Genomic DNA, 56310 nt, shown 5'->3' on the forward strand with positions numbered 1-56310 from the left:
CAATTTTATGGAGTGGAAGTCATTGAGCAGGTTGAGGAGGCCTCACTCCATCTCTCTCACATCAGAGATGTCCGTAAGGAAGGAGTGCTGCAGTGTAGAGTACTGGGCCAACTTACTGGTGGGCCCTGCTGGCTGGGGAGTCATGGCCTTCTCCTTATTGGGCCTGGTGAAAAGAAGCCAGACAACTGGAATCAACAGAAAACAGGAGTATAGCAAACATTAAGCTGGTCAAACCTGTACCCTAATACCATATTTATACAACCTCCATTTGACTGACCTGTAAAATTAGACATTGTGACTGTTCCAAAACTTGTTTGGTGTAGCTGCTATGTAGCTGCTAAGACCACATATTTGACAATCCTGCTACTCCGATGGACCTCTTGAGCTTGCCTCTATTTTTTGGGGAGAGGGCGTTGGGGGAGGCTAAGGGAAAATGTGGCTGGAGGGTAGGACAGAGCTTGCGGGGGTTTACCGGGGGAGGAGGGGGCTGGAGGAGAAACACTTTGGGGCTCCACTTATTGCGATTGTCCTCCATGGCTTGTCAGTGTGAAGCCCTCTGGGTAAGATGAGTGGCCCCTGCCTAAGCTTCAGGACATCCTGTAACAACAACAAAGGTAGGAAGTCAGGATCTAGCGCATCCCATCCCTGACAAGACTGGAGAGGGATTGGAGGATGAACATGGTGTGAGCTAAGGAAATGCATGTAAAGTACAATCATAACAGTTTCTCTGTGGATTTTAAGCTAGGAAAACGGAAAATCAGACCTAAGAGGCCAAAAGTAATGAGTGAACCACCAGCCAACAGACATTTGACTTGGTAGACCTGCTGAATGTCAACTCGATGTAATTATCTCATTTTAAAAGGTAATACTTGCTGTATCTTGAATTCTGCCAGTCAATGTAGGCTGCTACATTAAAGTAGCCTCTTGTATCACTGACACACAATCCTCTGGAAAACAACGCAGGGGTTAACTGCAGGAGGTTCATGGCTGGATGGCTGCCAGGGTGAAAGCACATGACCTAATACCTCCACCTGAGCTTTAGCTATATTCTCAAATATTCAGCATTTTGACTAGCTTTGTACATTTTCAAGGTGAACAAGCTCACGCATCCAGGTAATAATATATGCTTGTGTGGAAAACGTCCAATGGGGAGGATTCATTTGAGAATGCCTGTCCCTGTACAACAGGCTTGTGCAAACAGTTCCACTGAGAGGTATTTTTAGAATGCATAATTTCCTTGTAATTGGTCTGACAACACATTGCAAACAAGTCTTTCAACTTCTGTAGGTGAAAACCTGTGGACAATCATGCAGGTGTAATGATTTTACATACAGTGCATTCAGAAAGTATTCAGACCCCTTGACTTTTTCCAAATTTTGTTACTTTACAGCCTTATTCTAAATTTGATTTAACCGTTTTTCCCCCTCATCAATCTACACACAATAACCCATTATGACAATGCAAAAACAGGTTTTTGTACATTTTTGCACATTTATAAAAATAAAAAAATAAAATGAAATATCACATTTAAATACGTATTCAGCTTCTTTACTCAGTCTTTGTTGAAGCAGTGATTACAATATTCTTGGGTATGACACTACAAGCTTGGCACACCTGTATTTGGGGAGTTTATCCCATTCTTCTTTATAGATCCTCTCAAGCTCTGTCAGGTTGGATGGGGAGCGTCGCTGCACAGCTATTTTCAGGTCTCTCCAGAGATTTTTTTCAAGTCCGGGCTCTGACTGGGCCACTCAAGGACATTTAGAGACTTGACCCGAAGCCACTCCTGTATTAGGAGTTTTTCCTAGCCACCGTGCTTCTACACCTGCATTGCTTGCTGTTTGGGGTTTTAGCCTGGGTTTCTGTACAGCACTTTGAGATATCAGCTGATGTACGAAGGGCTATATAAATACATTTGATTTTATTTCATTATCTTGGCTGTGTGCTTAGGGTCGTTGTCCTGTTGGAAAGTGAACCTTCACCCCAGTCTGAAGTCCTGAGCACTCTGGAGCAGATTTTCATCAAGGATATCTCTGTACTTTGCTCCGTTCATCTTTCCCTCGATCCTGACTAGTCTTCCAGTCCCTGCCACTGAAAAGTCTCCACAGCATGATGCTGCCATCACCATGCTTCACTGTATGGATGGTGTCAGATTTCAGCCAGACGTGATGCTTGGCATTCAGGCCAAAGAGTTCAATCTTGGTTTCATCAGACCAGATAATCTTGTTTATCATGGTCTGAGAGTCCTTTAGGTGCCTTTGGCAAACTCCAAGCGGGCTGTCTTGTGCCTTTCACTGAGAAGTGGCTTCTGTCTGGCCACTCTACCATAGAGACCTGATTGGTGGAGTGCTGGAGAGATCGTCTGAGTGACCGTCAGGTTCTTGGTGACCTCCATGACCAATTCCCTTCTATTGCTCAGTTTGGCCGGGCAGCCAACTCTAGGAAGAATCTTGGTGGTTCCAACCTTCTTACATTTTAAAATGAATGAGGCCACTGTGTTCTTGGGGACCTTCAATACTTTTGTAAACAAGCTATTTCTCTTTTGTTTTTTTAATACATTTGCTAACATTTCTAAAAACCTGTTTTCACTTTGTCATTATGGGGTATTGTGTGTTGATTGAATGTAATACATTTTAGAATATGGCTGTAACAACATAATGTGGGAAAAATCAAGGGGTCTGAATAGTTTATATTACCTGTAAGTGATGTGTGACATCTTGTAGGCCTACATTTCACTGGTACCAAGGTTCTTTATAATTTCAAGAAATCAAATAGATATAGAACGATCCCACGAACACATTGCTTTACATTTATTAAAAGGGCTAACACTTTCTGACAGATGGCTGCGTGGGTAAGCGGAGTCAGAGATAATGACAGTGGATTGGATCAGACACCAATGTGGATGTCCAATTACTTGACGTGTTTATTCTAGGACGTTGATTCGCACCGTTCTTCGTTTTATTATAGTCTACTATCTAGCCCAGATACTGGACACTATTATAGTTGTTTTTTTGTATTACAATGGTTCATTCATTTTATCTTTCATACACTAGTTATTACGGATACAGAATGGGCTATATAGTCATCCTCCAACTGAACTTGAATCAGTGGACTACTATGGTCCACAGATGGCCACTAACCACACTGTCAACTTGTTCACCACCACGCTGCAAAATACATTAACTCACTCGCAATGTTGTAAACTGGAAGTAAGAAAAAGAAGTGCATAATATAAATAAATATAAATCTCAATGGCGCATTTGCAGTAAACCATGTCAATGACATGAACAAATGAATGCGTCTATCGGAAGACAATGGATCACTTACTGAATGTATAACGCACAAAATAATCTGTTGAATGAACGCCTAGTCAGTTTTCCCAATAAAATGTTTCTCATTGAGGTTGTCTAATTGGGAAAAAACGACAGTAGACTTGTGTACAAGAGCCCCATAGAACACCTTAAATATACTGAACACAAATATAAACTCAACATTCAACAATTTCAATGACTTTACTGACTTACAGTTCATACACATTTCTGCTGTCCGGGTGGTCAGTCACAGAGGTGAAGAAGCCAAATGTGGAGGTCCTGGGCTGGCGTGGTTACACAAGGTTTGCGGTTGTGTGGCTGGTTGGACATACTGTCAAATTCTCTAAAACGACATTGGAGATGGCTTATGGTAGAGAAATGAACATGACATTTTCTGGCAACAACTCTGGTGGACAATTCTTCAGTCAGCATGCCAATTGCACACTCCCTCAAAACTGAGACAACTGTTGCATTGTGTTGTGACAAAACTGCACATTTCAGAGTTGCTTTTTATTGTCCCCAGCACAAGGTGCACCTGTGTAATGATCATGCTGTTTAATCAGCTTCTTGATATGCCACACCTGTCAGATGGATGGATTGTCTTGGCAAAGGAGAAAAGCTCACTATAACAGGGATGTAAACCAATTTGAGCACACAATTTGAGAAAAACAAGCAATTGGTGCGTATGGAACATTTCTGGGATCTTTTATTTCAGCTCATGAAACATCAGACCAACACGTTACATGTTGCGATTATATTTTTGTTCAGTAAAGAATCCCAAGCGGGGTACTTGGAGCGCACTGAGACATCTTTATCTTGCATTTAAATTTGCAATATGTAACTTTTTGGGCGACCCGACCAATTCACATAGAAAGTTAATTTATAGATCTGCCATTCTCATTGAATGCAAGACTAAGAAGCGGTAGAACTGTTCTATTTGTGCTATTTCTATGCTTCCCATTCATAAGTTTAGTTTACTTTCAGTTTTGTACACCAGCTTCAAACAGCTGATAATACCATATTTTTGGTTATTAAAAAAAATATTTCACAGCTGTCTAGATGGTACCTTTAAAAGGCGAACTATACAGAAATACACTTTACCATTTCCTGGTTGCTAAAATTCTAATAGTTTGCCTAATATCAGGTTATGTGACAAAACAAGCAACAAGTGTAGAGAATCATTGTACCATTTAAACCATAGTGAAATATATGTTATGTTCAATAACCCAAAATGTTGTATTTTCAGTTGTTTGAAGCTGGCATACAAAACTGAAAGTAACAGACGGGAAGCATAGAAATAGTACACATAGAACAGATCTACCACTTCTTAGACTTGTTTTCAATGATAATATATCTATAATACACATTTTTATGTGAATTTGGTGGGGTCACCCAAAAAGGTACATATTGCAGCTTTTAAAGGGCCAGATACTACATTTTCCCCAATTGGAATGGGATCCAATGAGCGGGAACCTACACTATAATTGAGGGGAATCTGATTGTTTTGATCCAGGTGCCCAGGTAGGCGTGTTTTGCAACGGTTGAAAGTTGATTGCATTTGGAACCAGGCTGCCTCCCGGCATGAGCCAGATGCCCCTTTCAAAGCCCATGGTGAAGTTGTCTCAAAACAAAAGCACATGGACTAATGAGTAGGATTCTGTGTTTTCACAAAACTGATTGCTTTTGATAAAAACGCTTTATCTGGCTTCCTAATTAAAACTAATTTGAAAATGTAAAAACATTAATTTTATGGAAAAGAGATATTGAATGTTTCTGGACAATGTAACATAATGCCTTGTTGACATGACCGGCAATGAATATTACTGTTCGGTTTGAGAAGGGTGCTTCTCCCTCACCACTTTTGCCCGTTCATGTCGTGGGCCATAGACTGGTGCCCTGCGGCTCAGCATAATCAAATCCACCCATTGTCATATTATTCTGAGGGTCTCACAAGTCTGAGTGGTCAAGCCCTGGATGGAGTGCAAGCCAGGTAATTGAGGTCCCATGGGATGGTTGTTGGAGGATGCTCAAGTGCATTCAATGTGGCTCAGTCAGGTAGACCTGCTTGCCAAGAAAAAGGGGTGAATTGAAGATTATTTTGCAAGATACCCTTGGGAAAATACCAAAACTCTCTTGAGAAAAATGTCACCAGCCTGTAGTAGAGAGTTGAGGCCCCTGAAGAAATTGTAAAATGTTTGAATTGTTCGCTTAAGTTATTAGCAGCTTCAGGGAGCCCTGTCTTCTGCGAATAGGCACATTTTTTTTTAAGAAAAAAAAGAAACACAGCCTAGCTATATATACTATATATAGGGGCCCTGGGGCCACACTTTCTTTGTCAATTGTTCACTCTTTGAATATATTGAAATGCTGCATATCTAATATCTATATTGAGAAAATAATTATATTGACATCTGTTGGTGAAAGGAAGTATAGAATTGTAGGGAGTGGTTCTGTAAAGAGCCCTCTAGTGGAAAACAGATCATGGAGACACCAGAGAGCACAGTTAACTCAAGAGTTCAACTATAAAATAATCACAGGCACAACCTTGAAAGGAATACAAAAATATGTTTATTTTTATTATGGCAGATCAGAACAAAAACAACAGTGACACAAAATGCAGTTGTAGAAAAAATACAAAGCTTTCATGCGTGTTTTTCTTGTTCCATAATAAATGACCAACAATAGCTTATCTTTAACTTATCTTCTGGTCAGATGAGCTGTTTGAGTATGAGTATGCCTTGCCTAAGACTATTCTGTCTCTGAGAAGCTTGAAGAAGGCGTAGTAGTTGCTGAAGAGAATTAAAGCCAAGGATATCGTCTGATGCCACTTTTCTGAGCATATCAACGAGTAGAGCTGGTAGAATATCATAGCACCTTCCAAGATGATGAGGATGTTCAATATTCGTAAGGGCTTGTTGAAGAAAAACTAAAGGATAAAAATAGAAGAAGAAAACAAAGGAGGCATGTTGTTATTGAACAAACAATGTCTGGAAGTGCAACCAGTCCTTTAGCTGTGGCTGCCTGAGGCTCAAACAAGAACCGTCTTGCAGTTGGTGTTACTTACATAGAAGCGATAGTGGGAGACGTCTGAGGGGACAGCGACATTGTAGTGCCCCATGGCCTTGTAAACATTCTTATTGTGTTTGACCAGGACACCCTGGGGCCACATGTACTCTTCCGTCCATCTGTAGGAGAGAAAGGGTTCAAATACCAGATTAATGATTTATATTCAGTTGTTATACCGGTGTCATAGCACTGTAATAACTGTAGTAATATACAACAACTACTAACATGTTATTACTAGAGTAATTAGTGTTATAATCCCTCCCAAAACACTGAGGAACACCTATCCTTAGTGCTCCTCGGGCCGTGATGCCACCTCACTAGTGGTACTTACATGTGCTGCAGGACGTTGGAGCAGAGAGAAGGGTCCACTTTGTGCCAGCAGCCCAGGTGTGCTGCAGCCTTGTGGAGCAGGTCACAGTAGCGCGGGGGCAGCAGGTGTCTCATGAGGATGACTGAGGTACTGACAGACACCAGGATGAAGAGCTCACAGGACCAGCGCTTGTCCACGTACTGTGTGCTCTTCAGAGGACCAGCACACAACCAGAATCCGAAGACAGAAAAACACAGCACCTCAGACATACATTACATTATTATTTGTTTAACCTTTATTAAACTAGGAAAGTCAGTTAAGAACAAATTCTTATTTACAATGACGACCCATCCCGGCCAAACCCTCCCCTAACCTGGACGACGCTGAGCCAATTGTGCGCCGCCCATTACAACTGCAGGCATTAAGAAATGCAAGTATTCCATCTAATGATGTTGACATAACTCGTCAATATATAACAACGCTGCCCTATGGTGAAAAACAAACAGCTCTGACGACAGACCATAATTTCTCAAATCTCAGTCAGCGCAGCACACAACTTCATAGGGAATTGGACTAGCGCATCCTGTAACATACATAACATGAGGCTTCTCAGTTATAACAGTGGAAGTCAGTTATAGGTACTCACCTTAACAAACCATACAGGTACGAAGGCCACGTAGTAGGCACTGAGCATGGAGCTGACCAGCACCTCCTTCATCCTCCAGTTGAAGTCCATCTTCAGGTACTCCACCTCCTTGCGGATGAGGTCTGGGGAGAGGCAGCAGGCGTGTGTGGGCATGGCCTGGACCCCGTACAGCTGGCTGGTGTGCTGCTTCCACGTCTCCTTCAGCACCGTCAGGTAGTCCCGCCCGCGCCCCACGCTGCCCACCTCCTTCGACCCGATGCTGGTGATGGGTGAGAGCGGCCCCACCCGGCGGAAGTCGCAGTTCAACCGGAAAAAGGGAATGTACATACCGAACCTATGGAAACAGGGGATTTCAGAAATTTCAGGTCCCAATCTATTCCAAACTGACAGGGGTATTTAATAGTCTATTCAGATCATAGGAATCTAATCTGGAGTTAGTCGGTACTGTGATGATTAACTTTGAACTGTCTAGGGAACATCACATACTGTGGCTGAAACATTGTGGAGCTTGACAAATGCTCTGAGCTCTAGTGAAGGTTGATACTAGTGATGTGGTTGTTTGGCAAGTAGTACGCTATGTATGGCTCTCTCTGTGTCATTGTGAAGTCTGGCTTGAATGGTTGTGATACTGAGGTCTGACGGCTGACCATACTCACGGGTAACAGAGGAAAAGCAGGCTGAGGACAGAGTAGGTCCTGAATAGGTATATGAGGGAACGACACAGACTCCAGCCCGTCAGTGTGAGCACAGCGAACCGTGCCATCACTAGGAAGATGGAGTGAGGGAACGAGAGCTTCCCACTCTGGGATGCCTGGAGAGGCAGGAGAGAGAGAGGCAGAGTCAGACAGACATGATGTTTGTTATGCCAATAAGGTACTATTCACCTGAGAGACAGAAACAGACCTGAGCGGTTTGAGAAAAACAGAAAGAGATAGAGGTGCCGGAAAAAATCCTACATTGACAAATATCACACAATAACACTTGCATTATTAAAGAGATGCACATTGGTGGAATTGTTTACAACAAATCTATAATATCAAACTTGCCAAGCGGTGTGAATTCCTACCTCTTTTACAATCGCTGCAATCAGCCTGCGAGCCAGTATGATGACTGTGAACACCAGCATGTTATAGTCGATGAGGTGGAAGTTCTGCATTAGACAAAACAAAATATTTTATAATGATGTTGTATTACTTACTGGAAATGAAGTTAGCATGCCATGAGAAGTGAAATCATTTATAACAGTATAGTGACAACATTTGGAAAGGAATCCCTTTTCAGATGTAATTTGTAAGATGTCGAAGTACAAAGAATGGAGACGGCAAATATGCACACCTGGACCTTCTCCTAAACAGGACATTTATAAAATCTGCAGGAACATTATCAAACCTGATACTATCTCCATTATGTTTTTATTTAACTAGGCACGTCAGTTAAGAACAAATTCTTATTTACAATGACTGTCTTACTCGGCCAAACCCTAACCCGGAAGACGCTGGGCCAATTGTGCGCCACCCTATAGGACTCCCAATCACGTCCGGTTGTGATACAGTCTGGAATCGAACCAGGGTCTGTAGTGACACCTCTAGCACTGAGATGTAGTGCCTTAGACCGCTGCTCCACTCGGGAGAACAATGTGGTCAAATACAATCAAACCCTCACACAATGGCAATGAAGTCACCACACAACCAAACAAACAAACTCACACAAAATCCAATCACCTCCCAAAGTGAGCCACAAACAAACCCTAACAGACAGATTACAGACAGACAGCAAATAGCAACACAGTCAGATAACATCATCAGTCAGCGACAGTCTGAGTGGGGGACTCACCAGCGAGGTGTGTGAGGGGGGGTGTGAGGGGGGGTACCACCAGACAGTCTTGTAGATGTTGACATAGTGGACAAAAAGGGCGATGAGGTGGCAGAAGAACAAGTGCAGCTCAAACAGCACATTCCTGTCCATGGATAACTCTGGGATCTTACAGTGCTTCAGAGGAACCACCGTATGGGCTGCCAAGGGGGGGCTAGAGATGCCCGTTCCTGAGCCGTTCCTAGAACACACACATGATCAGGGGCTTACAGAAATACTTTGTGTTACTACATGTTCATATCTAAAGACTTAATAGCCTTTAGCTATTATCACCTTCCATAATGACATGACTGTGGTATAGGCCTACACACTGGGGCAGTAGGTAGCCTGGCAGGTAGGAGCATTGGGCCAGTAACCGAAAGGTTGCTGGATCGAATTCCTGAGCTGACAAGGTAAAAATCGGTCGTTCTACCACAGAGCAAGGCAGTTAACCCACAGTTCCCCGGGTGCCGAAGACGTGGATGCCGATTAAGGCAGCCCTCCGCATCAATCTGATTCAGTGGGGTTGGGTTAAACGCGGAAAACACATTTTAGTTAAATGCAATCAGTTGTACAACTAGGTATCCCCCTTATCCAACATAAACAAATCACTCTCACAACAACATATCACAGTGCTCTACACAGAACCCAGACACCCCATACTATGCCCTTGTCCTCTCACCTTGTCCGAGACCGCACCCCTGTGACTGGGGAGCTGGTAGAGTGGTTGCCATTGCCGACCGAGCCTGGCTCACTGCTCAGTGGAGACCTGCAGTAAGCAGTGCGGTTCGCCCCTCTTCGTCCGCCTGCCATCGCAGACTCCCAACGTTTCTTTGTCTTGTGAGTTTAAGTTTGTCTGAGCGCTCCTCTTTCTCTGATCACAGTGAAGGAAACCACCCTGATGATTTGAAAAGTTGGTTAATTTTCTTAATTCTATAGGCACCACTGCTCAAAAGTTATGCTAAGTCAGCTAAATGTATGATATACTGCAAACTGGTGATGACATGAATAGTAGTCAATCCAGATTGGGACTTTACATTTCAATCATAAAAGGTTATTATGCATTTATAATGCTCAAATAACAGATCATGTTTATATATGACACTATTAAGCTAAACATGTACAGTGATAGATCATGAATGAATGTCAGTGACAGAAACAATATCTCCATTTGAAATGTAGATGAGCAATTTATTCATTCCAACCTGACCTGATAATAACGTGGCCTGAGTACAATGTGACCAAAATACTACACAAATATTGAAATATCTGCTAACCCATGCATCTCCTATAAAATAAGCTTAACTACAGCTAGTTAAACAAATATTTTTGTAGTTGCTAGCTATTGCGATGCATGTTTTGGGTTTTGTATGTAAACAGCTAGTTGATTTCATGTGCTCCTTCCCAATGCAGCTAACTAACTAGTTAAACAAGTTTGCTGAATTGTATTGGCATCAACTAACTAAACACATTTACTGAGGAAAGACCAACACCTTTTGCGGAAGCTGACATACAAAACAGATAGTTGCATCATTATGAAGTGACAGGTCATAAATATATTTAAAAATGTAATGCATCTTATCGTTGCGTGTACCCGATAAAACGTGTATTTTCCGCCAAGACGGCAAATGCATGCTCGACGAAATACAAAAGACTGCGGCCTAACGTAACCACATAAACAGGCTAGCTGGTAGCTAGCTAGCAACCCAAATCATACAACATTTAAGCTTACCGGAGTTTGGACAGCGATTTTATCTTAGATGCGGTTGCAGTATATGAAGTAGCAAGTTACACAACACAGATTTTCTGAGCCTTTGTAGAAAAAAATGCGCGTTTTCCATTATAATAAACGAGGTTGATCATTGTGTTGACGTGATACTACCGCTGTGTGATAGAGATGGGACGCGGACGTGATTGAGGACATCACGAGGGAGGGGAGTCTTTCTTTACTTTAAAGAGATCATGTAATACCAAAGATTTGTATAGCTCATTGTTCTATCGGTGATAATACTGCATTTACGTAATATATCCTGATAATTTACATCTGGAGATGCAGGAGTTAACTATTTTACCACAATGCTATGATATAAAAGCTTTTATATTTTAATCAAAATATGTTTTATATAACTATAGAACTTATTGTGTTTTTGCAAGTGGTACCAGAGTAAATTAATTTAATCCATACATTTTACAGTGCAGTATGAACACTGCTTTGCTTTCATGATTAGATCAACATAATATGTAGTCTATATTGTTCAATGCATGAATTGGCAAAGACCTTACTGTAAATCCCATTCTCATCAACCTAAAGATGCTTCATTGCGTTTCTGCATCCCCTTTCATTTATTTCTGGTAGGACAGGACAGGTGAATGCAATAGGGTGGATGGCTCCTGGAAATGTGTTTTCGCCTGTCAAACTCTTTGACATCTATCAATATGATTTGGACAAGAACCCACTATGTGAAAAGCTATGTTATTGTAATTATTTTCTTACCACTAGGTGTCAGCATTTAGTTAGCTGTGTTCTAGGAAAAAGTTATACTGTATATAGGAACATGTCTGAAAAACGGGAATTTCTTTGGTAATGGGAAAGGCATAATTTTTAAAATTTGAATTATGTATTTTATGAATCTCCATATACATATGCTTTTGATCCGAAGCATAATAAACTAATCCTCAAATGTAATCTTGAAAGATCTAACCTAATCAGCAGCATGTCCCTAGAGCCATTTGTACTTTTACTGAACCCTTCCACTTCTACCTCACATTTTAGGTTGTCAAATTGATGAAGTTAAATAATCAGCATTTCACCATGCATGTGCAATTCTTTGCAGGTAATAAGTATGGTAATGAGTTAACTGCCTGCAGTTTTCTAATAGGGCACATATTGGTGAGAAAAAAAGGTGTGTCATCACTGTGGAAAAAGCAGCATATTGTTTCTGACAACGAGCCTCAGAAGATCAAATGGCTGATAATGCCTTCATCCATTCTGAGACAGATATCGTGCATGCTTGCAGTTTTTTTGATGGCTGATTATGTCACAGGGGGAAAGGGTACAAGGTGTGAGAAATGATAAGAACCTTTGAGAGATATAGCATTATTGTTGATATGCATTTGGAGGCAGGTTGGGCTCAGAGGAAAATATATGTACATATTTTCATTCCTTTCAAAGGTCACAGATGATTCCCCACTATATTTATTCAACAATGATCTATTATATTTACAAGATAGTCGCGTGAGTCGTTTTTCTGAAAGTTTCCAGAATACCACATGCATCCACTTATGTCAGTACATTTGTAACAGACTACACATTACGAAACTTGTATTAGATAAAATAAACATCACGTAATTCGGGAATCTCACAAACCATACAAAAAAAGCTTATCTCACGGGGACAGAATTTGGGCAGAGTAAATCCTCTCACTTCCTCTCTGATTTATTTCCATCCAGCTGAAGTGCCCTCCAGTTGAGGAAGGTTTCCATTAGTTACCACGGCCACAAAGTCTGAATGGCAAATCGAAAACATTGATGAAAAGAAAAATGTGCTTTTTGGTCTCAATTTAAGGTGAGGGTTAGCAGTGTGGTTAAGGTTAGGTTCAAAATCACATTTTAAGAAGATGCATTGTAGAAATAGACGGGGTTTATGACTTCGTGGCTGTGGTAACTAGTGACGACTGTTCAGGCATCTGAGGAACTGCTTAGCCCCAGACAACAGGAGCTTTATAAAACGTTTTTTATTAAACCTTTATTTAACAAGGAAAGTCAGTTTAAAAAAAGTCTTATTTACAATGACGGCCTACCGAAAGGCAAATCCCAGGGGCTGGGATTAAAAATACACATCATGACAAGAGAGACACCACAACACTACATAAAGAGAGACCTAAGACAACAATATAACATGGCAGCAACACTTGACGACACAGCATGGTAACAACACAACATAGCAGCAGCAAAACATGGTAGAAACACAAAACATGGTACAAACATTATTGGGCACAGACAACAGCACAAAAGGTAGAGTGAAGCAGCCACAACTGTCAGTAAGAGTGTCCATGATTGAATCTTTGAATGAAAAGATTGAGATAAAACTGTCTAGTTTGAGTGTTTTTTGCAGCTCGTTCCGGTCTGCTGCAGCAAACTGAAAAGAGGAGCGACCCAGGGATGTGTGTGCTTTGGGGACCAATGTGACTGGCAGAACGGGTGTTGTATGTGGAGGATGAGGGCTGCAGTAGGTATCTCAGATAAGGTGGAGTGAGGCCTAAGAGGGTTTTATAAATAAGCATCAACCAGTGGTTCTTGCGACGAGCATATAGAGATGACCAGTTTACAGAGGAGTATAGAGTGCAGTGATATGTCCTATATGAAGTATTGGTGACAAATCTGATGGCTGAATGGTAATGAACATTTAGCCGCTCGAGAGCACTGTTACCTGCCGATCTATAAATTACGTCTCCGTAATCTAGCATGGCTAGGATGGTGGTCTGAATCAGGGTTAGTTTGGCAGCTGGGGGGAAAGAGGAGCGATTACTATAGAGGAAACCAAGCCTAGATTTAACCTTAGGCTGCAGCTTTGATACGTGCTGAGAGAAGGACAGTGTACCATCTAGCCATACTCCCAAGTACTTGTATGAGGTAACTAACATATTTCCTCCAAATTTATAATGAAAAGGTGCCTCTCGGTTCCAAAACACATGTTTTCTGGAGACTTGTGGGAGGAGTACTGATGAGTTCGCTCACTGTATGCGCTTTCGGTAGAGTGACTCTGTTCAGACTGAGGAGAAATCTGCACACAAATTATATATCCCAGACCACCTCCTGAAGTGGTCAGCCAAATCTGAACACAATCAGACCACAAAGTGATCTTTGTATTCTGATAGGGAGTCTCACTTACATGCGACTTCTACTATGTACAAAAGGCTGTGAAGTATTTGTAGTTAATCATATCAGTAATGTTAGCTTATCATATCAGAGCTGTAGCTCCACCCACCGGTCAAGTGGAGCAGAACATGCTGGGCGATCTCAAACTCAAGAGAAGAAAATCAAGAGGAGTCAAGTGAGAGAAAGTTCCAGCCATCCTTGTTTTTATATCAGTTAGCGTTAATTGTGTTAGCCAAGGCCAGTGTGCGTCCTTGTTGATATGTAAATACATATTTCATATCTTTCAGGTGTTTATGTCTGAAGATGCACTCTGCGACAATAATTACATATTTATGATAATACTACTTAGTTGTTTCTACTGCGAGCTAGCTATTGTAACTTGGCCAGCTCTGTTTTGGTTGTCATATAATTTCGTACATTTAACCCTGTATTTGTATAGGATAATGTCCCCCAGTGCTTTGTTTATATGCCCTGTAATTGTATAAGTAAAGTGGGGCAAAAAAGTATTTAGTCAGCCACCAATTGTGCAAGTTCTCAGACAAATTGAGAAAAAGAAATCCAGAAAATCACATTGTAGGATCTTTTATTCATTTATTTGCCAATTATGGTGGAAAATAAGTATTTGGTCAATAACAAAAGTTTATCTCAATACTTTGTTATATACCCTTTGTTGGCAATGATAGAGGTCAAACGTTTTCTGTAAGTCTTCACAAGGTTTTCACACACTGTTGCTGGTATTTTGGCCCATTCCTCCATGCAGATCTCCTCTTGAGCAGTGATGTTTTGGGGCTGTTGCTGGGCAACACGGACTTTCAACTCCCTCCAAAGATTTTCTATGGGGTTGAGGTCTGGAGACTGGCTAGGCCACTCCAGGACCTTGAAATGCCACTCCTTCATTGCCCGGGCATTGTGTTTGGGATCATTGTCATTCTGAAAGACCCAGCCACGTTTCATCTTCAATGCCCTTGCTGATGGAAGGAGGTTTTCACTCAAAATCTCACGATACATGGCCCAATTCATTCTTTCCTTTAAACGGATCAGTCGTCCTGGTCCCTTTGCAGAAAAACAGCCCCAAAGCATGATGTTTCCACCCCCATGCTTCACAGTAGGTATGGTGTTCTTTGGATGCAACTCAGCATTCTTTGTCCTCCAAACACGACGAGTTGAGTTTTTACCAAAAAGTTATATTTTTGTTTCATCTGAACATATCACATTCTCCCAATCTTCTTCTGGATCATCCAAATGCTCTCTAGCAAACTTCAGACGGGCCTGGACATGTACTGGCTTAAGCAGGGGGACACGTCTGGCACTGCAGGATTTGAGTCCCTGGCGGCGTAGTGTGTTACTGATGGTAGGCTTTGTTACTTTGGTCCCAGCTCTCTGCAGGTCATTCACTAGGTCCCCCCGTGTGGTTCTGGGATTTTTGTGATCATTTTGACCCCACAGGGTGAGATCTTGCATGGAGCCCCAGATCGAGGGAGATTATCAGTGGTCTTGTATGTCTTCCATTTCCTAATAATTGCTCCCACAGTTGATTTCTTCAAACCAAGCTGCTTACCTATTGCAGATTCAATCTTCCCAGCCTGGTGCAGGTCTACAATTTTGTTTCTGGTGTCCTTTGACAGCCCTTTGGTCTTGGCTATAGTGGAGTTTGGAGTGTGACTGTTTGAGGTTGTGGACAGGTGTCTTTTATACTGATAACAAGTTCAAACAGGAGCCATTAATACAGGTAACGAGTATACGTTACAGAGGAGGACAGAGGAGCCTCTTAAAGAAGAAGTTACAGGTCTGTGAGAGCCAGAAATCTTGCTTGTTTGTAGGTGACCAAATACTTATTTTCCACCATAATTAGCAAATAAATTCATTAAAAATCCTACAATGTGATTTTCTGGATTTCTTTTTCTAATTTTGTCTGTCATAGTTGAAGTGACCTATGATGAAAATTACAGGCCTCTCTCATCTTTTTAAGTAGAAGAACTTGCACAATTGGTGGCTGACTAAATACTTTTTTGCCCCACTGTATATGGTACATCATTTTATGAGTATTACATCAGTGGCAACCTGTCCTTCAGGGCAGGTGGGACCGAGCGACACCTGTTTTGAGACCCACATTTTTAGATAAAAAACAACAACAGGGTTTACCTGTTTCACATGTTATTTTGGCATTAATACGTTGGCATTTATCATTGAAACGATCTGCAAAAATCACTGAAGCTGGAGACTCATATCTCCCTCACTAACTTTAAGCACCAGTTGTCAGAACAGCTCACAGATCACTGCTCCTGTACATAGCCCATCTGTAAATAGCCCATCCAACTACCTCATCCCACATACTGTTATTTATTTTGCTCCTTTGCACCCCAGTATCTCTACTTGCACACTCATCTTCTGCACATCTATCACTCCAGTGTTTAATTGCTATATTGTAATTATTTTGCCACTAATGGCCTATTTATTTCCTTACCTCCCTCATCCTACCTCATTTGCATACACTGTATATGTACTTTTTCTATTGTATTATTGACTGTATGTTTGTTTATTCCATGTGTAACTGTGTTGTTGTTTGTGTCGCACTGCTTTGTGTTATCGTGGCCAGGTCGCAGTTGTAAATGAGAACTTGTTCTCCACTAGCTTACCTGGTTAAATAAAGGTGAAATAAAAAAAATAAAAAAATGTAGGTCATAAAGCCGCATACAAACATGGTCTATTTTTTTATTTCTTGTGAGTAAGGAAGCTCCAAAAGGCAGGTGTTTCAGCCTAGCTCAGTGCTTTCTGTGGCGGTGGGACAGCCAGCGGAAAATACAGAGCGTAGGTGTTGGTAATGTTCTCTAGTTGCGTTCTGTCACTCTGGCGACAGTAAGTCACTGCCAAGTCTAAGGGTAGACCTCGAAAATTCAAGCCCCTTGGGTGCTGCCATAGAGTTACATTAGAAGTGCCTATCCAATAAGGCTCAAGGTCATTGGCCACAGATAAAATGATGTCATATCACGTTATATCTACAGTAGCTTTGATTGGACTGATCATGTCAAGATCATACTTTCAAAATTCAAAAGCCACTTGCACATCTGAGCTATCTTTTTTGCAGGTGCATGGTAACAGTTGAATAACATGAGAAAAAAGAAAACCGCACACCGCTCTTAATAGTAAAGATCATTCAAGAACAATGATACTATCGGCCACAGGCCTTCGTCAGAGCTTTGTGAGTTTTAAAAAAATGAGCACCCTTATGTAGACATAACCCCACCCACATCCGTTCCACCCATCGAATGGGGTTGGAGTCGAGGGAAAACAAGTGCGACCAAATATAACAATGTGCATTTCATAAATATTCGAAAAAAGTGTGTACATAAAACGCATGTAAAACCCCAATGAGTACATCGACCTACCAAATAGGATTTCATAAAACATTGGTTACAGCGCAAGAAAAACGTGAAATGGGGGCATAATTCATGTTGACATTTACAACATAACATACATAGGCATTTCATCATTAAGACCTCTAGGAAATAATGTCTGGAGTGTGAAAATCCCAAAACATTCTTTTTTTCTCAGAGTATTTTTTATATCACTTCTCCTGTCTGATATCTTAACTTTCACTATGCCACAAAATCTGAAGGTAAAAATGTAATGTTTTAACTCATTAAAATGTACTGCGACGATAATCCCTGTTGTTTCTCCTGATTGAACTTTTATGTTAACACATTCTCTGTTTGAGAGAACGAGATGTTTTATCTAAATAACACAGCCCACGTGGACATTTAATCATGTAGATAACATGGGCGGTGGAGCACGTAATAATGCAATTTATTTGGAACCGTTTTTCTGTATGTGGGTGGCAGAAATATTCACACTTCATCACATTGCACTGTGCGCAACCTCTGCATTTATATCTACCATTCGGAAGAGGGCGTAAAAGAGCCTGGCTGATTTTCTTTTGTGCCTGGCAGTTCGCTTCGACCAATTTATCGCGTAAATTGCGACCTCTCCTATATACACGTGGTGGATTCTTAAATTCTGCTGGCAAAACTGGGTCCGATGTTAAGACATGCCAGTGTTTCTTGACAGCATCTCCCACTTTTCGCGAGTTCGAAGAATATGTGGTGGCGAACATTACAGTGTTCATTAGCTCTAATGGGTCTTTTTGTAGCAGTTCATCTCGTGTTTTCCCCAATGCCAAATTAAGAGCTTCATCCACACATTGTGGAGAATAGTCTCTATTGCGTATCTCCGCTGCTTTTCTAGATAGTCCCCCGTGGAGTGGCATATACGACTCACTGAAAAGCTGGCTCCTTCAAAGTCTTCAATGTATCGATACCACTTCAGGATTTTATTCAAAAATAGATTTTCGTTTTCATTGTTAACAAAACGTTATTAAAAAAGACCCACATAAAGGTCAGCATAGCTCGGAGCGAATCATCATCACACCTGAAATAGTTATACGTCAAATCATATTCAGCCAGCTCTAGTATAACATTTGTTGGTGGGTATTCGTTAGTATCTTTGTCTCTCAAATAGCGAGCTAGGGCTGCCAACCCCCGTATGGGGAATGCTGGTATATAGACTCTCGACATCTAATGTCTCCTGTTAATCCCGTTATATTTGAGATCTTGTTTATGAAGTCTATAGAATCTCTCACATATGATGGTAATTTTTGCCCATGAGATTTAATAAAGGAGTCTACGAAGGTCGACAATGGCTCTAGCACTGGGCCTATTCCTGCAACCACTGGTCGGTCTGTCTGAATAATTTCCTTGTGTTTTAGGTTTGTGTAATTTCGGCAGAATGTACAGGCATGGATTTATGGGACATTTGCAGCAAATGTATTCATATTCAGGTTTTGAGATAAGGTTATTTAATAGGGTTTGCTCCAGATTAGAGCATATATCCCTTTGGAACACCTGTGTGGGATCAACACTCAATTTTCTATAGAAACGTTCATTACTGAGTTGTCTCAATCTCTTCTTTGTATTTTCCATAGTCTAAAACGACCACAGCACCCCCCTTATCTGCAGGTTTGATAACCAACGCGGACTCTTTCATTAGTTCATTAAGTGGCTGTTCTTCTGTCCTAGTGAGGTTCTTCTGAATGTGGTTTGTTTTTCTCCTACATGGCTTCTTGTTCGACTAACCTAATCGAATAGTTTTTAACTATAGGGCAGAATTTGCTTTTGGGCTTGAAATGGGTACCAGTTATTTGTTGGTTTTCTAGGCCTGAAACAGTGTTTTCAGAAAACATGTGCTTTAGTTTAATCCTGTGAAAGAATTTAAACAGATCTACTTTCATATCAAATGGTTTGGGCGTCAGTGATCTCTTAAAAAAAAAAGTTTCATTGCCTCGTCCTGCTGTAGCTTTCAAAGTCTTACGCTTCGAACACACCGATTGTGCTTTGCGTTTTGTTACACCAGGAGTACATTCATTTCCAATGGAACGCTGCGTTTGCCTCCCAGCATTGGGTTGCAGAGGCAGTTGCTGGACGTTCTGAATTTATCGAATGTGGTGAATTTATCGAATGTATGTATCAAATTGTATGGTAGGTATGACAGAAAGTAGCAAAATGTGAATGTTGAATTTGTGTTGCACACATATCCAGTAAAACAAATGTGGGATAACATAATAAACAAAGTTTGACTGTAGAATTTCTTTACATGTTTTATTCATTTATTTGCCAAGTATATTATTTATTCGATGACATCCACATATTCATTGTGAGAACCTATAATATAATTTCCCTCCAAAAGGCAGTTTTGGTGCGAAATGCAATAACTAGTCAAGATAGCAGAGTAGGCACTTTCAACAATGAGACCAACGTTGAGGAAGGGGGTCTTGATCGCGCTGTTGGGCCGGGACCAGCCCCGCCGAAAGCGCAGGTCTGTGTGGTTCCAGAGATGGTTAAAGTCCCGAAAGCAGACAGGGGAGTTCCACCGTCTCATTCAATAGCTTCGAATGTTTGGAGAGGAATTCCGAAGTTACTTTCGTCTGGACCGAAGCCAGTTCGATCACCTGCTCCAGATGGTTGGAGCCATGATCGCCCGGATGGATACAAACTACCGGGAGTCCATCAGTTGAACGCCTGGCGATCTGTCTCCGGTAAGCTACGTTCTAGTACATTTTTAAAGCTTTTTATACCATAATTGATTGATATTTGAAATTGTTTTTATGTGCAACCTAGCTAGCTAAAGGGCTCTCTAGTTAATTGTCTCTATTTGATCAGATTAACTTTTACAGAATGTTCATTAGGCCTATCACTTCCCCCACTGTTGGTTTATAATCATTTTTTTTATTATGCAATGTTACCAAATGAAAAGAAAGGTGCCTTCTGCCCTGATGAAGGTAGGCTAGTCTTCTCCAGGACCCATTGTTGTTCAAGACAGTTACAGTCATTCATTACATTCTTATTGGACTCACATACACTCTTAGAGAAAAAGGTTCCAAAAGTGTTCTGCTTTCCCCATAGGATAACCCTTTCTGGTTCCAGGTATAACCCTTTGGGGAAAAGGTTATACATGGAACCCAATAGGGTTCTACTTGGAACCAAAAGGGTTCTACCTGAAACCAAAAAGGGTACTACCTGGGACAGCCGGATAACCTTTTTAAGTAGATAGTACCATTCTTTCTAAGAGTAGAGTTGACCTGTGCTACAGTTTAATGATATAGTCATAGACTGAATTGGACTGTTTCAAGGTATTGTTAATGATGGTTACAATAGAATTAGTAGAGCACAATAAACAGTAATGAGGTAGCTATATGAGTAGATATAATATGTGGGTGGAATTCAAATTACACACAATATTGATAATTATATTTCAGATTCTTGGCGACAGGGGACTCCTACAGGACCATCAGATTCAGCTTCCGAGTTGGTCGGTCCACGGTGGCAGGCATTGTGTCAAGGTATGGGTGTAGCTGGTGCATTGGAAATCAGGCGCAGAAGAGCAGAGATGAGTGGACAAGGCACTTTACTGAGGCAATATATGAATAGAACGCAACCGCGTCACAAAAACAAATGCCCAGGTGAGGAACAGGTGAGGCAGCACGAAGTACAAAATAACAAGGTACAAAGTACAGGCTGTCAAAAAGCATGGGTGTAAAATAGAACTCACGCATACCAGCCGGAAGAGTGCCAACCTGACAAACAATTACACACACAGACATGGGGGGAACAGAGGGTTAAATACACGACATGTAATGAGGAAATGAATACCAGGTGTGTGGGAAAACAAGGAAAATGGAAAATGGAAATGGAAGGTGGATCGGCGATGGCTAGAAGACCGGTGATGTCAACCGCCGAACGCCGTCCGAACAAGGAGAGGGACCGACTTCAGCGGAAGTTGTGACACACGGTCCCCTCTGTGGCACAAGCCATTTGGGACTTTCTGGTTAGTGAATACATGCCTGTCCCCAAGGAGGAAGACTGGAGGGCCATTGCTGCCGAGTTCCTGGAGAGGTAGAACTTCCCCAACTGTCTTGGCTCCATTGACGGGAAACATGTAGTAATCCAGGCTCCACTGTGCTCGAGTTTGCAATTCTACATCTACAAGGGTACATATTCAGTTGTACTCCTGGCTGTAGTAGATGCCATCTACTGTTTCCGTGTTGTCGATGTTGGTGCTTACGGCAAGGGAAGTGATGGCGGGACCCTCCGGGACTCTGCATTCGGCCGGGCACTTCAGGATGGCACCCTGGAGATTCCACCACCTGCATCACTCCCTGGAGTTGAAGACCTGGGACCCGTTCCCCACGTCTTCGTCGGCGACCAGGCCTTCCCTTTGAGACCCAACCTCATAAGGCTCTACGCTGGATACCAGCTGCCATTGCCAAAGCCTGTAAGGATCTTTAACAAATGACTGTCCAGGACAAAGTTAGTTATTGAATGTGCCTTTGGGATTCTGGCAGCCCGGTGGAGAATGTATCGGAGAGTGCTTGGTCTCAGCCCCTCAAATGTCAATGCCTGCGTGAAGGCCATATGTGTTCTCCACAACTACCTGCGGAGGAGGTCATTCCAGGAGCCACTCCGGATGGAGATGGGCACACCAAATGGTCACGCCAAATGGTCACCTACCTGATGTCACCAGGGCAGGTGCCAACAACGCCTCCAGACAGGCACTCCAGGTGAGGGAGAAGCTGACCACCTGCTTCTTATCGCCAGCAGGTGAAGTCCTCTGGCAGTATGCCGTGGAGTGAAACAGCTCTTTTAAGAACCATCCACCATTGTCCATAAAATTGCATTTTTCCCCCAGATTACTTTATGTATCATTGTCTCTCTTCATTTGGAAGTTATATTTAAGTGACATTTGGGAGTAAAGACCCCATCTTAACCCCTACCCTCTCCCATTAATGTCAGTATTATACACACCTGGCATGGTACATCAGATGAGCGGGAGCACTAATTAAGGTTATACGACATAGTTAGTATGATAAAAGGGAAAGGCTAACCTAGGGTCCATACAAATAGTACAGTTTACCACCATGTTCACTGGCCTGACAAAATACAGGTGGAAAAAAAATAAAAAGAGAATGTGTTTTTACTTTCATCTTGTCTTAGATCTGCAAAGGTGTAGGGAAGAAATACGCAGATTAAGTCTAAATGAGATATTAAGTACAGGAAAGAACATGACAGGAATGTGTGTTGTAAAAACGTCTTAAAAATTAATTAAATTATTGAAGGTGGTGTGTGTGTGTCTCTGAAAAAAAGAAAATAGCCATAACACAGCTAAACAAACAAATGGCCCCTGGACGTCATGGATGCACCGGTGGTGACAACACTTGTGGATGACGTAGTAGAGGGTCTGGCTGTAAAATTGCCACTCGTTGCCCTAGGCACAATAAATGGATCCAGAAAAGAAAGAATGTGGCAGAAGCGCCAAGGCTGCTGACCTGAAGCTGCTGACCCAGACCTCTTCTTTTTCTCTGCCCTTCTCTCTCTCTGATACCTGTCCCTGAGTCCTCTCCACTTCCTTCTACAGTCTTCGTCTACATAGACATGAACATGATAAGCCAAACCATTACCTAGCATAACTATAGTTACTAGATAGCAATCATGGACATGTCACCTACTGTACACACAGACACACATGGTTATCTGACCAAATTATCAGGGATACAATGAAGCTCAAAACAACTTTTAACCCAGAACTGCAGTCTTGAACTCACTGAAGTCAAGTTAACTTTGTAAATGAGAACTTGTTCCTACCTGGTTAAATAAAGGTGAAATAAAAAAACTGGCAATTCTGGAAAAAAAACAAGCTCCAACTGAGAAATACATTGTGAATGGTCATCCAACTCGAAATTGTAAAAAATCGGGAACTCGGGCTTCTTTCTGGAGCTACGACCTGAAGATCAATGACGTAATCGTTATTCAACCTTGTTTTTTCCGAGTTACCAGTTGTCTTGAAAGCACCATAAATCCAGAGAATGCCAGACTTTGATGATAAAATTTGACCACGAAGGACTGCCGTGCCACCTTCCTATTCAAGTGAGCACAGCACAAGGCGAGTGCAAAAATGTATTATATGCTGCTGCATAAATTATGTAATATGCCAGAGAGATATGTATACTGTAGCTAAGAAAGTATTACTAAGTGTATGTTGTGTAGTAAGCCGTTAGTATCCCATGTGCCTCACCCTAACAATTTGGTCTATTTACCCCTCTTAATTTTGTCTACTGTTCTGATTTAGTGGTGCACATGTAGCCTATAACCTGTTTTAGAGAAATGTAATCATTGAATATTCTAAGAGCTTTCATTGTCTGCTTATATGCCCCCTTTATTTAACATACGGTTATGACTTGGTGTACAGGGAGAGCACTTTAAGAACAGCCCGAGTTCTGAATTCTGTTGATGTACATTTCAAAAGTGCTAAACAAATAATTATATTGACTATGTCCATCCTAGCTCACTCATTAGTCTTAATCGAAATTACAGATGGCCTCTTATTCGCTTGTTGTCCCCTCATGCTATAGTTTGTACATCTCAATTGTCATTAGAAACCACATTTGTTTAAGCAAGTCAGCCATATCAGCTATGTTTTTTTTTTTAAAGGCAGTAAATGAGGCTGATTGAACTGTTCCGCTGCCAGACAAGACTCCGCTGATAACGAGGTGCAACAGTGGTAAGATGTTGGGACAGCTTTATGTAGGCCCTAACAGTTTGTGGGCACTGTTTGTCACTGTTATAGTGCAATTCATGTATTGTTTAGTGTTGTGTACTGGCTCTGTTGGCATGCATCCCACTTATTTTTTATTTTTTTGCCCCTCCATGATTTGCATGCTAAAATCACCACTGTTTTACATCGTATTTCACTGTTTAGAGGTTTTCAAGTTAATTGTGCAATTGTATCCCTTTACTGAAGATGGTACTATTCTTTGTAGTACATGTGCTGATCTCAAATTAGTGCAGTCACAGTCACGTTTTATTGCGCTGTATGGTCCAGTATAGCATTGTCACCATATTCATGTTAAAGCCATGCACATTGTTTATAAGAGATGTGAATTGGAGATTGTATTCTGTCATTCACTATTGTATCTTTATCTCTCTCTTTACTTGCAGACCACACACACTTACTTTGGTTGAAGGAAGATGCCAGACCACTAAGTGCCTTAGCCCATCCAGACTACATACACAGTGCCTGTGCATTTTCAATGTTATCAAACCACCTCAACTGGAATCTTACCGGTCTGTCATCTGTGCCCTTACCAATACACTGGAGTGAACACAAAAACCTAATTTAAAGAATATACAGCCCAAGTCAACACTTAATCCCTATGTGATTACTGACTGTATTAAATAAAACGTCCAATGCCAAACAAATAATTCTGGATTCTGTCATTTATAGACAACGGTAGTTCCCAGTCAGACAATTACTATTAAAAATCTGTTCCTCACTCAGTACAATGTTTGGTGAATGTATGGTGTTGTTTTGTCCTCAGCCCTCTTTTGAATGCGGTGGACTGATTCAGTTCTAAATTACCATCAAGTCCATCCTTATCTCTTCCATCACTGCAACGGATTGTCCGGTCTGCTGAGGGTCATTGCCTGCCATCTGCCCTCCATCAAGGTTCTGCACGACTGCAGGGCAAGGAAGCATGCAGGAAAGATCACCGCCGACCCCGTTCACCTCCCCTTCCTTCGCAAACGGTTCAGGTCAATCACGACCAAAACCTACCGTCACCTGAACAGTTTCTTGTGCTGTGGCCCTCACCAACCATCCTCTCCTCCATGGACTTTGCATTCTGCACTATTCATCCACAGACTCTGCAAACTGACAGTGTGGAAAGGGAATAGGGACACTGAACACTGACACTGAACATCTTAAATTAAATAAATACAATATTTGCAGAGAGAATTGAACTAGGACTATAAAACAATGAAAGATTTTAAATATGTAATTACTAAGGCATTTTGGAATCCATATTTTACACTAAATAAGTGATATTTCCTGGGGACATAAAAGGCACCACTTTGTAGGAATAACTCAGCCATCTTTCACTGTCCAAAATCCGATGAGAGCACTCAAATCGTGAATGGTACAAAAAAACTGACCAATCGCGTTTCAGTAGACTGCTACGTTCATTGGCTAGCATTTCCTCCGATATAAAATTAAATAGTATGTAGTTGCGAGCGCAAAATAGATTTGAGAGCAAACTGAAAAATTGGTGATGTGAAGAAAATGCATTCGTGTGGGGACGCTCCTTATTTGTGAGTGCAATAATTTGAGTCTTGACATGTAGTAAGAACTTCTTCAGGCAAACACACTTCTACTCTCGAATTAATGTAAGGCTACTGCGTGCAAAATTGCAGTTCTGCTCGATCACAAACTCAAGTTTAATTTTCGCGCACCACGCTGGCCAGCGCTCGCGGCACCCGTCCCCTGCTCGCTCGACCACATTTCTTCTCGACTCAAGCGCCATTTCGTGCCCGCTCGATTTTTGAATCCTACGGTAAACTACAGCGTATATCCTCAGTGGTCACCAACCGGTCGATCTTCAATGCATTCCTAGTCGATTACCAAACATTTATTTAGAAAAGCCAACGATAAAGGAATACGCTCTTTTTTTTCTTGTTGCGCATACTAAAGGGAGTGTATACATTTTCATACTGGTCTGCCGTGGGAATCGAATCCATTACCCTAACAATGTAAGCGCCATGCGCTACCAACTGAGCCAGATATCACAAACCACTTGTTCAATGTACTCAATTACTTTATTGTAAATCGTTTCCTCTTAGTGATAAATTATACAGGTACAAACCTAATGACCAGCCTATGTACAATACAGTAATATAAAATGTACATTAAGTGGTTTGTAAGGATACATTAATAGTGTACAAATTAGCGGTTGTTTTCCATGTTATATCGTCAAGAAAAATATAAAATTTTATATGGAAGTTGCGTCTTTGCCCATAACTTGGCATAGGACTGTGCTCGTTCTTGACTATTTGAATGACAACCGCAGAGGGCAACAACTTACAATTCAAAGTATTGGATCCTGCAAGATACTGTTCTTAATTATACAACTACCTTTCTTGCCAAAGTGGAGGTGCTGGAAAAAAAATTGCATGCTCTAGACGTTTATATCGTTCTGATAATACTAATAAATGCCCAGTGCACGAATTGTGAAAAATATTTTGTGTTTGAGCACCCCTACTTCCCACTGCTTTGCCTTTGTCAATATTCAGCCTTCCCATCCTCCTGACAGAATGGGGCCAGACATCTCCCAGCATAAGACAGTGGAGGGAAGTGAGAGCTTGAAAGAGAAACCAGACCAACTGCTCTCACAATACTGCCATTAGATACCTGGTCCACAGAAAGATGCTGTTAATTTATTTAGAGTGAGAAAATAGATGGGACAAGGGAGCATGATACAAGAGATGTGTTGTCAATTTTGAGTAACCAAGTTTATATTTATACTGAACAAAAATAAAACACAACGTGTAAAGTGTTGGTTTCATGAGCTGAAATAAAAGATCACAGAATAATCCAGTCACCTGACAGGTGTGGAATATCAAGAAACTGATTAACAGCATGATCATTACACCTTCACACCTTGCACTGGGGACAATAAAAGGCATCGGGCCTCTACAATGTGCAGTTGTCACAACACAATGCCACGTGTCTCAAGTTGAGGGAGTGTGCAATTGGCATGATTGCAGGAATGTCCAACAGCTGTTGCCAGCTGTTAATTTCTCTACCATAAACCTCAAATTATTTTTAAAGATTTTGGCAGTATGTCTAACCGGCCTCAACCCCAGAACACATGTAACCACGGCAGCCCTGGCTCCCAAGTGGGTGGGACAATGCACTCCCATGGCTGCGCCTCTACCCAGTCATGTGAAATCCATAGATTAGGGCCTAATGAATATTTCAAATGACTGATTTCCTGTAAGTCAGTAAAAGGGTTGCGTTTATATTTTCTATCAGTATAAATAAGGGAGGCAGCTGACGGGTTGACCTTATATACGAGCCTCAAAGCAGCAGGTTGAGCCCATTATGCCAGTGACCTGGTTTGCTGGTTTGAATCTGAGCCGAATGAAAAATCTGTCAATGTGCCATTGAACAGAGCACTGAACCCCAATTGCAACCCTGATTGCTCATGTAAATTGCTCTGGATAAGTATCTGCTAAATGACTAAAATGTAAAACATAATTTGACAAAAAGATATCTTAATCAGAATAGAGATTTATTTAAGAAAGGAAAGTTATTCTGCACAGAAATGATTCAAGACCTTCCTGAGGCAACTACAATTTTACAATCACAAAAAACAAGTAAAACGAGGTAAAAAAATAAAAGTCAAGGAAATGTAGCAATTATCATTTTAGGGGGTAGATAAGTTTTGATATTGCAGATTGTACCTTCTATCAATGTAATTGTCTGCATCATTTCCCAGAATACAACTCAGTTCCTCTTACTCCAAGCTGCTTTGTCAGGAACCAGTGCATTTACTTCATCCTCTCAAGTTGAATGCACTGTAAGCCTCATGTTCTTTCTCTGGAGACTTGCAGACATTAAGCAGCCATATTCCAGGGAGTGCCATTATCCATAAGTGCTGGAGCGAACACACATCCTCATTTATAGCAAACTGATGGGCATATCTTCTGTAAGAAAAGCCTTGTGGCAATCCTGACAGTTAAACCCCAAACAAAACATGGGGCTGCCAGGCTTAAGTTACCCGTGCAGTCTTCAAGGCCTTTCACTGGATTATACCTGTTGAAACGATAAATTCACAAGTCACCCTGTTGAGCAACTAAAAACGGAGCACTTCCCAAAACCTGATTGAGAACAAAAATTGGAAATCACCAACATTTCCACCCACCTTCCTCCAGTCTAGCAGTAAGTACTTTGTCACAACACTGGTTTGATCTTCTACTACAGCTGGTAAAGACCCTGACAAAATTCAGCTTGAGGGTCCATTACAAAAACATTGCAGTTAGTTGTGAAGAGGACTAGGAGCTTTCTGGCCAACTTCAACAAGCACACGCAAAATGAGGAATACTCAGGTGGATAGCAGACTTTGTTCACTCATCGTTTCATCAGTTTTCCTCAATTTATGTAATAGTAAAACCTAAAATACTAAAGCAGCTTTAGCCAGTCAAATTCCATGACATTGCTGAAGAGTAATGGACGACTTACCCAGAGGACTTTATTCAGCTCAAGTCCGATGCCTTTCTCAAACCCAGAGAGGGACTTACTCGGAATACCTGGGGACAGAAATACAATGAGACCCCTGTGCAAGTGCTGTTGACAACTAACATGTACTTGAAAACGATCATTCATGCAAGACTAATATTTCACTGCAAATGTCATGCAACTCAAGCGGAGGTTGTAAGTCTTTATAACCATGACTTATTGACTTATTATTTTAACATTATTCTAAAAATACCAAACAAAAAAAAGCCAGGGAGGGCAGTTGAAATGATTGGACCATTAACTGTTTTCAATTTTAGCAAGAGTTGCATTACAATCATTTCTAATAATTTTGCACAGCTATTTTGTTTGAAACAGGTCATCATAGCATATTATGCAGGTATGTATTTTTGGACAACTGGTTTTGGATGACTAGCAGGTTCTAGCATTTTGTGCATAAGACAAAAAAATATCTAACAAATGACAGTTGGGGTTCGTTTTACCTTCTTGACGTGATCTTTAGGCTTTTAGCATCCTCTCCCCTGCGATATTTTTCTTTGATGCAAAGTCATGCTGGCTGGTTTTATTAAAGTCAAGTAAGAATCCTGCAAGCTTGACTTGAAATACTGTTGAAAATCAGTTATTTCAAATGACTAAAAATACATGGATCATTGGGAAGCGGGCTGTCGTAACAATTGACTTCAAATAATACAAGTCCAGGCACTATCATTGTCAGGCGAAGTATTTGGAAATACATTACCTTAAGGAACCATCGTTATTTTACGTGACATAATGGGTCTCTTCTAGATCCTCTATTAAAGAGAGAGATGAAGAGGATGTGCTCTTTATCAAAATAGAGCAATGTTCTTTTTGGTTGCTTTTGTCTTCTATGTACATGCAATAATCTGGTGATTGTTTTCGAGTTTTGTGAAGAACCTCAAAATGAGGATCAGTTTTATTAGTTGAAGGCATTACTATACAACAAAAGCAAAATACCAGGTTTAGTTGGATAAAAAACAAAAACAAATGAGGCTTTATTGATACAACGCACTGCAGCAAAACATTTGTGGATATATTTAGTATCCTATTTAGGCAAGAGTACACATATAGCACTATGCATTTTGGAGACTGCACAACTTTAGATAGCAATACAATTGTCCTTAGTTTATGTACATAATATTGAGTTGGCTGCAGTTCTTACATAAAGACCATGTCCAAATCTTGGTAGGACACAAAATAGAGTAATTCACCAGAATTTCCATCAGTCAGCCCAATAAGATGTAGACTAAAGTAAGCCAATCGCAAAAGATATCTATAGTAGAATGTACTACACAATCAAGTCAAATTGAAATGACTCGAGATATTTTAGGACAGACCGTCTCAAGTGTCTAATAAGGATAGATTTCAAAACTCAATAAGAAAAATAAAAAAATTGAACCTATGGAATTTTAGATTATACAGAAAAATTGTCCAGAAATTTATTTAGGTTCTTCCCCATTCATTCTAAGTTGCCGATGTTACATTGATGTCATTGATCAAGTTTATTAGCTAAAAATACTTTTGAAATGCAGCCTAAATGAGTCTGCAACTGCCACTGAATCCTCTCATGACAGACAAACTGAAATAACATTTTTGAACATTAAACTACACAAGGTATCAAGTTTTTTTTTTTTTTTTTTTTAATCTTCAAGCAACCATTAAATTAGATCTTAACTCAAAGATGCAGTGGAAACAAACATTGAATGAAACTTTTTATCAAAATCCTTGCATTTGCTTGCTATGCCCACTCGATGCAACACATCCAATTACCCTGCTCTCAAACCATTTTTAAAAAATTAAAGAAAAAGAGGGAAATTACTTCAGAGAGTTAAAAGTGATTTACAATGGGAGACAGTTGCCAGGGCAACCCTCTACCAGAGCCGTTCAGTATCTTCCGTATGGATGCTCTCTGTAGGACCCCCGCTTATCCTGCCTTGCAGGAGGGGCTTTGCCTCCAGTGGTGGGCCACGAACCCTCCCAATCGTCCTGGGCTACGAGAGAAAATGCACACAAAAGTCGCAAACAAAGGTCAATGTTTGGATACACGCAGTGTGGCAATAAAGAGCGATGGTCAATTCATTCAGTACAAAACATTGACAGATGATAATCGGTTTGGACCAATTATGTCATTTCAATATCTGAGAATGTATGTGAAAATAAGAACATTGGTTATACCAACTTTCACCACCATTAATTTACTATCATCTTACCATAGGGTTCAAAGGCCTCTTGAGCCTCGCCATGTCCATAGTCATAGTACTCTGTATCCCTGAGAAGAGAAGGTCAAACAGTCTTCCACCATTTTGACACTACATTGAATATTGTGAAAGGAAATGTCTGCGCCCCTACACTGTCCTGAGGATTGGCCACTTCATTGTTTAAAAACTCACAATGAACCATTATACTATGAGATAGAAACTTACGCTTGTGGAGGTTGTTGACTGTAATAACTGTCATAACCTTCATATGCAGGCTCAGCATAGCTTTCTTCATAGGCAGGCTGGGGAAAAAACAACATAAGCAATTAACCACAGAATGACACGGTACATGTACAACGCTAGAGTAATGTCAGAACAAACACCTCAAGTGTACTAGAAAGGTTCCATTGGGCTGATACCAATGATTTCTATAAACCCTGGATTGCTGATGCTATACATTGGGCATTGAGACTGAAGCAAACGGTCAGCGGCACTCCCCAGTAGGAGCAATCCTCCTTAATTAATGGGATTTTACAGAAGTTCAATAATTTCTCAAGGACACAAGCAGTTGTATTTAAGTTTGTGGGGTCTGTAATATTACTAATCGAAAATTAAAATGTAAGGAAATATTGTTTATGTTAAGCTCACATATGCACCAAGGTGTATAAAATAACAAGTGTGGAAAAAACAAATGTAGACCTCAATAATTTAATGCTCCCAAAATATTTTACAATGTCAGGAATGCCAAGATGGAGGCACAGTTGATTCAACACAGCACCCCATATCAGTGATCTAGTGTAGAAAAAAATCAATGGTAGATAACCGTGAATGTAGAGGTGACTTGTCAGCCGTGATAAATAGACCTATAATAAATACGACCTTAAACTGACAGCTCCTCTTCAGTTCTGAAAGAGACTAGGTACACAACACAATGACTTAACAATTGAGTGGTTTGACGTACATATTCATCATAGGCCTCAGCCTTGGGTGGTTGCGCATGTTGGTGCTGCTGATGGTGCTGCTGGTGGGAGTGGGCTGGGGACGGGAGCATCCTTTGATTCCCTTGTGCGGGGGGTCTGGAACGTTGAGCTGTGCCTCCTCTAGCAGGTGTGGAGGGGGGTCCACCCCGACCAGCTGGAGCCCCTCTGGTGGACCCACCCCTGGGTGGCCCTCCTCGGGAAGCTCCACCACGAGGGGCTCCTCCACGAGGTGGCATTCCTCGCCCCCTGAAGAAAAACAAAATATATTTGTAAATTTAAAGTTGGAAAGATTGTGGTCTTGTAAAATAAGGGGTTGCCAAAGGCACTGAACCCTACCTGGCTCCTGCAGAGTTGGGTGGGGGTGCTCCCCTGCCCCTGCCTGGGGGGCCCCCTCTTCCCCTGGATTGTGAGTCCTGACCTCCATTTAGGTAGCCAATCTCCATGAACTGATCCTGGCAGATACCATCCATGGTGTCCTGCTTATAAGTAAAGAAAGTAGTAGCTACATTAACATGGCAGGTCCGTGATTAGAACATGGCAGCAGCATGGAAAATCTTGGGCCATTGCTAAGCAATCATAAATCAACCCATAGATCACAACTTTAAAATGTCTGTGGCTGAAGCAGGATGCTCTCTGGGATACTTACAGGGATGAGGAACTTCTTGACCTCGTCCATTGCATGAGCCATGCGCAGGTATGCCTCAGGTATTGGGGCAAACACCTCTATGAAGACATGCAGTTCCATGCCCAGATGAGCATATTTGGGCTCACCGCCCTTTCTCAGCTCTTCCTCCTGAAATGAACATACAAAATTACATAAACTAGGTGGTTCGAGCCCTAAAAGCCATATACCACGGGTATGACAACCTTTTTAATGCTTTAATCACATTGGTAATCAGTTTGTAATAGCAATAAGACACCTCAGGGGTTTGTGATGTATGGCCAACATACCACAGCTAAGGACTGTGTCAAAGCCCACCGCGTTGCGTCGTGCCTAAGAACAGCCCTTAGCATATTGGTCATATTTCACAACCCATCGGGCCTTATTGCTTAAATAAGTCCAATGCTACTCAGTAAATTTCCCAAATACACATTTGATTGCTAAATGTTTGTTTCAAAGGGACTCCACGCATGTACCTGGTCAGCTCCTCCCGACATTCTTACCTTCGCCTTGTCTCTCATGGAACCTTTGCCCAACACAGAGATCTTTGCTCCTGTTTCCTCCTGGAGTCGCTTGATCGTGTTCCCCTGGGGTCCCAGGATCTTACCAACAAAGTTGAACTGAAAAAAATCATTTGAAAAGAGATTACACAAATAGCCTCTGTTGATGCAGATTGTATAATTCAGAGTCATATATCATGTTGCTAAGCTGAGGAAGCCTATTCAACCTAGTGTGATGCACGCCTTTCCCACCCCGGCTAAGGGAGATCAGGGACAGTCAGTCTGCTGCCAGAGACAGTCATTAACATTAATAGATGAATTTGTCATTCAGGCACTCTAACGTGATAGCTAGGGCCATTTGGTTTCTCCTAACCCCTTTTCCTTACTCAAATGAAAAAGAGGGCGAGAGCCTGCCCAGGAGACTGAGATCGGTCCATGTTTAAAGGCGGTAGATATGAGAGCTGTTTCGGCACATCAAAATTAAGATGAATGAATTTCAATTATCAGATGGTCAAACCAACACCGCTCTTTCTGCAATTGCCCATTTATGTGGGCCATTTTCTATTAATTCACATATAGATGCCTTAAGCCGTGCACATGTCAGCCAAATTCTGCCAGGTGAACGAGCAAGCTTGCAAAACGACAATAGTACCACTTGTCCATCTTGAAACGCAATAGCCAGTAAACACATCCTCGAAATTAATTCACCATAACTCAAAATCTGTCATTTATTGAAATTTTTGCAGAAGAGATCTTCAAATTTTACATCCAACTAAGATGTTTGGTATTTCTCAAGTGAAAATTTGCACAAATGACAACACTTCATTGAACAATCCCCATTGTTGACCAAACACCAACAAAGAGACATGTCATAGTCATAATATATGCACAAAGTTCCAGAATGGAATGATGCGGATGTCTTTATTCTGCATGTCTGAATGAGCACTGACATACCATTTCAACTTCACTCCCCTGAAATTAAAAAGCATCATTCCACTACATGCAGTCATATCCATTAAAGTTGGTCACTGTAAACCCTGAGGGGTGGAAGTTGTTTTCATTCCATGTCAGTGACGAGTCCCTTGACAGTAAAGGAGAGCCAGACGAAGTAGAGCAGGGTTGCCCCACTGGCGGACAATTTTATTTGGCTTTTCAAGTTCTGAGCAACCCCCCCCCCATAATTGGGGAGGGGGGGACAACATAAAACCAGCGCCAAGTGATTTCAATTTTGGAAATCTGTTCTAAATTATTCCCACGCATAGAAATATACACCAGTTAAGGTACACCAGTGGCCAGTTAAGGTACACCACCCAATTCATGAAAACAGTTCACACCTACGGACAGGACAGTGAGTCACACGGCCTGCTATATAAAGCAGGCAGACAGGCATCCAGTTACTGTTCTATTGAACGTTAGAATGGGCAAAGCGAGTGACCTAAGCAACTGTGTCGTATTATAGTCAGTGCCATCTGCGCGGGTTCCAGAATCTCAGAAAAGTCCAGCCTCCTGCTATTTTCACATACAACCGTGTCCAGGGTTTACCGAGAATGGTGAGAAAGCACGCTCTCTCACCATGCCTGTGGGCAAAGACAGCTTGTTGATGGGAGGTTGAAGGAGAATGGCAAGAATCCGCAAGCTAACAGGAGGGCCACAAAGAGCGCAGTAAAAAGGGGTGCACAGAATGGCATCTCAGAAGGCACAACTAATCGGTCCTTGTCTCAGATGGGCTATTGCAGCAGACGACCACACCGGGTTCCACTCCTATCAGCTAAAAACAAGAAGCGGCTCCACTGGGCACGCAATCACCAACAGTGGACAATCGAGCATGAGTCTATTGCCCCATCCTGCCTGGTGTCAACAGTACAGGCTGGTGGCAATGGTGTAAGAAATGTTTTCCTGGCACACGTTAGGTCCCTAGACAACTGAGCAACGTATCCATGCCCTGAAGAATTCCAGCTGTTCAGGAGGCAAAGTGCGATCCGACCCGGTACTAGATGGGTGTACCTAGTGAACTGGTCACTGAGTGTATGTAACCATATACAAACAAGGTTTGAGATTATGTTCTAGTACAATATTATATCCGTTTGGGCTTCCTGCAGTCTACAAATGTGTAATTATGTCCACCCACCAAAGTAATCACATTTTAAACACAATGGCCCAAACGGCATGATTATATCATAAATCTTTCAGATGTTAAGCTAAAGATTGAGGAAAAAAATAAAATTACGGACTTTCGATGGAGACCAAGAAAACACTTTACTCACCCTTGGGTACTGCTTGACGGGAATTAGCACACGTTCTTTGACCTTGATGTTCTTTGTGGTAAACAGGTCCAAGTATGTTTCTCTTTCTGCCTCTTTCTTTGACTCTCCTTTCTGAATCCTTTCAATCTCTACAGACAGGAAAACATGGGTTTTTAGTTTGAGTAAATCATTACTGTACCATTGATAATGATTGAACGTATTGCAAGTGCTTCATGAAATGTTCATAATTCACAAGCAATTAGCAGAGCTTGGTCAAATCCAAGTATAAATAACTAAAGTAGCGACATCTGAGCATTGCCCTACTAGAGAACATCCTGGAGTCTAGACAAAAGCCAACCGATCTAGACATTTTAGCACCTGCATTTCCTCAAAGACAACTGGCATAGAACAGACAGTTGTGACAATTGGTCTCTAATCCTCTACAACACAGATGCCCCAACAGTGAAATGCTGCAGGCATTAGACATTGCACAACCGCCAACAATCCAAAACATTATGGGGAAACTGAGCTCCGCTCACTAGATAAACACCCGTATAATTATGAAAGCCTCAGAACTGGCAAACAGGCCTCAAAATCCTACTGAAAATGACAAGTTGGCCTTTAGTCTTCAACCCTGATGCTGTAATTGTTACAATGGGGTGCAGTGGGGCTGTTAAGGTGAGTCTCAAGAATCAGAGACACCATTAATTTGACATAATTAACAAAAAATGGCTGATCAGACTGTAGAATCCAAACTTGTAATGCACACTCCTGTTTAGTTTGAGACAGACAGGTAATGAGGAACTGTCTGGTAGAAATTGGTGCTAGGAGTGAGGCAAGCTGCGATAACGCAGTTAACTAGCACTGCAGCAGGATGAAGCCGTTTATAACCTGGTCTGACACTTAGCCATGACATTGCTGGCAGAGGTCCCAACATACGTAACAATTTCCTGCCTAAAGAATTGTACAGTAACTTTGCAGCAGATATCAAATTGCAGATGTGCAGACTAGCTGGTGTCTACTATAAATTTCAAATATCTGCCAGAAATTCAGGAATCGAACTGTAAATGCTGGATTTACATAAGTCATTTAGTAGACTCCCTTATTCAAAGCAGCTTACAGTTAAGTGCGTTCATTCTAGGTGAGACAACCAGTCATGGTTAACTAAGTCGAGAAAAAAAGTGATAGCTACTAAGTTTCGTTAAATACACATTTTTACAGCACTAACAAATAAGCAGCCACATTTCATATAATGTCAGCCAACTAGCTACTGTTCCAAACAAAAACTGCAAGCCACGGCCGGTTGTGATACAGCCAGGGTTCGAACCAGTGTCTGTAGTGCCGCTTCTAGCGTTGAGATGCAGTGCCTCGGAAGCCCAATTTGCGAGCAGGGATGTGTACTGTCTTAAAACAATTTCCCCATTATTTTCAGACAATTTAGGATATTGCACACCCTTGGCTGAAGTTGGGGGCAATTGTGTTTAATGAAGGCGATACATGTTTCCCGTTTTTCCCGTGGTTCGCCATTAGATGGCTGAGGGAAAGTATGCCTTGCAGTCTGAATGGATGCTTTATGTCTGAGCCGGTCTACACGCGTATTACCGGGAATGCACAATCCTAGATGTGCAGATCTAGCGCCAACTATATGTTGCCTCAGCAACATTCAATCTGGCCGGCAGGTTTGAGTAAAAAAAAATTAAAAAGTGCACATTGTTCTGGAAGATTGAGAACATCGGTGCAGCCCTCTGGATATTTTTTATTCCCCATCCCCATATACAAAATTATTGCCCAGCCCTGCCATAGAGATGTTCACATGCGGCTACCAAGCTTATATAAACATATATCGTTCAATTGTTACTTTACACAGTAAATCACAGGAATCAGTAGTTTTGGGTGGATTGTCCCGTTAACGTTAGTTACATCACTACACCCCCCACTTGGTGCCATGCCTCTACCTTAGAACCTCGTGCCAACATGCCTCTTTCCATATCAACCATTGTCCAAGGGAATACTTAAAAATATATATATATATATATATATATATACAGTACAGAGCGGTGTGTTTAACCAAAGCCGTTTCATTTATGACAAATATGAACGAGATGCCAACATTTAACAAATCATTTGTGCAGTAATCAATGGGTTAACGTTACAAACCAGAACGGTTTGACTACTAGCTAACGTAGCTACAGTACGTTAGCTAGCCATCGTCATTCTTTCAACTAACGTTACCCCAGAGATAGCCTTACTATAACTAACAAACAAATTCAGGAGTCACTGCGAATGTGCATTTCAACAAAAATATTTGTGATCTATTACCTGCAGATATCAGTTTCATTGCGTGAGTAAATGACGAATCCAGGCTGTCTTTTTCTGCCAGAAGCTCCGGGAGATATTTGCTTTCATTCTCCATTTTGCCTTTTTTAGGCTCGGGCTTAGCGTCGGAACTCATGTCGCTCACGTTCTGCAAAGCTTTCATTCACTTAGTTTCAAAGCAGTCGGCAGTACCCCAAAACAACACACTGTATGACGTTTACTAGCTTTATGTTATTCCCCGGTAACTAGCTAGATACACGTTGTCCGTATTTTAGCGGTAACCGAGAGCGGGCTGTGAACAAAAGAGGTTGGTAGAACAGACGATGTTCTTCTTGTGCAACAAAAAAAAATTACGTCACATGTTTTATAAATCGGAAACGAGGCTGCCTAGTGGATTTAAAGAGGCAGTGTTTTTGAGTTGATGGCCAGTGAGTCGGCAAAGTTCAAATTTTGACGAAGATTTATGTCAAGAAAGCAAGAAGAGAAGCTACTTATTTTGTTGTTTGTGCCCTAATTTGTGGTTGGCCTGTACAAGGGAGAAAAAAAACGGTTTATTAGCTGATACCTAACTGAACAACTCTTTGCAGAAGGCTAAGTGCATCCTTGTTAGTTAAAAAAATATCACAGATCTTCTTAGGCAGAATATTAGTTAGTTAACCTCAAACTGACAGTCCCCGAAATCAGGCACTAGAATTACTTAAACATATATGTATATGTTTACATTACTTGTTTTATAGATTTCCCACCGTTTTATAAGTCAGAAGACAACCATCCAGACTTTCCTATGACTCTGTCAGCGTCCTCTGTCGAATGAACGGGTATTTGCCTCCCTCTGGTGGTCGGCTGAATCATTAAGTCCCTTTATATCGCTTCACTGCAACGTTACGTCTACGTCTAAACAGATTATAACTATATATGGACATACTATAAAATATGAAAAGGCTTATTCATTCACATTTTTCTAGGGGACACACACACACACACACTACCACATTAAAATATTGCCCTCTTGCTAGATTGATGACTAAGACCACAGCGAAACAGTGCAAGACTCAGAGGACTTAGTGCTTGAGGTAGTCACCTCATACAAGTACTTGGGGGTATTGTAGAGGACTGCTAATTCCTATGTAGGTGACATTACATTACTGCTAATTCCTATGTAGGTGACATTACACTACTATAGCTGAGACACATAGTAAAACAGGTCGGGCCCCATACAGGATATTTCTCACACACACACTCACTGTAATCATCCAGAACACTGTCACAACAGGATACTCCTAGCCACAGGTGCTAGCCGGCAGTTCGGCCACAACTCCCCTGAAGATAGGGACGCACACACTTTACACACTGACCCCAGAAGACAGGGACGACGCACATACAGTACACACATAGCTGCCGAGGACACCCAGATAAGACACCCACAGATTGGCAGAAAGCCTAGACTTAGTGACTGAAGATAGCGCACACACCAGATCTCCTTTTCAGCTGAACATGGTGTGACGACCAAGAACAGGCATGGCAGGATTCTACGATGACGGACAGACAACAGAGCCAATGCCGGATGACTATACCCCAGCCTGATCCAATCCGAAGATCCGATCTCCTAGATATCAACCTACTTTCTGTTCTGTATATGAAGCTTGTACCCATTGTTAACTAGTGTCTTTTTTTGCTAGTCTCTGATGAGCTAACAGAGGGGCCCGTATATACGCTGTACCAGATATCTCCACTTTGAAATAAACCTGTCGCTTGTCGTACAATCTACCACCTTGTCTGCATCGATCCTTGACCGACTCACCCTTTATCATATCCCATTATCAACAGAAATGGTAGCAGAGGATGGTTTAATAACGATCCATCAAAGTGAGTTGATTTGGGTGTGAGAGGGCGAGAGGGTGAAAGGACGATTCACGGAGGACAGAGGTGAAGGAATTCGGGGGAGGACAACAATTCTGCTCAACTCGGTAAACTGATCTCAAGGCGCACCACAAACAAGGTAAGCAAAACCTGTTAAATCAAACTTTGCATATTTTCGTATAGTCTTGTCTAAATTTTGATCAGTATTACCGAGTGAGTATGAATTCTTGTGTAAATTTATAATTTGCTGACAAGTTGAAAGTACAGTAAAGTGAATATATGTGGTGACAAACCGGTGACGACCGGGTGATCTAAATCATTGATGAGATATCAGTAGGGGGTCAGCACAGTCTGATGGCTTTCAATGATGAGAGATCACTTAAAGGCCTAGGATAGTTCCGATAGGGGTCAGGAATAGAGATCAGTAAGGGGATAGTTAACTACTATTCATTAAACCTGGCGCCGAGGGGGACAAATTGTAATTTTGTCCTGTGGCCCGGTCTAGGCCAGTCTGATAAGAGATTCTCTGATAGGGGTCGGACATCGTGTAATAAACTCTGATAGGGGTCAGCTCGATATGGATCAGGAATAGAGATCAGTAGGGGATAGTTAACTACTATTCATTAAACCTGGCGCCGAGGGGGACAAATTGTAATTTTGTCCTGCGGCCCGGTCTAGGCCAGTCTGATAAGAGATTCGCTGATAAGGATCGGCTTTCAGGGGTCAGAGATATAACGTGTTGTTTTGTCTTGTTTTGTCTATTTGTAACTGTTTATATTAAAATGCAATGTGCTTGTAATTGTTTCCATTAAGATTGTTGGTGGTTAGATAGAGAGAGAGAGAGAGAATTCAATAAGGGTTATTTGATAAATCCGAAACTTCTATGTTGTATGTACCTATGACTTCTGTGTTAAATGTATAATCAGGAACAAAATGACTGATGTATAATTGAAATAATATCTGAGCACAATATTCAATATCGAGACTAAATAGTCGAATTGATCTCTATACAAACCCATGCGTTTTTTCTCAAACTGAATATACGAGGGAGCAGCTCTGAGATAAGGCAGAGTACGTGGCTCCAGGAATTCATCACGGGTATTTACCAGTGACAGGCTAAGTATACTCAGATAGTCTGAATATATATTTCAATTGGTCAAAATATACATATATACTTACTAAAATATACAATACATGACAAATGGTGACCCCGAAGTGGTCTGGTAAAAGGACATCGCTGGACATTGGTGTGCCAGCCGATTGGCCAGTACTGTCGTCGTCTCACAAATCCTGACCGGTCAAATAAAAAGGGTAAGCAGACACCTGTTGTGAAAAACTAAAGTTCTGCACATTGGAGTTATCCAAATTTAGTTTGGTGAGATACCTGTTTGATGTAAGTTACTAAATTTAAACTACAATGATGTGTGAGATTGGAAAATAGTTGAGAAAGTAATATCTCCATTGGCAACTGCAATTTTATTATTGATCAACCATACTTAATGGTGCATTGTGTATGGGATGTACTAGTATGCCTGGCTGGTAGGTGGTAACAGAGAACACTTACTACATGTATGAATGATGGGTAACGGGTGGCCACCAAAGCTTGAATGGATAGTCTGGGACTACATGTATGAGTGGTGGGTAACGAGTGATCACCAACTAATTGGGGGCCGATTTAGCCGTAGGGAAAGGGTATCACTTGGGTTTCAGTAAAGGCATGGGTTGTTGGCAGTATTGTAGTGTACATGGAATGTCGTTGGAAATAGAAAAGGGGTTGAGAACGCTGAAGTCCATTCTAGAATTCAATAAAGGCAGAGAGGATAAGGAGTGGAGGAGACGGGGTGAGAAGCTGTACAGAGAATGGACAGAAGGTGGGGCTATTGCATCTCCTACTGGTCTGCTTGCTGGGGAGAACGAAGATTTGTGTGTGTCTGGTGTAAATTGAAGTTTACGGGCGTAAATGAAGATTTGTGGAGCTGGTACCGGTGAGAATGTTGAAAAAGTCGCAGGCTTGCTGATGAGAGTTATATCATAGAATATTGGGGGGTGTGCATGACTGTTGGAAAAGGTGTTCAACTCTATTAACGTAAAATTCTGTGTGTAGAGTTATATTATGAGGTTTGAACTATACTAATATTGTGGAATTACATAATCAACATCTGAACATACTTACGTTAAACATTAATTGAGCCACTGAGTAATAGATAAGATATACACTAGGTACGGGGCGACGGGTGTGGTCGATGTAAGACGGGAGTGGTGTTCTAACCAAGTGCTGAGAAATAAGGTAGATTTATTTTGTTCTTTTAATTAATTTACACAAGTACTTCCCGGTTATTGATTTTGGTTTGATTGTTCAGATAACACCACTGAAATTAAACAGGAGGTTAAGGTATACTAACATTAGAATCTGTTTTCATTATGGGGAACAATGGAAGGCCCGCAGAGGGGATTGCAGGCTGAGGTTTTTATGTTAAAGGGACAGTGCACGTTTATCACAGTTGTTTGTGTGTCTAATGGCTGGGTATCTAAGAAGTATTTTTGGGGAGACAATTTGGAGAAACACGAATAAAACATGAAACACAGAGACAAATTATTTGAGTTTGAGGGGATTATCATAATTATTAGGTTTTGTTTTTGTAGTAAACGTTTGGGTTAAGGGGATTTTCACGTTCCCAGAGACATGGTATTTTACAGATAGGGGAAAAGGCAGACGGAGGGGCCCTCCGCCCGCACTGCAGAGACCTTGAAAGTTGGAGAGAGCAGAGGAGAGGTTTTGGAAAGGGGGGCAGGACAGGCAAAGATAACAGTTGCTGAGTGGAGACAGGGAGAGAGTTGGACATGTGGAAAATGATGGGGGCGCTCCTTCATGATGATGTCAGACATAAGGATAATATACTAATCTTACCTAAGTCATGATTTAGAGTAGGTAAGGTTGTTACCTGGGCAGAGCCAGGTATCAAAAGGGGGATGGGTAAATGTGGACTAGGATAGGATGGGGCCGATTGGATAAGAAACTAATAATTAAATATGTAAGCTAACAATTGGGCATAGAAGTTAAAGATATAATCAGATAAAACATATGAGAAATTGTTTGTTAACCAAGCCTGTATGTCCAGGATTTTATGCATTACAGGTGAACTACAGGTGAAGTCACTCAATCCAGTCCCAGAGGCTTGGGGACCATAGATGACCCCTGGTGACAGCTAGCTGAAAGAGCTACCCAGATTCATATCGCACGGCGGAAGGGTAAGACACTTTTTCACTGTCGGACATTAAAACAGTGTTCGAGAGAAGAACTGGAATTAACAGAATTCCGGGGGCCAACTCTCGAATGAAGTAACCCTAACTGTCCTATCACCCCTGTTTTTGTTCATAGAAGTGAGGATGTGTCTGGCTCTGGCTAAGTGATGTGTATTTTGTTCCAAAATAAGCATAAGAGATCCCTAGATCTGGGTATTTGTAAGTCGCTCTGGATAAGAGCGTCTGCTAAATGACTTAAATGTAAATGTAAATATAGACAAGAAGTTAGAGTAGAGATTACATGATAACCGACTTCGGACAGTTCTAGGATTGGAGAAGAGGGTATCCTTATAGCATGGGGATCCACAAGGGTGGATAGGTTTTCCATGATATGGGGAAACCTGGGAGCAATGTTGAACTTTGTAAAGGTGATGAAATCCTACTAACCATCAAAACTATTAAGCTCTCTGATGCAGGCACTCACACCCTCGGACTACAAAGGACGAGGACAGACATGATGGGTGTGTTTTCTATTAAGGTACTGCCAAGACCAGAGGTAACCGGACACACTCCTCTACCACCACTGTGTTAAAAATACCATTCAGGTAATTAATGTTAGAGACTATTCGGCTATTGATCAATTAGGAACTGAGACTGGTTTTGATAGTAGGGACAATTTGTGGCTGTCTTATATGAGGTACACAGCTAAAACCCTGAGAGGAAAGGACTGCATTATTTGTAGTCATGCTAGACCTGTTCTGGCTACACACCCATTTGCTGCAGGAGAAGGAGAGGGGTGGTTGTGTATTCTGAGAAGTTTTTACCAGGTTAAGCCCAATTCAACCCTCTGTTCCTCTTTGAGCCTTGTGTTTCCTGCAGTACCTCCTCATCGGGCCATTTGGGGTGTTGAGGCATGGGGGGGGAAATTGCAGTTGCATCACGGGTACAGGTAATGGCATTGATTATGGGAGATTGCCTGAAGCTGATTGCAGTAGTAACATAACCATTAATTCCACTTGGCCAGTTACAGGCTGATGTGAGGTGGATGAGTGGAGCCAAGAGTGCTGAGACCCATTCTTAGAGGAGAATGGCAAGGTATGTGTGCTCTGACCAGTTTGATAATTCCACTGACCATTGTTGATGTTACTGCTGAACAGCTGTTGGGTTCTGTATCCAAGGGACCTGAAAACATTCCATCCCATGGGAGACATAGATGTAGTACTCCATGGACAGAGAATGTAGTTGACATAAACACTAACCTGTTGGGTGTGCCAGTGGGGGTTCCTCATGAGTTTCAGGCCTTGGGTAGGAATGATGGACTCTGGCACTTACTACCTACTATGGGTCCAGCCATGGTGGATGCTAGACAGACTGCATGGATTAATTATGTCTACTATAATCAACTCCCGTGATGCACTCACTGGTATGTCTGAACAGCTTGGGGCCACATTTGGGGTTTCCAGACAGAATAGACTTGCCTTGGATATGCTTCTTGCCAGTCAGGGGGACGTTTGCAAGATGTTCGGTAAACAATGTTGCACGTATATTCCTAATAATACCAGTCCAAATGATATCTAGGGCGGGCTTGATGCACTATCTGATAAGATGAGGTCCACAGGGAGGGTGGAGGAGTCTGTTCTCTTGGCCTGGTTTGGTAAGTACACTGATATGATGGTTACTGGATTTCTGACCCTAATTCTTGTATTATTTGTTATTGATGTGATGTGCTGCTTGCATCATACCGTGTTCTAAGAAATATGTTACAGATATGGTGAAGGCTTCAGGCATGTTGCATTTGCTTGATGCTCCAGTTGGAGATGCCGATACGGAAGCATGCTTTCAGGAGAGGATGGGACTGACTGAGGATGACCCATGGTATGCTGTGGGTGAGGTAGTAGAATAATTTTACACCACCACAGTTCCTTGTTATAAATTTTTATGATAGGTTTTCTTTCCAGTATGTTTGTTCTCCCTGTTGTAAAGGTTTAGAGTCCCTGGGTGGCAAGGAGCCCACCTGGTACAGGATAGGAGTAGCTGAGAGGACCAGATGGTTTCTAATAATTCTTTCCTCTGTTTTCCATGACCAAAGTTTTATCCTACATCTTACATGTCAATAACAATAAAGTTTTATCCTGTTTTTGATAAGTGACACCCTTGTGGGTGACAAAGGGGGAAACGCATATAACAATAGACATATATCACTTGTTATTAATAATAAACTTTTTATTATTTTCATGAAATGCTATGACTGCTGAAATAAAGGATAATGAGTGTCAAAAGGGGGACTTAAATTTCACACCCTTGGGGTTATTTTACATTATAGCCATTACCATATATATGATTGAATATTATCTGCTGTTGCCTTGGGTGGATGTGTTTATGTGTTATGTTCTCTAGCTGATTTGAAACATTGTTAAAAGTATCAGGGCCATGGAACTTTCTCATGCTGGGAAAATACAGAAGGGAGGGCACATTCAGAGCGTGGGGTTGCGAGAACAAGCAGTCTTTTGTTAGATAACAGGAGCCAGGTGCGAGATAACGGCATGGAGCATGAGACCCATCTTTTAGTTTTTGCAGCCATTTTAGTGTTGTGCGGCTGCGGTTGCATTCCATGTATCCGGTCCCTTACTGCTAGAGTTATCTCCAGAGCTATTGACCCTTCTTCCCTTCCCAGATGTATCCTCTGCTTGCTAATGACCTGCCAGAGTTTGAGGATGAGGTGGAGAATACCCATTAGAATACCCATCTCTTTGGAGATGTGAAGAGAGGGTATCACAACTTTTTCCTGCTGGAAAAGGTTGGCTTATGTGGACAAACATTTTACTTATAGCTTAGAGCTGTTGTTCTCCGCAATTGTTAAATGAGGGTTGTAAGTTCCTAGGTGGCTGGTAGCCAACTTAGTACATAGTGGGATTGAGTGGAGAACTTGGTGGTAATACATATACATCCATTTATTTTTAATGTTGTGCCTTTTTCATAGCCCCTTTGGGAAAAGTTTTCTTTTGTATCAGAATCTAGTTAGGTTGTGTCACGTCTCTGGGGAGACGTGAAGAGAGGGATTTGTAGAGGACTGCTAATTCCTATGTAGGTGACATTACATTACTGCTAATTCCTATGTAGGTGACATTACACTACTATAGCTGAGACACATAGTAAAACAGGTCGGGCCCCATACAGGATATTTCTCACACACACACTCACTGTAATCATCCAGAACACTGTCACAACAGGATACTCCTAGCCACAGGTGCTAGCCGGCAGTTCGGCCACAACTCCCCTGAAGATAGGGACGCACACACTTTACACACTGACCCCAGAAGACAGGGACGACGCACATACAGTACACACATAGCTGCCGAGGACACCCAGATAAGACACCCACAGATTGGCAGAAAGCCTAGACTTAGTGACTGAAGATAGCGCACACACCAGATCTCCTTTTCAGCTGAACATGGTGTGACGACCAAGAACAGGCATGGCAGGATTCTACGATGACGGACAGACAACAGAGCCAATGCCGGATGACTACACCCCAGCCTGATCCAATCCGAAGATCCGATCTCCTAGATATCAACCTACTTTCTGTTCTGTATATGAAGCTTGTACCCATTGTTAACTAGTGTCTTTTTTTGCTAGTCTCTGATGAGCTAACAGAGGGGCCCGTATATACGCTGTACCAGATATCTCTACTTTGAAATAAACCTGTCGCTTGTCGTACAATCTACCACCTTGTCTGCATCGATCCTTGACCGACTCACCCTTTATCATATCCCATTATCAACAGTATGGCTAGACTGTGCACTGTCCTTCTCTCAGCCAGTGATGCCAACTCAGCAATTTTGTTGCTAGATTTAGCAACTTTTTAGACTACCCTGGCAACTTCTTTTTCAAACAGCACCTAGCAACAAATTTAGCTACTTTTAAACATTTATTTGGAGCTTTTAGCAACTTTTGAAAGGTGACTCAAACGCTAAAATGCACGCATTTTCCCTCTAAATGACACAAAAAATATATTTTCTCTGTCACACACTCAGTCACAGCACACGTGCCTGGCAGCAAAAGTGCATTGTGAGTGACGTCAGCACCAGGCGCTCAGCTCGTGCACAGGCAGCCAGTGTTGCCAATTTAGCGACTTTGTTGCTATATTTAGCGAGTATTCATACCTCTTTAGCAACACATTTTCAAAAATGTGACAAATCTAGCAACTTTTTCTGGTGTTATTGGAGACTTTTGGAGTCTCTGACGGTATCGTTCTTACTCTTCTCAACGAGCAGCGGGTGCTGCCGTGGGCCCCATCCCCGTCCCAAAGCACTCACAGGCGGCCCAGTCCTCACACAGCAGTCCCTCCCAGCTGCAGTCAGATCAGGAGATGTTCACCCCTCCGCGTGTCCAGACTGCAAATGAATCGAGCATGCGGGAAGCCGCAGTAAATGTAAAATGTTCTTTGTCTAAAATAAATCACTGCACAAAAATAAATCACTGGGGAGGATCACGTGACCCTTGAACGAGATGGCCGCATGAACTAAGCTCCGCACAAGTAGTTTCCAATTCCTAATCTTACCTCCACTCCAAGTTCAAACTCATTTAGCTTTAGTAAAAAAGTAATGGCGGCTACAAAAGGCGACACTACAGGTGACATTTTTACCCGGACTCGAGCATTAGCGACCGAAAAGGCCCCCCCCCCCCCCCCGAGGCCAAACGAATGCCAACCTCGCACTCTGTCGAAGACATCCTTTCTGAGTTGAGTTCCCAACGTACAGAACTAAACACTAAATTAGATGCCATTAATTCTCAGCTCAGTGCGATAGGGGTGTAAGGAAGTGCTATTTCTTATGCAAATGACCAGCTTACTGCTATTACATTGCTATAACTGAGACAACGTATTTTCACAGTAAAACATGTTAGGTCCCATACAGGATAGCTCCCACACCCACACACACAGCACACACACATACACACACTAACTGCCGAGGACACACAGATAAGACATACACCCACACATTGGGAGGAGGACACACAGCCTTGAGACAGAGACAAACGCACACACACATAATCTCCTTCCTAGCCGAACATTGTGTGACTGAGAACGGCACGACGAGACTCAGAGGAATGACGGACGGCTCAACAGGACCAATCCAAGAAGACAACGCCTCAACTGTGGCCAACCAAAAGACCGGGACTTCCAGACTCAACCTACTTTATGCACTGTACATAACATGCTTCCACTCTGTTATCGGCGCTTTTTTCTGCTGGTTCCTTATGAGCCAAATGAATGAGCCCGTATACGTTGTACCAGATATCTTTACTCTGAATAAACTGTCGCTTGTCATACAATTTACCACCTTGTCCGAATCGATCCTTGACCGACTCGCCCTATCTACATATCCCATCATCAACAGGGGCAAGGTGACAATCCTGGAAAACGCTTTGCCTGACATCAACAACAAGATAACCATAAACCCGGGACGCCTGGACGAGGCAGAGGGGCGAATCCTATCCATGGAAAACTTATTGACAGATGCCATGGAAACAATAGCATATGTGAAAAAGAACATAGAGCATCTGGAAGAGAAAACAGAGGACCTGGAAAACAGGGGGCAAAGGAATAATTGTACACCATTTATTTTCCTTTTATGTGAACACAGCTGTAACTACTATCCACTTTTACCCAGCGATGACTTGCACTAAAGTTCGATTACTGTTCGATGACGATGACTAGTACCTTAAATCTATTGACATGGAACTGCAATAAAACGGAAAAAGATACTATGTGCTCTAAAAAAGGAAAAAGCAGACATCGCGCTATTACAAGAGACACACCTCTATAGATTACATTTTTATCCCAAAGAGTTTCATAAATTCAGCCACATGTACAATCGGACCCATAGCACTTTCAGATCACGCCTTTGTCCACCTCCGCTTTGACCTCTGCAAAAACATCCCGAGGTCAAAGAGCTGGAAATTCAACACCTCCATGCTATCAAACGAAGCGTTCCATACATTGGTAAATACATGGATAGACAACTACACACAAGACAACAAAGATTCTCCTGTTTCTCTGGCCACAATGTGGGACGCTGCTAAAGCCACACACTTTCATAGAATGAAAACCGATATGTCTCCTAACTGTAAAAGATGTCCCTCTGAAAGTGGAACCAATATGCATGTATTTTGGAGCTGTAGAGAGATATACATACTGCTGCACAGAAAATACTAGATGTACAGTTTGATATGACCCCGTGTATCTATCTTCTTAATGCCCAGCAGGACTTTGTTCTTGATCCTGACAGAGACAATTTGCTTATGACTATTACATACTTTGCTAAGAAATGTATTCTTCTATTGTGGGCCTCAAGAGACAGCCCAAGTTTGATGGACTCTGGTCTCCACTATTCAACTATATTTCAAACTGGACAGAGTGAACGGGGTGACTAGGGAAATGTGCAGATATATGTTGTGTAAGGTGTTGTAAAAATCTAAAAACAAATTATTGTCTCGTCGTCTCAGCGAAGGCTAGAAATAGCTGATAAGAACCTTGATAGTGCTGCTGCAAGTTTTATATATGTTTTTTGTGTGTTTTAAAAAGATCTTTGTGAGTACGTGTAGGTATGTAGGATATGTGGTTGTGTATGGGTGTGAATGTATGTATGTACAGTATGTGTATATATGTATAGGTATGTGTACATTACATTACATTTAAGTCATTTAGCAGACGCTCTTATCCAGAGCGACTTACAAATTGGTGCATTCACCTTATGACATCCAGTGGAACAGTAGTGCATCTAAATCTTTTAAGAGGGGGTGAGAGGGATTACTTTATCCTATCCTAGGTATTCCTTAAAGAGGTGGGGTTTCAGGTGTCTCCGGAAGGTGGTGATTGACTCCGCTGTCCTGGCGTCGTGAGGGAGTTTGTTCCACCATTGGGGGGCCAGAGCAGCGAACAGTTTTGACTGGGCTGAGCGGGAACTGTACTTCCTCAGTGGTAGGGAGGCGAGCAGGCCAGAGGTGGATGAACGCAGTGCCCTTGTTTGGGTGTAGGGCCTGATCAGAGCCTGGAGGTACTGAGGTGCCGTTCCCCTCACAGCTCCGTAGGCAAGCACCATGGTCTTGTAGCGGATGCGAGCTTCAACTGGAAGCCAGTGGAGAGAGCGGAGGAGCGGGGTGACGTGAGAGAACTTGGGAAGGTTGAACACCAGACGGGCTGCGGCGTTCTGGATGAGTTGTAGGGGTTTAATGGCACAGGCAGGGAGCCCAGCCAACAGCGAGTTGCAGTAATCCAGACGGGAGATGACAAGTGCCTGGATTAGGACCTGCGCCGCTTCCTGTGTGAGGCAGGGTCGTACTCTGCGGATGTTGTAGAGCATGAACCTACAGGAACGGGCCACCGCCTTGATGTTAGTTGAGAACGACAGGGTGTTGTCCAGGATCACGCCAAGGTTCTTAGCGCTCTGGGAGGAGGACACAATGGAGTTGTCAACCGTGATGGCGAGATCTTGGAACGGGCAGTCCTTCCCCGGGAGGAAGAGCAGCTCCGTCTTGCCGAGGTTCAGCTTGAGGTGGTGATCCGTCATCCACACTGATATGTCTGCCAGACATGCAGAGATGCGATTCGCCACCTGGTCATCAGAAGGGGGAAAGGAGAAGATTAATTGTGTGTCGTCTGCATAGCAATGATAGGAGAGACCATGTGAGGTTATGACAGAGCCAAGTGACTTGGCGAGAATAGGAGAGGGCCTAGAACAGAGCCCTGGGGGACACCAGTGGTGAGAGCACGTGGTGTGGAGACGGATTCTCGCCACGCCACCTGGTAGGAGCGACCTGTCAGGTAGGACGCAATCCAAGCGTGGGCCGCGCCGGAGATGCCCAACTCGGAGAGGGTGGAGAGGAGGATCTGATGGTTCACAGTATCGAAGGCAGCCGATGTATGTATGTATGTGTATGTATATATATATATATATATATATATATATATATATATATGTGTGTGTATGTGTACATATGTATATATATATATATATATACCAACAACAACAATTTTTTAAAATTATTTTTCTTAATCTTTTATTTAAATTGTATTTTTTTATTTGATTCATTCATTATTATATATTTTAACTTTTTTTTCTTCTTTCTTTTTAAAGCCTGTCATGTCTGTGAATGTGGAATGTGTTTTGTTGGTTGATTGAAAAACAAGAACATTTAATAAAACTTTAAATAGAAGAAAATACAAAATTAGCCGCAGACACCTTGTCCACTGTGTGTGTGCCTCTCTGTGACATAAGCTGACATCGAGCTGGCTAGCTCATCATGTCTCAGTCTAAACTGTACACTTAAAAATACAGAAAGGAGTGGGAATCGAACCCTGAATTCAAAGGCTGGTTGAAGCCGTTTATTGGAGATGATACACGGACATACTGCCTGTATTGTAAGGCTGATTTCTACGCCAAACTTAGTGATGTAAAAAAACACATGACAACTCAAAAAACATACTCAAAAGGCAACGCCTCATAACAGTTCCACCCAAAACAAGCTGCCATTTATGGTTAAAAAAAATTACTCTGCAAAAAAGGCTGAGGCCACCATGGTATTAGCTATCGCTGAACACTGTTCTATGCTGCCATGTGATCACATTGGAGAAGCATGCAGAGCTGCTTTCTCAGACTCCACTGCTGCTACCCACTTCATAATGCACAGAACAGAGTGCACAGAAATGATTAATGCTGTTCTAGCACCATACTTTCTGAAAAAGTTGGTCGCAGATGTGGTTGACCAGCATCTCAGCCTCCTCCTCGATGAGTCCACAGATGTGGTTGACCAGCATTTCAGCCTCCTCCTCGATGAGTCCACAGATGTGGTTGACCAGCATTTCAGCCTCCTCCTCGATGAGTCCACAGATGTGGTTGACCAGCATTTCAGCCTCCTCCTCGATGAGTCCACAGATGTGGTTGACCAGCATTTCAGCCTCCTCCCCGATGAGTCCACGGATGTAAGTGTTTCTAAGTGCCTGGGGGTACTTTGGTGACATCAAGCAGACAATTGTATCAGCATTTCTGGGGCTTGTTGAGTTGGAGGGAGGAGATGCCAAATCTATAGCCCGTGCTGTTGTGGCTTTCCTCGAGAAGTGTTGTCTTAAAAAAGAGAATCTCCTGGGGATAGGGACTGATAATGCCTCTGTTATGACGGGGATTAACAATGGGGTCCATAAAGTGCTGAAGGAGGAGTATGGTCTCAAATATCTGCTTCTTATTCGCTGTGTGTGCCACTCTCTGCAGCTTGCTCATTTGTAGTTCTAAACATATTTAGAGTGTTTTTTACTCACTTTTTGTCTCTCCCACGACATTATTCCTCTCTCCTACAGCGTCCATCACAATTACATGCACATGGTCAATTATACAAATTAGGCGATGACGTCATTTAGCGTGTTTTAGGACAGCCAATAGCTACTTTCCTTTGTTGGCTGACTGCAGCAGCAGTAGTATGCGTTTGACGTGACAAACCCAATGAATATAGTTGGTCCCGAATGTTTGATCTTGAACAGAACTTACAACATCAATTAACATGTCTCAATCAAAATTGTACAGTCAGAAGTACAGAAAAGAGTGGGAGTCTGTACTTGAATTTAAATTGTGGCTGAAGCCAGCAATTGGGGATGATTGTCGAATGCTTGCAAAAATGTATGACATCAAAAAACGTGCTACAGCAAAGAAAATAAATCAAAACCGTACAACCCTGTAACACAGTCTACATTACCACAGTTGGTTAAGAAAGTGGATAACTGCAAAAGCCCCGAAGCTACTATGGCAATGGCCATTGCGGACCATTGTTCGCTGCTAGCATGCAACCATTTAAAGTATGGCTTGCAAAGCTGCCTTTTCAGATTCTGTGGCAACAAACTTCCAAATGCACCACACAAAGTGCACAGATATTATTAGGGGAATACTGGCTCCTTTTTTTCTCAAAAGGGTAGCATCAGATGTGGGGGATGAGAAGTTCAGTCTCCTTTTGGATGAGTCCATTGATGTCAGTGTCTCGAAATACCTGGGTGTGTTGATTCGGTATTTCAGTGCTAAAACAATGACCGTTGTGTCCACATTATCTCTGGCTGGTTGAATTGGAGGGGGGCAATGTCAGATCAATAGCAAAGGCGGTAGTTGAGTGTCTTGAGAAGTGTAACCTTAAAAAGAGAATCTTCAGGGTATTGGCACTGATAATGCATGGGGTGCACAATGGGTGCACAAGATTTTAAAGCAAGAATGTGCATTGCCCAATTTGGTACTCATTCGCTGTGTGTGTCATTCTTTACAATTGGCTGACAGTGCAGCATCCAAAGAAACCATCCCTATGAGTGTTGAGTACTTAATCAGGGAAACCTACAACTGGTTTTCGATTTCCCCAAAACGGCACGAGGCGTACAAAGCAGTGTATGCCACCATTAATTGTGGCCAGAAACTTCTGCAGATCACCAAAGTGTGTGCCACACGTTGGCTATCGATTGAGCCTCTGGTAACTCGTATATTGAGCCAGTGGGAAGAACTGAAGCTCCACTTTGAGTTGACAAAAGACAGTGAGCATTGATACATGGCGGATGTGCTCCACGCCATGTACATGGATAAGACCAACTATGTCTACCTGACATTCTTGAAATCAACCCTGTCCGACGTACAAGTTGCAGTGAAGTCATTTGAGGGAGGGCAAACAGATCCTGTCAAGCTTTTGGACAATCTGGTACACCTCTTAACATCGATTTGCAGCAGAGTAGTCAACCCTATGGCAAAAATTGATGTCCTGAAGGATACCATTGATGGACATCTCAGTCCATCACCATACCTTGGGTATCTTTTAGAGAGCACCGTGTACAAACTCAGTCTTGCGCCAGAGGACTAAAAGGTAATTCATAGACAGTGTATCAACTACATTGTTGCTTTAAGCAAGGAGCTGCAAGCAAGGCTACCAGACAACCTAGAAGCCTTTTGAAACATGGCCTTGTTCAGGTGTTAAGGAAACGCTAAAGCACAATAAAGGCACCACTGAAATGTTTAAAGTAGCTGAGCTACTGAGATACCAGACCCCAACAATTGATCAAATTGTTTCCCAATGGATAAACATCCATCTGTTTAGGTGGGACTCAACTGAAAATACAGTCGAGTTTTGGAGTGAAGTGAATGACTACATGGACTCTTCCGGGTCAAATCCATTTGAAGAACTGTGCAAAGCTGTGCAAACTGTGCAAAGCTGCACTCGCTGCCCTCTCCTTGCCACACTCAAATGCGGAGGTTGAACGGCTGTTCAGCCAAATGAGTGTGGTCAAGTTAAGAAATAGAATGTCACTGCACATTCTCAACTTCATACTCCTGGTGCGGTATGGACTGAAGCTCGCCGATGATGCCTGTCACCAGCATAATCTACCAAATGATGTTCTGCAGCAGTTTGGCACCACAGCAGCTTTAAGGCCACTCCATCCTCTTCTGCTGATTCCAGCTCCGTGACAATTCAGTTGGACAGTGAAGATGAAGAGGATTTCCTTGCCAATCTATGATTCATCATATTTACAGTACGTATGCAAGGAGTGGACTTTCTGGAACTTGCGGAGACACACAGCTGATGGTGGTAGTGTGCACTGCAGTGTCAGTGAGAACAGTGGCAATATCTGGAGGAAACCGTTGAGCAGCTAGCCAGGAAAGCAGCACAACAACCGTGAGAAAGCTGGAGAGAGATGCCTATTTTTTTGAGTTAAGTTGCTTGTTCAATAAGATAGCATATGTTCTTATTAGCTTGTACCTATAATTGTTGATCAGTTAGGTAGCATGTTAACTAACTACCAATACACTGCTTCAAACTATAATTGTTCAGAATGTGTAGGTTTATTAGTTAAAAAGCAAATAAATAAAATGGAATTGTTCAATAATGTGTAATGTGTAAATGTTCAATAATTCAATGTGTTGTGTTTAAAAATTAAAATATATGATCATATAAAACGTGTTGTGTTTATATTACTTTTACAAATACAAATGTGATAATAAACAAACAAATCTAAACTAACAAATGTCAAATCATATTTTTCGCCGAGATGGCCAGTCAATTTGAGTAACGTTATTGTGTATTCTACGTAATGACACAGTTTTACGTTATAACGTAATGACGTCATCACGCAATAACATTACAGTGTAATTTAGCTACTTTTTAGCAACAAATCGACCTGCCTCTAGCAACTTCCCCTGAAAATTAGTTGGCAACACTGCTCTCAGCACATATCAAAGCTGCAGGCTAAAGTTAAATCTAGATTTAGTTTCCTCTATCGTAATCGCTCCTCTTTCACCCCAGCTGCCAAACTAACCCTAATTAAGATGACCATCCTACCCATGCTAGATTACGGAGACATAATTTATAGATCGGCAGGTAAGGGTGCTCTCGAGAGGCTAAATGTGCTTTACCATACGGCCATCAGATTTGCCACCAATGCTCCTTATAGGACATATCACTGCACTCTATACTCCTCTGTAAACTGGTCATCTTTGTATTCCCGTCGCAAGACCCACTGGTTGATGCTTATTTATAAAACCCTCTTAGGCCTCACTCCCGCTATCTGAGATATCTACTGCATACAACACCCGTTCTGCCAGTCACATTCTGTTAAAGGTCCCCAAAGCACACACATCCCTGGGTCGCTCCTCTTTTCAGTTCGCTGCAGCTAGCGACTGGAACGTGCTGCAAAAAACTCTCAAACTGGACAGTTTTATCTCAATCTTTTCATTCAGACTCAATCATGGACACTCTTACTTACAGTTGTGGCTGCTTTGTATGATGTATTGTTGTCTCTACCTTCTTGACCTTTGTCCAATAATGTTTGTACCATGTTTTTGTGCTGCTACCATGTTGTCATGTTGTGTTGCTACCATGCTGCGTTGTCATGTTTTGCTGCCTTGTTATGTTGTCTTAGATCTCTCTTTATGTAGTGTTGTGCCTCTCTTGATGTGATGTGTGTTTTGTCCTATATTTATATTGTATTTATTATTATTTATGTTTTAATCCCAGGCCCCGTCCCCGCAGGAGGCCCTTTGGTAGGCCGTCATTGTAAATAAGAATTTGTTCTTAACTGACTTGCCTAGTTAAATAAAGGCTAAATAAAAATACATGTAAAAAAGATGGCTATCAGCTCAACTGGTTTTAATAGTCCTGGTTGAATCCCCAAAAGAAAGTCCTTATCCAGTAAAGAGCAAACTTACTGTAGCGAGCAAGAGTGCTAAAAGTATCCCATGATAATTCAGATCACTGCAGCAGCTCTGGTAAGTTATTAGGATGCATTCTCACATTATTCTCCCGGCAGTACTAATATAGTCTGTCCCTGGAAGAATTACACACGATGGATCATGTTGGAGATGACTAATCAATTTGTACAAAGGAACCTGAAACCAATTATTTGTTTCTGACTTTGCTAAGTGAATGGGAAAATAGCAGTGTTCTCAACAACAGCTCTGGTAATAACCTGGCATGCCTCTTTAGCTGGATGTATTTCTCAAAAGCCAAACTCAAAAGCCAAACCAAAACAGCACATAAAGGCCAACAATGGTCAGAGTAAAATAGAGATAGAAACAGAC

The 56310-nt window shown here is 41.9% G+C and overlaps 2 protein-coding genes and 1 long non-coding RNA gene across 7 annotated transcripts; 1 reads left to right on the forward strand and 2 right to left on the reverse strand.

Annotated features, from left to right (window-relative positions):
• Window positions 1-5856: 5856 nt before the first annotated feature.
• LOC115146281 (transmembrane protein 39B) lies at window positions 5857-11098 on the reverse strand. Its single transcript, XM_029688272.1, has 9 exons — window positions 10917-11098; window positions 9867-10082; window positions 9167-9386; window positions 8400-8483; window positions 7990-8144; window positions 7334-7667; window positions 6709-6896; window positions 6376-6496; window positions 5857-6237 (listed from the first exon to the last, which is right to left on the reverse strand). The coding sequence occupies exons 2-9, from the start codon at window positions 9995-9997 to the stop codon at window positions 6004-6006; spliced, it is 1467 nt and encodes a 488-aa protein (XP_029544132.1). The 5' UTR covers window positions 9998-10082; window positions 10917-11098; the 3' UTR covers window positions 5857-6003.
• Window positions 11099-27717: 16619 nt separating this feature from the next.
• Window positions 27718-37958, reverse strand: LOC115146282 (KH domain-containing, RNA-binding, signal transduction-associated protein 1-like). 5 transcript variants are annotated; one of them, XR_003866118.2, is made up of 11 exons: window positions 37619-37958; window positions 35321-35448; window positions 33060-33176; window positions 32542-32688; window positions 32232-32374; window positions 31877-32141; window positions 31141-31217; window positions 30928-30986; window positions 30537-30708; window positions 28685-28752; window positions 27718-28258 (listed from the first exon to the last, which is right to left on the reverse strand). XR_003866118.2 is itself a non-coding variant. In XM_029688275.2 (9 exons), the coding sequence occupies exons 1-9, from the start codon at window positions 37776-37778 to the stop codon at window positions 30602-30604; spliced, it is 1200 nt and encodes a 399-aa protein (XP_029544135.1). In that variant the 5' UTR covers window positions 37779-37958; the 3' UTR covers window positions 29679-30601. The 5 variants fall into 5 exon arrangements, 2 of the variants coding, with proteins under 2 accessions (XP_029544135.1, XP_029544134.1); XR_003866119.2 differs by having other exon boundaries at window positions 28368-28752; XR_003866117.2 differs by having other exon boundaries at window positions 27718-28752.
• A 555-nt stretch (window positions 37959-38513) lies between these two features.
• On the forward strand, window positions 38514-46443 carry LOC135561905 (uncharacterized). Its single transcript, XR_010459776.1, has 2 exons — window positions 38514-45806; window positions 45839-46443. It is a non-coding gene; the product is annotated as an uncharacterized LOC135561905 (long non-coding RNA).
• Window positions 46444-56310: the final 9867 nt, after the last annotated feature.

Source organism: Oncorhynchus nerka, linkage group LG18 (assembly GCF_034236695.1).
Source record: "Oncorhynchus nerka isolate Pitt River linkage group LG18, Oner_Uvic_2.0, whole genome shotgun sequence".
In the NCBI taxonomy this organism is placed as follows: Eukaryota; Metazoa; Chordata; class Actinopteri; order Salmoniformes; family Salmonidae; genus Oncorhynchus; species Oncorhynchus nerka.

Coding starts and splice junctions, on each gene's coding strand:
- LOC115146281 (XM_029688272.1), bottom strand. CDS start 9,997: ATGGCAGGCGGACGAAGAGGGGCGAACCGCACTGCTTACTGCAGGTCT. Junction 8,484..9,166: donor CCCCCTCACACACCTCGCTG/GTGAGTCCCCCA, acceptor TGTCTAATGCAG/AACTTCCACCTCATCGACTA. Junction 7,668..7,989: donor CTGCTTTTCCTCTGTTACCC/GTGAGTATGGTC, acceptor CTGTTTCCATAG/GTTCGGTATGTACATTCCCT.
- LOC115146282 (XM_029688274.2), bottom strand. CDS start 37,778: ATGAAAGCTTTGCAGAACGTGAGCGACATGAGTTCCGACGCTAAGCCC. Junction 32,689..33,059: donor CCATGAGAGACAAGGCGAAG/GTAAGAATGTCG, acceptor TGTTCATTTCAG/GAGGAAGAGCTGAGAAAGGG. Junction 32,142..32,231: donor CCCAACTCTGCAGGAGCCAG/GTAGGGTTCAGT, acceptor GTTTTTCTTCAG/GGGGCGAGGAATGCCACCTC.